Raw genomic sequence first — 52,746 nt, forward strand, 5'->3', positions numbered from 1 at the left:
ATGTATCTCATTAACTAAATATCATCTCCCACTACTAATGACCTCTTATTTTCTTTTCAAAGCTCGACAACCTGATTATAAAAGCCTATGGGTATTTGAATTAGCATCTTACCCCTATCTTCGTCTATACCAACAACATAAATTTGAGTTTCACTAAAAAGAGTGTCCTCCTTGGCTACAATATGCATCATAAAGAATAATAGTGCCCTTAGTGGTTCAAGAAGAATCGCTTGTCATGTGTGTTTTAATGATGTTGAATTCCCTTACATAAACCTATTTTTAGACCATGAGAAGGCCTTCTCAACTGAAAACACCTTTGTCTTATCTTAGTTCCTTATGCCATTTAATATGATTGTCCTACAATCTTGTCCTTCTCATTCCTCAACACCATAAAATGACTTTTTGTCTGCCCATACCAACCAACATTCATCCTCTACTACCTCACTTAATACATCTTTATCCTCTCAGCATGCCGCTATTCCCATGGATTATCTCCATTTACTTACATCTTTTCCTCCCCAAAGTTATCTTCCCATCCCACAATCTTTCACCACAATTGCTCCCTCTATTGGGTTTTATGCTCTAAAGCCCCGTAATTAATGTGTTATTTGAAATAATAGTTGATTATTTTATATATACAATTATCCATTAAAGAAGATCCAAGGTTATTTTATGAAACTTGAACAGTATGTGGTAGACATACAAGTAGATCATGTTCAAGTAATAACCTAAATGGTCTGTAGTAATGGATAGGTTTGGGTGTTTTATCCTGGTAACACTACGGATACGACCCACTTTGTAATTGTTATAAGTTATAAAGTGTTACAAATGATATGATCCTAATCGTTCAAGTGGAGACATGCAAGTAGAGGTATATTATACAAAATATTTGTATAAGAACAGACTGTGAAATGATTAATCTCTCTTTAGAACTGAAAAAGATAGGCGGCTACCCGTAGAGGAAGCATCGATGTCCCAATTTTATTTTACAAAACATATGGATATACAAAGGACAGAAACAAAACATTTAATTTAATCAAGCATGCATTTACACAAAAATTGAAGAGGAAGAAGGAATCAATAGATCACTTACCCTTGAAAACCAAAATTCTTAATGTTCCTCTCGAAGTCACGAACTCTTCGAATTCCCTTCGAACTCACGAACACCAAAAAATGCAGCACCCAAACTCCGGACACAACCACACAGAAACCTCGTTATTCTCTAGGGGTAGAAAATCTTTGAGAGTTTTGTGGGCTTCAAGATTAATTTGGAAGGGATGAAGATATCGATTTGGAGAGAGCATTCCACATAGAGAAAATTTTATGTTCTGTGTTATATGAGAGTGCAAGAAGAAGATGATTCATATCCCACTTCTTTGTCCTTCACAATTCCACATGTTAAAACCAATGAGAGAATAATAGGGGGAGTTATCAAATAACCCCCTTCCTAAAAACTAAATTATTTAATTAAAAAATTGATTTTTTAATTAAATTACTATATATATATATATATATATATATATATATATATATATATATATATATAATAGTATATATATATATATATATATATATAATTATATATATATCAATATATTAAACCATATATTATATCTAATCTAATATAACATATAACCTATAGTTTATATTATATCACATATAATATAACATATAGTTTAATATTCTCTCACTTAACCTATAGTATTTATTATGAATCAAATTCATATTAATTTTAACCTATAGTTGTATATGAGTCGCTTTCATATAAATAATATTTGAACTAGATTCAAATATTTATTCTCTCAAATAAAACTTTATATTATAATGTATCGTATATATTATATTATTGTATTTCATATAATTAATTTTATATTAATTATATCTTATATAATTAATTCCTTTATTAATTTGAATATTTCAAATTAATCCAAATTAATTTGATTCCTGTTAATCCCAGTTGAGTTAACAAGAGAATCTTATATAGTTTGAAGCTCTAATGGTACTTGATTAATTAATTAAACTCTTTAATTAAATTAATCAACTTCAATTAATTGTCAGTCACTCCACTATAGATCAATAATTGTACTCTTCGCACTTTAGATATATTTCTATGTCCATTGGATAAACAGTGTGTTGACCCTTCACAAATTGCATGTAAGTACAATTGGGCAAAATTACCATTTTGCCCTTATAGTTATATCTAACTCCTTAAGTACCATGATCCCTCTAATGAACAATTAGTTATAGTCCAACTATAATCAAATGCCTCTTGGGTAAGGAAAGGGTGTGGCGCACATTGTTTAAGCCTCAAAATCAGCCATTAAGGGAGCAACTTTTCTACTTACTCTAACATTAGGAAAAGAGTGAATTCCTTCTTGTGTAGCTACATTCCAGCTCCCCAATCAGACGAATCCTCAAAATGGTAGGCATGACTCATATACTGATAAAGAATTTTCTTCTAACTCACTTAAAAGTTTGTTCTTAACGAATCTCTCAATCTTATTAAGATTAATGTGACATAATCTTAGGTGCCAAAGTTGGGCATTTTATTTAGAAGAAACTTTTTGTCTTTGTTTTAAGTTACAACAGTTCTTAACAATTCAGTATTAAGGAGAGACTTAGATGCTAATGACCTTAACACATAAAGGTCACTCTCTAGGTTTGCAGAATCAATTTCAACGCCATTTTTGTAAATAAACGTTTTCTTCACGATAAAATTTAAAGTATATGATTGTTCTAACAAACACTTTACAGAAATCAAGATCCTTTTTAAGTTAGGAACTACATATACATTATCTAACAAAATATATGATTTCTGTAAATATAAACGAAGTCCTCCTATTGCTATAGTTGAGACGACATGTCCAGTTCCAACCCTCATCGTCATCTCACCAATCTTCAGCTTTTACCATAAACTAATTTTTTGAAATGAAGAATAAACATAGTTAGTGACGTTTGAACCAATTGTCCAGGAAAAATCATCATTCTCCACTAAGCAAGTTTCCAACACGAGTAAATCATATTTACCTTGTTTGGCCTTCTTCTTTTCTGCCAAATATTTGGGACAATTCCTCTTCTAGTGTCCCTCTTGGTTACAATAGAAACATATTTTCTTTGCAGCCTTGGCCTTCTTGCCCTTTTGGGCAGCAACGAGGTTAGCTTTCTTCTGACTTCCCTTATTCTTTTTCCACTTTTTTGGTGCTGGAGGAAGAAGGTGCAAACTTCGTTCTAGAGGTCGAACCTTAGTAGAACTTTTTAGAGGACGAGGCAACATTTGCCTCACCCTTCTCTTCCTTGACTTTCATCAAGGACTGGTAAGTCTGTAGCTCACTGAGTAGGGTGGTCAAGTTGTAATCAAGCTTGATCATGATAGCATTGCTAGTAAAGTTTCTAAGATGAAGCGAACACGACTAGCCTCATCGATGACAGACTCGTTCACCTCCACCACGTTAAAGTAGACCATTATGTTCATGGACAGATGCCTCTTCTTTCATTCAGGCATGGAAGATGTACTTAAGAACATCATGCCTGAGTTGTGTGGACAGTTATCCAAACATTTCCCTAAGAGACTACATGATCTCACAGGCCGTGAGCATGAGTTTATACTTCTTGGCCAAAACTTCAGATAAGTTGACCAACATTTTAGGTTACATTGGCAGCTGGGACTTTAGGACACTCCTCAACCAGGACGAATCACAGGTCATCGATAATGAGTACAATAATAATAATATTTTTTCAGCTCGTATAGTTATCGTCGTTTAACTTATCAGCAGAAAGCATGTTCAAAGTAGCATTCGTCATTATGAAAATTCTGAAACCATACAATTTATATTAGCTATTAAACACATTACCCAATTAAACAATCAATCAATTTAGCAAAAAACTAATGTACCTTATGTGATATCTATTTTGCAATGAAGCTTCAGTGTAGCAGGGCAAAAACCATCGTAGGGTGATCACCCTTTTACTTAATTGAGATAATCTCAATTAATAATTACACCAAAATAACTCTTATTTCTATCATTATTAGTCACCATTGTTTGGTCTAGAAATTATTAACTTATTTAACATTTTCTTATGAGTGTAACCCCTCATTTTAGATTCTAGAGTTCCATCCCAAAGAGCCAACTGTAAGGAAAAATAGATTGGGGCAAAAACTAAAGCGATTCTATCCATTTTTGGAGTTTGAGTAAAAATTCATGCAAACACCATCCATAGGGGGCACAAGCAAAAATGTCTCGAAGCCGAGCACAAAAGTTTACTACAAACTAATGTAGGAGACTATGGGATGTGTTGACACACGTACCTCTCTCACTTACTTTGAACACTCCCTTCATTCACCTTGTTATTGAAGGTGCCTCGAGGTCGAGCATAGATCTCACAGGGTGAACAATATAGGAGAAACGTGAAAGAATCTGAAGTATCATATACAACATTTTCCTCCCAATGAGTATTCTACCTAGGATTAATTAACTTAGAAAAAGTCAGCTAATAATTTTTTTTTTACTAAATATTTGTAACTTTGCCCAAAGTAACATTTACATTGGATAGTTTAACAACATTGATTTATGTTCATTAAATGTTTTAATAAACATTAACCATGATAGAGTAAACATGCATAAAACGGAAGAAAACAAAATCATTAAGCACTATAATTCCATTAATTTGAGTCACAAACATGCAAACTCAAGGTTTCCAACATTAGGGTTTTAATATGAATATCTTTGATGATTTCTACTTGTTCCTTGCAATCTCTACGAAATTGACCTTCGGTTCTTGCAGTGAACCACCAAGAGATTCTTCTCTACTAAACTCGGCCTTGGATTGAGTGGTGGAACTCTAATTGAAAAAGGATTTGGATTGGAATGAAGTTAAACAAAAAGCTTTTTTTTTTTTGCAGAAATTTTGAGAAATTCATCTTGCATGCCTCAAATTCAAATGAGGTATAAGGTATTTAATCAAATTAAACATGCAAAATTAATTAATGGACATCTTGACACTTCAAAACCCATTAATTAGGTGTTTAACAAAGTGGAAAAAGTGGGATAATTCCACTTTGTAATTTAAATTGATGTTTCAAATTTAATTTTTTTAATTTTGATTTTCTAAATTCAATTCAATTCAAAAATTGAATTATGAACTGAAAATGAATTATTTTAAAATAAATAATTAAATAAAGTTAATTAATTAAAATAAATAATAATTTAATATCAAATATTAAATTAATGAAACACCTAATTCAAACATGAATCCTTATCCATGTACTCAATATTTAAATCAATCTTTAAATATCTTGAATTCTCCAAATCCGTTCAATTTTATTAAATTGAATCGTTAATTATATCAAATATAATTATCCAAACCCTAATTTGAATTTGAACGTTTCAAATTCACTCAATCCTCTAATATAAGGTTATAATCCTTTTACAAGCTAATAGAGAGATCTAATAGACCTACAGATCATGAGTACCAACAATTTGAGATTAATTGGCTAAACTCTTTAAACTGAATTAATCAATGTTTGTTAACTACCGAAACATACTACTATAACTTAGTAGTTTCACTTTCTTCACTGTAGATAAGGTATCTCTCCTTTATCCTTATACTATAGACCATTTAAGTTATTACATAACGTATGATACACTTGTATGTCTCCACATACATGCTTAAGTTACATAAAATAACCACGGATCTTAGTTTATTGGATCGAGTAAATGCTTATAAAATAACACTTATTTTATTAGTAACAATATGTTCACAAAGTGTTTACAAACTACGAGACTACCAGAAGAATTAGGAAACCAATCCCAACATTAAGATCAAGCATTAATTTCAACACATCTTAACTGATAGTCCCTGTGTTCGACCCTAGACTTACCAGGACTCTATTGAGGCTTACTCTTGGACCTAAATAAGTAAAACATTGATTTAATGTTCCTTCTTGTCACACCCCCTCCCGAGTCGATCCCTCCACCCGGAAGGAAGTGTGAGACCATCGATTTTAAGGATTTTTATTGTCTAAGATTATATTTCATTTTTAAATATAAAACATAATCATGCTAATTTAATTAAGAATATTTATACAATACATTAACGTTTATTCATTTATACATTTTTTTTTTACTATCATACGTCTGAATACTCCTGATACCATTATCTAGATGGAATGATTCCACAATCACTCTGATAACTGGTCCTAATCCAATTTCAGCGCCCTCTTCCTGTTACCTGGGGGTCTAGGAAAACATTTGAAAATCATGAGCAAGAATGCTCAGTGAGTGGTAAGTTTTAAACTAACTAATAACCACTTTTTAAAAATATTTTCTGAGAAAGCAACAACACAACATGAACCATCATTCAGACACATATACATACAGACAATTCATGAAACCAGATTGACATGATCACATAATCAAACAATACATAACAAATCCCATAGGATGGTTTGAGAAACAATTTCCAATACCCCAAACAACCCGTCGAATGTGCACATGTCGACCGTTCCTGCTAGATATACTCGGGTACTAGGATAATCCCAGTCAGACATCCTGACAATTTTAGTCCAACATCCACAAAATATGCTAATAATATCCGAGTATAATTTCCACTTTCTAATTAAACTAATAAGAACAAACATCCAAACCAAGACTCTCGGAGTAAACAATCATTCAAACAAAAAAATAATACTTATAACCCAAGAAAAATATGTACTTTCAGATCATGCCAATATTTACCAGACTGATACAAATATATAATATATTCAACCATTAAAAATATAAACCACTCACCGTTTCTCCTTATCGATTTTCAAAAAATTCTTTAACCAACTTCCTGTCCTATTTCTCCTGAATTCGAATTCCTTTCAAAGAATTTCTAAATTAGTTTATAATTCTTTTGATAATCCCAATTTGGTGAGTGCTAAGCTGCAAGGTGGTTGCGTTTGGTGCGTAGGTGAGTTGGAACGCATGCAACTGGGCGATAGCACTTGCACAGGGCAGCACTGGGCGACAAGATGCATGCAATGCATGCTGAAATGCATCTATACGTTTGTTCGGATGCGTCTGGCGAGGCGCACGCACAATCACTTGCGATGGCAAGGACGCACGGCAGGGCTAAACAATCAGCCTACACAATCAGCCTATGCGATCAGCTGACCACTAGACTTCCAACGTAAATTCTTCTTTCTTCAACGCCTCAGTTGAGACGACAGCCTGAGACCTTTCTCTATACTCCCTTTTGAGGACTTCCTCACTAACTTCACTCAAAAGGCACGAATGGATTGTGAGAGTTGTTCGTCTCAACCCATCCTATTTATAGGCGTCTCAAGTCCTTCCCAACTTGACACCTCCAGCTTAACTTGATGTCAATGTGCCCTCAACTTGCGCTACCCACGACAACCCTTTGCCACCTTGGTCCGCAAGTGTCTTCATTTCCTTTAGCCAACGCTTCAGCTTTCCTTTGCATGCCTTTACGTGCGCCCACCTCAAATATTTCCATCCCATCCTTAATTTCCAGCTGACAGCTCCTAGTTTCAATCTGTTCAACACTTAAGTTGGTGCATCACCCACCGTTTGTCCCTCAAATCACAGCTAAACAACCCAAAGCCTTTGAATTTCGCAAGATTTTGAGATGACTAAGTGCATCCTTGTTCACATATGATTATTACTCGATGTGTGCTAGTCGTTGCTCACTACATGATGGCCATTACTCGACGCATGATAGCTTGTATTTGTTGCACGATGGCCTTCATTGTATACTTATGCGCTCAACTCCTTCACCTAGGCTGTCGCATACTAGATGTTTAAATGATAACCTTATGCCTAGGACCCCTATGGAACATGTAAGTGCTCAAGAGGGTTCCCTAACCTTAAATCAATCTAGCCATCGCATAGCTTCATTACTCGCCCAGCGCTTTGTGTTCATCGCTCAATGCTCAGTCATGCATTTACTCTCCGCACAACACCCCAACACCCCACACTCAGCACCTTGCGCCCCCGCTCGCATGGCCGAGCGCTCATGCGTTGCATTAATTTTCCTGCTCGTGTGTGCTCATCAGTGCCTCGTTTATACTCGTTGCTCGGTGACCCTTCCTCATTGCTTGATCACGTAACGCCTATATCATGCGGACAAGCTTTCGCGCATCCCTTGTACGCGTGCGCTAGGATTAGCGTTTACCTTGCGCCAACGTCCACCACACCTTGCCCGCATGCATACTAACCTCACGAGCCCCTTAACTGCCGTATACTTTATAAATACCCAATGATATTCCAACGCGTGATTAACCTACTCATGCCAACACTTGGCCGATGCCTTGTCGCTCTCACTTTGCTTTGCATCAACCTTCAATACCTATAACGAATGCATGGGGCCTCCATGCGTGCACCTTGCTAGGTAGCATATATCAACGCTAGAAGTTTATATGTTTAAATACTTAGTCAATTTATTTCCCAAAATCTTCACTTTAATAGTTAGTCTCTTAGGTTAAAATTTTTAATTGACCAACATTCGAGGTCTCACACTTATTCATTCTATTTAGAGATTAAGGCAAAGCATAAGGCTATAATTTCATTCATTACTTTCAAATGCAACAAATAAAAATTTATTTAAGTTGATTATGTGGTTATTTATTGTATGCTTATCTTTGGTGCAAACATAGATGCAATTAATAATACCAAGTTGTTATTGTTATCACATTTTGAAGTGAATTGGGTAAGCTGATGTGATACTTAGTATTTTTTTTTTCTTTATGATAATCAAAATTGATTATTTTGATGACGCTCCTATAAGAACACCTTATGATACTGAATATGCAAAGATTATAGGAAGTATTATGTTGATAAACTATACTAGACTTATTTTTGCATATGTTGTGAGAAGAGTGAATAAATATACACATAATCCTGATAAAGACCATTTGATTGCTCTTCATCGTATTAAGGTATCTTAGGAGTACAATAGAATATTGTTTGCATTTTAATAATTTTTTTTCATGTTAGAAGGGTAGTGTAAGCAAATTGAGTAGCATAGAACAATAAAGTAGGCTTGACTAGTGGATATGTGTTCTTATTGGGTAGGTGAGCTATTTCATGGAAATCTGCTAAACAGACTTGTATGGCAAGGTCCACCATGAAGTCTAAATTTGTTGCTCTAGAATTAGTAGAACAAGAGGCTGAGTGACTTATAAGCCTACTAGAAGCTGTACAATTGTGAAAAGCATCAGTACGAATAGTTTAGAAGCCTACTGGAAGATGCACCATTGTGGGAAAACATCAATACCAATCTCTTTGCACTGTTATTCACAGGTTGTCATAGAAATTGCCAAAAATAGTGCGTATATTGGTAAAAGAAGGCATATACGCCTCAGACATGGAGCTGTAAAATAGTTATTGAAAGGAAGAATAATCTCCTTGAAGTTTGTGAGGTTTGAGAGGAAGTTGGCGGATCCTCTAACCAAAGGCCTAATAAGGAGAATAATTCAAGAATCCTTAGTGTGGATAGGACTCAAACCCATAAAAACTCCATAGTCTTTTCTTTGGATGGTCCTAATACGGACTTGATGGATAGACTTAAATCCTTCAAAGTTACATAGCCCTTTCCTTGAGTGGTCCTGATATGGACTTGACGGATAATTGTAAAATCTTCATAGCTCAGATTTTAAGTGTTTTGTCATTGACAAACTTGATGAAGTTGGTCCTGATATGGACTAGATGTGAAGTCTTCATAGCTCAATTTTTTAGTTTCCTATTGCGATAGACTCGATGAAGCAATAAGTGTGAATGTGAAGATGTGGTCACCTTCTATGAAAGAGTTTAAGGGTCTCTTTCTAGAGCTTTCACGGTAACCTGAGGTTCTATGTGCATGGCTTAAATAGCACCCTTTATCGTAGAATCAATGAAAATTTAAGGAGTAAAACATGTTGTGGGGGTCTCAACTATTGTTATTGAAAATTTGAGGTAACTCACTCTCTTTAACAATTTTGTTACCCCATCTTACTATGCATCAATTCAAATCATCAAAATATTAATGCTTAAGTTTGTTCACTTAATTAACTTTGCTTAGAAAATATATTTTATAAGATGTCCTTTTTTTGGTTACTATACCAATCATTCGTGCGGGATTGTTGTGACTGACTTTAGGCATTTGACCCATAGCAAAAGGAAAAACGAAAAAGAATTAATTGTTTGTGATTAATTTCAATAATTAATATTAATCTCAGTTAATTCTAAAATAGCTTTTAAAATTAATTTCAAAACGGTTTTTTGTTTTAAAACCGATCTTATCTTTCCTTTAAATAACTCTCAGTTATTGGGGAAAAAAAGATGCATGGAAATCGATTCCCTCTCCTCTATGTTCTTCTCTTTTGTGGTCTTAGCAAAATTTCCAACGATCTCAATCATTCCTTTGGCAAGTACACGCTTGAATTGGGAGGTTGTGTTAATCTCGAAAAGCAACCGGCATATGCTATTTAGCACTAAAGTCACACCGAATTTTACTTTCAAAACCGTGGATCTTAACGCCAACCAACTATTAAAACCCACGTTTCTCGCAAATCGCAAAGGGAAGTCCAAACGACACTTCAGTGTCCCAAAAAATGAATAGAAACATCTTCTAAAGAGGAAGAAAAGTTGGAACTACACAAAGAGATAAGGATGAGCAGGGGAGTAGGCCACTCAAGGCAGCCATTGCCAGACTGAACTGCAAGAACAACGAGAACATTTGAAGAAGGACACCACCCCCCACATTAGAAGCCATTTCCAAAACCACGAACATAAGGCTTTTGATTTTGGATCGATACAGAGCAGGCAGGGAACCACTTCAGCATCAGCACAGTCCGACAGTCCACCAAATGAATCAAAAACGACAGCACCATCCTTCCTCCACATCTCTCATCTTAAGCAACTTCATTTTTCACTTCCTATTGTTCTTCCTAAATCCCACACCAATTAGAAATCTAGCCAAATCACAAACAATCCATCCCATACTGTTAACTTAATGAACAAATTTGGAGGTTCAATAGTATTTATAGACTTAATTTTCATAAACAAAATGGATGGTAATATTTCTGAAACAGACGACAAAGTTCCATTTACTTCTTGTAATTTACCTTTCATGATCAAGAAGAAGAAGACGACGACGACGACAACAGAGAATCCTTCTTCTTCTTCATCAACAGAACAGAGAACAGAGTGGTGGAAGATCCCAAATGGGTTCAGAAGCTTCATGAACAGCTTCCATATACTCCTGAACTCCATTAATGGCATACAAAGAAGCTGAAATTTGTCTCTCGACTTTCATTCTCTCGAAAGCACACAACTCCAATTCCTCTGAATTCGCCGTTACGTTCTCCGGTAACGGAACCCCCAATCCACAAGAAACAGAGCAAGACGAATCGCAATAACCCACCTCTCTTTCTTCCAAACAATTCGTCATATCCGGTTTATACGCCCCGTCGAACAATCCATCGTCCTGAATTGACGGATCCGCGACGGCGGAAGTGGCAGCGGCCGCGGCGGAGGTGGTGGTGGGATTTTCTAGGGATTTTCGATTTACGGTTTTTTTGGTGTTTAATAGGGAGCGGATTCTAGAAGCGATTGGAGAATTCGTAGAGATTTGTGGAATGAAATTGGTTCTTGTATTGGATCCTCGAAGAAGACAAGCGGCTTCATCGTAAGCACGGGCGGCTTCTTCGGCGGTCTCGAAAGTTCCAAGCCACATTCGGATTTTTTTCGTCGTGTCTTTGATTTCCGCCACCCATCTGCCCGATGGCCGTTGCCGAACTCCGACGAACTTGTTTCCATTGTTGTTACCTCTGCTTCTGCCTTTGAATTTGCTTGTTTTTATTACGGATACGGCGGCTCCGCCGTGAGTCTCCGGCGACTGAAAGTCGATTTCCATGGCGGGAATTTTTAAGTTGTAGAAGAAGAAGAAGAAGAAGAAGAATCTTGTTTGTTGGAAAATGGGAAATGGGGATTTTTATATGAAATTGAAATTGATTGATTTTATTATTTATTTGGGAATTATTGGGGAATGAGTTGAATTTGAAATGGCAGCAACAAAACTTTTGTAATGGTTTCTTGTGTTTGGTTTCATGTTCTTGGTCTTTAACTTTGTGTATTAAAAAATTCACTAAAAAGGAATTAGGTCATTTAAGTCTTTAATTCTTAGTCTTTTGTTTCCCAAAATACCCTTTGAAAATATGACTTTGATTTTCTTCTTTTTTTTTTTTTTTAGTGAAAAACAAATGAGATATTTTTGGTTTACTAATGCTTCTAGTAGGTCTTTAGAATTAGTGTGTGAATAATTATAAGTACGAGTAGAAAGTTCTTCGATAATAAATCATTTTGATGTTTGGTCCGACATTTTTATGTGAAATTTTTATATAAACGTTTAAAATAAAAGTTGTGGGCTTTTCTAGAATATTTAAAAAGATAATTTTTTAAAGTGTTTTATATTAAAATTTGAATAACTAGTGAATTTTTTATAGGGAATTTCATATACTTTCTTTAAAGCATCAATAGGAGGACAATTTTGTTCATTTCTTATTGGAAACAAAAGTCAAACTAATGTATTGGTATATGAAAAATAAAATGATGATTAAAAACTAACATGTTTTTTTAATGGATGAACATTCAACTCATAAAAATCAATTGTTTTAAGTTAACTCATCTAAAAAATAGATCCTAATTTTATTTTCTAGTTGACTTCATGAAACTAAATAATCTTTTTTCCGACAACAGAAAAAAAGTGGAGATTTGAATCTCTTATCAAGTCGGATATGAAGTTTTGAATAGTTAAGTTATGCTCATGTTAACATGAAAGTTTTCTCGAAAGATAAAAATTGACTAAATTGTCCAAAGTGTAACTGTAGTATGTCTTTTTTTCCAATGTTTTTTTAGTTAGATGAGAGAGAATTCAATGAATACTACCAATGGATTGTAAATTTAAAAATTTTGCAATCTATTCGTATTCTTTTAAAGAAAAGAATTTCACAAATGCTTTGTGCAACCATAGAAAAGTAATTTTGAAAAAGTCTTAATCACATTCATTGACAGTAAATCAAATTATCAATTAATCTATGAGAATCACTTTTTAAATTATAATTAACTTGTAAAAACTCACAGGAGTAGTTCTTAAATTTAGCTTTTTCTAAAAATCTTTTACTTTCTTAACCATTTAAATGAATATATTATAAAAATATCCTTCTATATTAATATATTTTCACATACATTTTCAAATTTTAGTTGATTCAATTTTTTATAAAAATTATTTTTCTTAAACTTTTATCAAATAATTTAGATTAAAAAAATTAGTTGAAATTCAAACCATATAAAAATTTAAGTTAAATCATAAATTAATTATTAATGTAAAAAAAAAAAAAAATCATAAACTTACTTTTATTCGTATAATTAAATTACGTCAATTTAATCTTAATTTATTTAAATATCTAACTAGTTTTTTCAATTTAAAATTAAATTTTGTCAAACATTATTTTAATTCATGTCACAACCAATTTTTTTTTTCAAGTGTATTGTAATTAAAGTGTGAGATGGTGAAATCGAACCTCAAACTTCAAGGTCAATAATATAAATACTATGTTGAGCTACATTTTTGTTGGCGTCACAATCAACTTTTTACAAAGTAAAACTTATCGTAATTATTTTAAAAGTTAAATAATCGAAAATTAATGACATTTCAAGTCCAACAATTGTTGAGTGTTAAACATTGACCAAGAATAATAATAAAGGGCAAGAAAGTAATTACACAGCTTCTCTCTCTTTGAGGGGAAACTAAGTCAAACATTAGAGAGAGAAAGTTATGAAGCACAAAATGCTGCCACTTGGAGGCCTAAGAAAGAAGTTTCAGAATATCTTTATAAAATAAAATAAAATAATGAGAATAAGGATAAAATTAATTTTTTTTAAAAAAAAATGGTGGCTCTTCAAAGTTCAAATCAAGACAAGACAAATTCTAATCTCAACCTACGAGGCATTAGCTACCTAAATAAAACAAACTTCTTATTTTTCAATCTTAATTATTTGGGACAGTGACATAGACATTAGACTCAAAAGATTAATAAATATAATATAATGTAAAAAGAATTGTAAATATGACTAAATTTAAATAGTCTATCAGTGATAAACTATGGTAGGAGTTTGTGATAGACCATACCACTGGTAAGAAAGTCTATTGCTGATAGATTTGTCTATATTTGTAATTTTTTTAAATGATGTTATACACTTGGCTATTATTCATAAAAATGCTACCAATTATAACTATTCTAATTATTTTTCTATTTTTTTAAATTATAAAATTAACGAGTACATTTATTTAGATATTTTTTTGTTTTTATAATTATAAGATAAAAGAATCAAATCATCGAATTGTTGACTTTTAAAATGATAATAATTAATTTTTTATTCACTAAATTATAATCAAATTGGTTGTCTTGAAGGTTATAATGATAAGCCTTTAAAGATTAAAAAATTCATTTCTTTGAAAAAAAAAATTAAAAAGTTACTTTTAAGATGTAGTTCTTAATTTCTTTTTCTTTCTTTTTTTTCCATTTCTTTTTCTTTTTTTATTTTTCATCACGCACATCGATCTGAATTCTTGACAAAGTGGTCAAAAGTTAAAATTTCTTCTTCAATCTCAAAAGTTTAGAATTTTCCTTTTTTTCTTTCTGAAATCAAGATTGAAAATTAAAATTCGAATAATGTCGTAACAAGATAATTAACCGATGAACATGGACACATAAAGATTAGAGCAAGACAATATTTTTCTTCTTTCTTTACGAGAAAATTAATCTACATTCCCTAAACTTTGTTGATAGAGTATCATAAAATTTTATATTAATAATCGTGCCAAAAAACGGTATACTTTTATGAGTGACTTGACATAAACATACGCCATCTTCTAATTATTTATGATGATTTTCTTTCGAGTGCACCTAAAATAAATTCAAAATCACCTCAACAAAATTACTTTCTTGTCAAAAAAAAAAAAAAAAACTTCTGTCTAAGTAACAAAATAAACTAGGTTAAATAAAAAAAATGGGAAAATTTTTATTCAATGTTTTAATTGATCTTATCCTAAAATTTAATGTATAACTTAAATTCTTTTTCCTAATTTTTTTTAAAGATCGGGACGATAGATAGAATAATTATTAAAATCATTGATTGAATTTATAAAATAGCCTAACTTATTTTAATTAGAAAAAGAAATAAAAGATTGAATGAATAGGGAAATAATGGTGTCCCATTCTGCACGTCGCCATTGTTCTAACATCCATTTCATCACTAAGACAAGTAGCAATGCAATAATCATCATCAATTATAATAATCTTTATTTTAAAAGATATTGATCACATTATTTTCTTTTTGTAACTAAAAAAACAAAATTATTAAATACAAAAATGATAGGGCTGTTGTCTCCTTATTATATGATATTACAATGTGTCTAGCTTATACTTTCTTTAACATAAATAGTTGAAATTTATAATTAATGGAGTTGTTAAATAGACAGCATTGGAATCATTTTATAGCTTTATTAATTGCATATGTATATTTTTGGAAGCTTGTGAAACACTTTTTTCTTCTTCTTTTTTGGTTGAAGAAAAGCACCTATCAATCTGACATGCTTTTAAATAAAGAAAATTTGACCAACTTATTTACAAATATTGCATAATGTCGTTAATCAGCAATAGATAACGATAGATATTGATAGATCTATTAGTGTCTGTCGTTGTCTATCACTGATAGACTGACATTTTGCTATATTATAAATATTTCCAACATTTTTCAATTCAAAACGGTTACTCTATCAATCCTTGTTTGAAAAATAATTTTAGTTGATAAAAAGTTATTTAACTCTAAGGGGATGTTTGGCCAACTTTAAATGTCGGTGGAGGTGAGTTGGTATATTTTACCAACTCACCTCAACTCTCTCTTCTTCTCATGTTTTCAGTGGCTCTACTCATCAGCCACTGTCACACTCTGAGAACTAACTCCGAGCTCCTATAACCACCTCCGATGAGAACTCCGACGACCACCTCTGATGACAATTCTGGCGACAAAATCCAAACTCCGATAACCACCTCCGATGACAGCTCTGTTGACCAACTCCGAGCTCCGATAACTTCACACGACCAACTCTAAAACCCAATTCTAGCATTTGACAACCACCTTCGCACTACCAACTCCGACGACCAATTGGCTCCGACAACAAACTCTAATAACCAACTCCAACAACCACTTTCATAGGCTCCAACAACCACCTCCAACTACAAACTCCAATGAAAATCACCTTCGACGATCACCTTTGACCAACACAACTCCGACGATCAACTCGAGGCTTTTACAACTACCTTCGACGACAAACTCCGACAACCAACTCTAATATCACCTTCATGCTCGGGCTATGACAGTCACCTCCAACTACAATCTCCAGCGAAAATCAACTTCGACGACCATTTTCACTCGACCAACTTCGGGATTCGGAAACCACCTCTGATGACAAACTTCAACAACCAATTTTAATACACCTTCATGTGACTAACTTCGAACTCCGACAACCACTTCCGACTACAAACTCCAGCAAAAATCATCAACTTCGACAACCACTTCCAACTACTATAAGACGACTTTTAAAGTATGTTATAGAGTTGTTGATTATATAAAAAATATATTTTGTCTGCATTGAGTGCAGTATTTATATGTAATGAATTCATATATCAAATGGGTATTAAGAATATTTAGACGAAAAATATATATGTAGTTGAAAAGTATATAACATATAATAAAAAAAACCATAAAATGAAAAAAAAATCCTGAAACATTTTTCAGCAAGATTTAATGAAAAATATAGATTTGTTCTCTGGTGATGAAGAAATGTGGTAACACTTCATTGGCCGTTACGATGATGGAGAGATTTAATTAAAAAAATCATATAAAAATATAGAGCAACAATAGGAAGAAGAAGAAAAAGAAGATAATGAAATCGAGAGAGAAAAATTAGCTAGAATAAAAAATTTTGATTTCGCTTTAATTTCTCATCTTATTTAACTATATTTCTACAGAAAATGTTCATTGCCCAAAAAAGAAAGAAAAATTTTAAAAATTAAAAGAAAAGATTGCAATCTATATCTTATTCAAATAAAGATGGATAGAATTATTGAATAAAAAATTTTCAAAACAAAAATAGTAATCATAAAAACATATTATTTAGAGTTAAAAAAACTACCGACATAAACTCCAAATATATGAACTCCACAAACTATTTCAAATATCTTATCTCAACTCACCGTCTCACACCCCTAAACTAGTTAAAACCTCATTCACAACAAAAACAACCTAATTGTTTAGCTATTAACCAGATTAGAACCTTAAAGTGATGGATTTCTCTAGAACACTAGAACACCCCTTTAAAAATCAAGAATCTTAATCTCATATCGACCATCCGACAAAAACATCTAAGGTGATGATGGATCAATGTAATTGTCTTGATTATAACTTCATCAAAACGTCGAGAGAGGAAAAAAAAAACCATTCCTCACCCTTTCATCAAATTATAATTTTCACCATAAGACAGCAAAACTGCCAACAGCTGTTGAAAGTACTCGGGAAAATGTAAAGAACCAAAAACCAAAACTTAACAATTCTCTGTTTCAATGACACGCTTTGACCTCACTTTTCCAAAACTTCAAAGCCTCAAAAATAATAATAACCAACTCGGACATTATTTTTTGCTTGCTTCACTCTTTTTCTGGGGGGTAGGGACTCTGGTTCACCAATAATTTTGTACTATACACACAAACTGTAACAACTCTTTCTCCTTGCCTTTTGGACCATGCAAAATCGATGCTTTAAACAAGCGCGTAAAAAAATAAATAATACATTATGAGACAGGATGACAAAAACACGCGACGCCAATGCTGCAGCAGCAGCAGCTTTCTTCAAGGGATGACTGCTGTGCTTTGCAATGCAAAAGGGATGACATTATCGGGCTACAATGCTTCGAAAAATACCAGAAAACACACAGCCAACCCAATCAAGATGTAACCAACTCAGGATCTGACACAATCTGGAACAAAGAATGACCTTTCTTGCCAATTCCAATTACGCTAAGATGAGAGGATTGATTGAAGTGCAAGCTGCTGTTGCGGTTGCAAAGACGACCAGGTCGATGCCAGTGTGGAAGGTGGTAGAGTTTGCTGAAGCTGCCTCAAAAGGTTTACCATTCTACTGGCAGTTTGTTCTGTCGCAAGATCCTTACCCGCACATAGAACCTAAATCAACAATGCCCCAATAAATTGAGAAACCAAGCATATGAATACCATTATTGCTAAAGTTCCCAAGATCCCTTAATACCACAAAGTACTAACAATTGCAGTCGCCATATTTTAAAGTTATACCATACCTCAGCAAAAATGGAAACAATTTTGGGAAGATATTGATTGTTGGGACCTAAGAGTTCTTTATCGGACCTGTTAATTAAATGCAGAAAAAACATGACTAAACAATGAATTAGGCAAATAAAATTGAGTAAGATGTCTTGTGGGATCGAAATCCCAACCTTTCAACCATTGAACAGAGCTGATCGTGCACTAGCTTTGCCTCAATTAAATCACCCTTGATAGGCAAACAGCCTAGCCAAGCAGGAACCAACTGCCAAAGAAAATAGTTATAGAAGCATATAAGACACAGAAATAAGCATATGCCTACTTGTTGTACACACCATAAAAGTGATGTGGTTGTGAACAGAATCCATTGATGCAATAAATGGAAGAGTTTCGAACTTAAACCATGTTTTGCGACAAATGAGAACTCAATTAAACTCCTAATTTTGAGATCTTTCAGTCAGGAAATCAATTCATTGGGCAGCTTTGCAGAGAACAGGGTAACTATAAATGTTTTCTTTCATAGCCTACGTTACAGCCCTAACAATTAGATTATGATGCTTTTGCATATATCAGAGAAGTGAATGAACAATCTACTCTCAAAAACACCATAAAATCTATTGCAATAGGAAAAGAAAGAGCAAATTCATTCAAAATGAATACATATGAATCTAATTTAAAAACTAGGAAAGAAATGCTGCCAGCATCGACACATGAGAATACATGAGAAGACACAGAGACACAAACCTGAGGTGCATTTATACTGTCTCTGTGGAACTGGCATATCTTTCCAAGAGCTGAAACAGCATTGTCATATGCCATTACGTTTTCAGAATGTTGGGCATTTGGGTGCCGTATCACCACATCCAACCTCGAAAGGGCCTCTGCACAAAAAAAAAAAGAAGATAACAAATTCATCCACCATTTATAATAGAGGGAACTCAACAACTCAAAAATGAAGATTCAAACGAAGCCAACCTTGAACAAGTGGTTTGAATACAGATCCACCAAACTCAGCACAAACACCAATACCATAAACAGCCGCCTGCAAATAGAGTAATGGTTGATTTGGATAAAGCTCGTCACTTACTAAAAAAAAATTATTTACAACCATTCATGATTCAAGGGCAAGAACAAACCTGACGGACATCAGGATTCTCATCATTGCAAGCCTCCAACAAGAAAGGAAGGTAGGTATCATAGTACCTGATTCACAATAAGAAAATCAACAAAAAATGTTCATAGAGGGCAGCAAATTACAATGAAATCATTACCTGAGGGCTGCTTCACGGCAATGTTCCACAACATCATCAAAAATACATATTGCTATCCTCCTCTCCTCTGCTGTTCTATCCTTACCCTGCACACCAAAGATCTTGACCATTATGGATGTACTTTCAGATACATTTCAAATAGGCTAGTTTCACAGCCCCATAGATATAAGCTGGGGATCAAAAGTGTACAACGAGCACTTTGGATGTCTAGTTATAAACATTGAACATAAAAGCGAATGAATAAGTTGGTAGAATAAATCCGAGAACCCTCACCTAATGTAAACCAAAGGTGCAGATTTTGGAATCATCAACTTAAAACAAATTATATTTCATTTCCACTCAAGTGAAGTGATTGGCAACTTTGCGCACAACTTCACATCTTTGTACAATAGAGAAACACAGGTGTTTGAGCAAACTTTGTAAAAAATGAAAAGCTCGTGTAGATTCAAACAGTGGCTATTTTTTAAGATCAAAGTTACTAAGCGTTACAGAGAAAAGTTTTCAAAAAACTTACCCACATAGGTGTCAAATATGATGACAGTTCATCAAACATAGGCAAGAACGAGGCCTTGAAAGTCTTGATCAAAGTTCCCAAACAATCACCAACCTGATCAAAATACAAAAGTAAGGCATACAACCTTATTCTCAAAGTAATCTTCAAATAGACCTGAAAAAACTACTACGAAACAGCATAAGATAGCATATCTATTACAATAACTTACCTGATCAAAAACTTCTTCCTCTTGCTCATTTTCTTCATCAAGCAATTCTCTCTCATCTGCATCAAAATCCTCTGCTTTTGCCCTCTCCATTCTTTCATGCTTTCTCGAGGAACTAGCAGTTATGACATGTTTAATCTCATCGACAATGCACCTTACTTGGCTTTCATCAAGAAGTGGTCCGGAGATCTAATATAATGAAAAGTAACATATAGTTCAAGAATGTATTTGAAGAAGAAAGAAACAACTCAAGTCTCGAATGAATGAAAGAAAGAAGATAGAAAAACTGTACAGCAATTAAATTGAATTCTCTTATGATACCAATTAGGATTTTCCTGCCCAGAGAAAATTTGGAAAATAGAACACTACTATCTCTTTTAATATCCCACAAGCCTTGAAATCATATTGGAGAGAAGCATCACATACGTGTGGGGTGGCTATGACCCTAAAAGGATTCTGAACTAAGTTTGCTTTTCGGACTCAATGACTCATATAGGAGTTCCTTAAATTTTAATTTCATCATACCGACCTGTACACACTCATTCAATGCATCCAACATACTGGCACATATCTCCACCTCGGGCTCCTGTAAACCATTTAGATCAATGAAACGTCATAACTTAGCATTCAATACTCTCAAATACATAAGATCATTAATAACAAAAGGTGGATTCAATATGGAAGTATAAAGATCTATCACTGCTGGACAAAATATAATTTTCGTAAATTAACCTTGTGTAATGCCTCCACCAAAGCTGGTACAATATAATCTGATAACTGCTTTACATAGGATTCATCACGACCTTGAGATTGCCCTTTCTCAACAGCCAATTTTGCTGAACGCAGGAGCTCCGGCATGGCTGTTTAGATAATAGGCAACAAGTGTAAAAAGGTAATTTAAATGAGCTCTTGCAATGATTTTAAAGCAGAACAAAGCATACAGAAGAAAAAGAACAAGCTAACTACCTGACACAGCAGCCCTCCTAACTTCTTCATGGAAATAAAATTTAAGGAGTGGAACTAAAGTAGGAGCAACCTAAGTAATAGAAGAAGCATTAGTACAGCAGTAAACAAAAGCCCACATTAGAAGATCAACAAATGGAATTCACTAAATCAACCTGATCAATCCAGACAAAAAATCCTTCTTTTAACTCATCGGCATAACAACACAGCATGTTGCAAGCAGTGGCTTTTTCCTCCAAAACACTAGTCTTGATGCCAATCCTTTTGTCACCTAGAGTTATTGTTTCAATGCTGCAATAAAATAAAGACAACAAATTTTAAATTTACTTTTAAAAAAATTATAGAAGAAATAAATATTTAAAAAATAATAAAAAAAGAGAGATCATAGAACGAACTGAAAACTGGTGGAAAATGTTATACACCCAACAGAAAAGTAGCACAGAAGATGACAATAAATTAAACATGCTAGTTAGTTGTCATTAGATAAATAACAAATATTCTAACAAAATGTCTTTGGAGGTATTCAAGTTTTTTTTAAAAAAATAATATACATATGAGAAAAAGGAACTGAACCTATCCAGTTTAGATTGTTTTCATTCCAATTAAGACTTGAACAAGATTTAAAAGCCAAACCTATCATCATCATCATCAATATCAGCATCTGAATCAGCAGATGTGATTGTGACATCAGGTTTAAGTTGAGCAGATTGAAGCAAAGGTGGCATCACAACACTCATATAAGGAAGAAAATCCTGTCCAAGGCATTTGCAGAGTCTTGCCCATGCCTGCAAAAGAAATAAGCAATTATTTTTCTTCTTTTTGGACCAATAAAAATAAACCAAATCCATACAAAAATATATGAGTTAAAGATGCTCAAAACATACTTGTAACATGTAGCTGGTTGTGGGATCATCTGCTTCCATTGGAGATCCTTGTAGTGACAACAAAACATCCATAACCTTCAAAAAGACGGATAATAAAAGATTTCAGTCCACTATGGCCACCAAAGATTGGCGACTACTAGAGTACGCAGTAAGATTGATTGAAACAATTATTTAATTTAAAAGACACAATAACAATATTATCTGAAGATAATATGAGTTCAAATAGAGTAAGCAAACAATGGATAAACATTATCGAAAATAACCTGCTTGGCATCATCCTTAAACTTGTCTTTTCCAACAGCCATGCCAACCAAACTGATACACTCCATGGATTTGGCTCGAAGCATACGATTGGATTTGTCACTTGCATTTACAAGAATAGCTTTTAAGTAAGGCATTACAGCATCATAATACTTCTGGAAGTGTTCCTGTCCATGCAAAAGAAAAGGTTTGACACATCCACAACAAAAGAGCAATAAAAATAATTGAATAAGATTAAAGAGTAAAAAACCTGAGATGAATCAGCAACAGATGCAAGAGCTGTCAAAGCACCCTCCTGCACCATCTGCTTTCCATTCTGGAATGCAGACAGACGATATAGTGAATTAACAAAAAGAATGCAAAATACAAAAATCACAACATACTTGCAACAAAAACAGTTAAAATACAAAAATCACACCATATTTGCAACAAAAAGAGTAACATATTAAAAATAAATTCTGTTAAAGATAGGTCTTGAGATGCATCACCATTATACCTCAAACAAACAAATAACATTTATCAAAAGCAAGGAAAAGTGAATTTCATTCAAATGATTTATCTAACTGCCAACATGTAGTGAAATGCTGATCTTATAAACTGAAGGTAAGCTCACTAAGATTGTAGAATACCTGCAGTAGTACAAGGAGTTTGCTCACAATTCCATCCAAGTAAGGCGTTAAAATATCTGGGGTGCAATTTTCACTGAAATTGAGAACTGCTGAAGCAGCATGTGCCTGTAAGATTAAAGAGAGATGAATAGAGCAATATTACCTCAGAAAAGTAACATACTGTGCGCAGTTTTCAAAAGAAACAAGCAAGCAAAACTCCACTGAGTGACTGGTTATTCAAATAACGGAAATCAGCCATAAGATCATAACCTAGCGGATATCCACCCCTTAATCTCATTAAGAATTTTTTACTTCCTAGTCGATTACATAGAAAAATGGGAATGTAAATCATCACAAAGTGGTGACAAGTTTCAGCACATAAGCTTCTGGAGGGATAAACAGTAGAGAAAAAATTAGATAAATTATCTGACCACATAGAACATGTGAACATGAAATATTTGTAAAGAGGATTAACTGGCTACACCAATTCCTATCATAAGAGAAAGGGTATACAAACCTGTACTCGTGGATTTTGAAAATCATCCATAGCTCCAGCTAAAGCAGGCACAACAAGATGGTGATATTGAGCCTGCAAATCTGGGCCTAGATCAGTAGACAACTGGCCAATCGCATTAATGGCTGCCCATCGTACACGTGGATGCGGATGTTGGAATGAATTCAAAACCATAGAGAGTACTTGCTCGAGATTCTTTATCATTACCTGCAAAAATAGAGAGAAATATGTCGTAAGAATGACAAATCAAGGCATCTAGAAGAAACAAACAAAGCCCTAAGATTGTAAGACTGAAAGGAACCACCAACAAATAATAATAACCCAGATGATGAAATATAATAATAATACATATATAATACATATAGTATTCATAAGTTTGAAATTGAATTTAGTATCTGCAACTTTATCTATCCAATAACACTACGATACCTTTAGCATAAAACAATGAAGTAAAGCTAGTATGAAAAGTGAGAGCACGCTGTAAAGACTCCATTATTTGAAAACTTTAGACCTTTCAAAAAGTAAAGCAACGAAGAGCAAAGGAAAAGATGCAAATTCAAAGCCAAGGCTAACACCTTCGAGCAACCCTCTGCAATTTGTGAGAGTGCAATAAGTGCTGCATGATGCTTTTGCCATTCAGGAGCAGCCAAGAAAGCTGGAAACATCTCGGAGGCAACAGGCACAATAGAGTTGCCACCCAATGAAATAGAAAGTCTATCCAAACACTCTTGGCCAAATCCATAATTGTCACTCTCACCCGCATCCTCATCCTCAGTATCTGCAGTATGCCAAGCAGGATCGTCCTCGATATCCAACAACATGTTCATAAGTATTCCAAACAACCTACTTATAAACTGTGGCAACTTCCTCATCATCCCAGGAGCTCGCTCTCGAGCCTCAGCAAGCGTTATAACAAACTCAATGGCTAAATGTCTAGTAGATTCTTCTAGTGAATCCGCCTCAGCAATCTGCAACATAGAACCAACCACATCAACCAACTGCCTCCTCAAGAATCTCGGCTCGGTCCCAGCCAATTCAATCAATAACTCAAGCGCATCTTTTGCAGTAGCTTCTTGACCAGAATTCAAAGCCTCGGTCAATGTCTGCATCATCAAGGGCAATAGATTCTGAAACCTATCCCTATCAGAAGCACTAGACAAACATTGAATAAAATTAATCGCAGCACCCAAAGCCGCAATCCTCACATCCCCAGTCTTAGACGAACCCAAACACTGAGAAAACACAGAGTGAAGCGTATCCAAATGCGGAACTAGGGTTTCACCAATATACTGAGCCAATTGAGCAAAAATCAACAAAGCAGACTCCTGCAACTTAGAACTATCAGAAGTAACACACTGAAAAATAAACGGCATCAATTCATTCCAACCCCCATCGGGCAAAATCCCAGAAGCAAGTTCAGCAATAGTATCACACAACTTCTTGGAAATAGATTTAGATTCCTCAGTTTGAAGAGAGGAAAGCAAAACAGATTTAAGAGTAGATTGAGTAGAAGGAGTAAGACGAGGCCAGAGATAAGAATCATCACGAATGAGTTGACGGCGGAGGAGAATGGCAGACATGGTACGAGCCTCAGGATGAGCAGATGGATGGAGAAGATCAGCGAGTTTGAGAGCAAGAGCATCTGGGTGGGCTTGTTTGCAGAGGTTGAAAAGGGATTCAGCCTGTGAACGTTGGTCATTAGAAGAGGACATGAGATGGGAAATTAGGGTTTCGAAGTGGGTGCGATCGGAACCCAGAAGCAAGGAGAGTTGATGAAGCTGAGTGGGATCGGCCGCCATGGATGGAGGATTATTGGAGGTTTTTGGGCTGGAATTGAAGAAGACGAGAGAGAATGATAAAGATAGAAGAGAGGGTTTGTGGCGCCTCCAAATGAATCCCAAAGGGAGGGAAGAACTGAAACATCCGTTTTATTGAGAAAGAAGGAAGAAGGGTTTTTCCATTCCGGTTTCCGGTTCGGTCCGATTTCGGCCCGGTTTGAGTTCGGTCTTTTCTTTCACCCATTGAGTGTTTGACGTGTTTCAATGTGGATATTGAAAGTCAACGTGTGAAGAGTATCCATTTATTAGTACTCTTATCTAATACTCGTTTAAAATATGTAGGTCTTAATTTTAATGGATAATTTTCAATTATTAAAATTAAAAAAATAAAAATAAACTTAAAGTTAGTAGATAAACCTTTTATAATTTTTAAACAAATTAACATGTCTATTACTTATATTATATTTACATTAGTGACATTTTGTTGTTTGTTTTTTTATGTCTCATAGATTTGTCTACTTACGATGAAAATACGATTTATCTCTTATATCAACGTCAGACCCATGAAAAATGTGGAAATATCAACATGTCGATGAAAACTTAATATGATGCTCGTGCTATTAAATTTTCGTCCACGTGTAATATTTTTTATATTTATATGATTTCGACATCAACGTCCACATGGAGGTGAATTTTATAGTAAATATTAATATATATAATAAACATTTTAAATCATTTATCATAAAAATGTTTATTTGTTAATTTAAAAGGTCCCAGGATGGATGACCCAAAAATCAGACGATAAATGTGAACTGGACTCTTTGCTGACGTCAAATTCGGGTGAAATTACCAAAATATACTCGCGTGCACGTAAAAAAATAGTCTCGCTCACTATTCTTTTTTCGCTCACAAATCGTCATGTCTCTTGCTCTAGCTTCTTTTTGTTTCAATCACAAATCACTATATCTATCGTTCTAGCTCCTCTTGCTCTCTCTTCATTTCCTCATACACAAAATCACTCCTCTCTTTTTTGTCTCTTGCTCGTTGGAGTTGGTCGCATTGGAGCTATTCGCGTGGATTCATCGTGCCGGAGAAGAATAAGAAGACGTACAGAGGAGAAAAAGACAACGTACAGAGGAAAATTTCTCGCGCCGGAGAAAAAATAAAAGGAAAAAATGATAATAATGTAATTTCACATGATCATGACATCAACAAATGGACATTTGACATTTTTTCAAAAACTGGGTCATTTACCATTTTCAACCTTTCAAATTGGTCTTTTAAGCAATTAATCAAGAAAATACATTTTTTTGTATATGAGCTTTGGTTCTAGTTTCTATTTAGATCATAAGTTTCAAAATGTTACACTTTTAGTTCTTAAATTTTAAGTTTGATTTCAATTTGGTCTTTTATGTTTCAAAAATCACACTTTTAGTTCTTAAATTTTGAATTTTGTTTTAATTTAGCCTCTAAGTTTCAAGATTTATAATTTTAGCTCGAATTTTATCATTAGTGTACTCACTTTAATCTTTTGCGTTAATGTCTATCAATTAATTTAAAATAATTATGAATTAAAACTTAAGATTAATTTCATAGTGATAAAACTACATTATAACTTAAATAATTATAATTTTCTTGATTCTTTTAAACTAATATCGTAAAGTGAATATTTAGTGAAAAATCGAGGTTAAAAGTGTACATCTTGAAACCCAGATGATCAAATTGAAATAAAACTCAAACTTCAATTGTAAAATTATAGCATTTTGAAATTTATGGACTAAATTAAAATCAAAATCAAAACTCTTAAAGAGTAAATGTGTAATGTTTGAAATTTATAGGTCAAATAGAAATTAGAATAAAAAACCTAGGGACCAAAAAATATTTTCCTTTCAAATAATTTATTCAATTTTTTTGTTTTGAAATTCTTCTAAAAAAAAACATCCATTCAAATTTCCATCAAACTGAACTTCGATATTTTCGTCCATAATAACATTTTAAGTTTTAGTTCACATTAGAAATTTGTTTTCATATATGTTTGTTAAGGTTAGTCGACTCCATATTTTTTCTTTTCTTTTCTTTTTATAAGGCTCTAATACTTTTTTAAAAAAGCATGCTGACAAGAAATAAATAGAGGTAGTATTAGAAAAAAAAAAATTATACTCCATTTTTTCCTAAATATTATTTGGTTTAATCTTTGTGTGACCATTAACACGTTAACTTAAGTGTATGACTTAAAAAGAAAGGGAAAAAAACCCTTAGTAGTAGTATTAAAAGTTCAAATACTGTTTTGGACTCCGTATTTTTTAAATATTAATTTGGATAAATATCAATTTATATCCTTCAACTTCGAGTGTCGTATCAATCTAAATTATAAACTAACAATGGTATAAATTTTAACTTTGGATTTTCAATTTAAACTACAAACTAATAATTGTATCAGTGGAGTATAAATTGATATTTACCCTATTAATGTTAGTCTTTATAGTTTTAAATGTCAACTTGTTCATTTTAATATTTGTATTTTCAAAGTATCTATTTTAGTTCGCATACTTAAAAGAAATAATCACTTTGGTCTCTTTAATTTTTTTTTACAAACAATACAAACTAACCCCAAACCAATCACACCCCTTCAAAGATGGAATGAACAGATGATGGCAAGGTGTCTTTCCTAACCAAAGAGGAATCAAAAGAGGAGGAACCTTACAAAAATTACAAATATCGTTAGACGTTGTAAGCCCAAGGGCCTCCCTCACAAAAATATCAACTTCCAACAAATCAGGGTCCAGTTCAATAATCTAACCACCTCAAAAGAATCTGGTTGGACCACCACTGGGGGATTTTGCCCCTTCCAAAGCCTGTAGACGTCGATCAAACCTTCCACCATTGCTTTCGTCTCAAGCACCTTGATCCCCCAATTATGATTGATGTGCTTGAACCCACCTAAAATAAGAGTTCTAAGGTAATCACACACAATCCAACCTAAACCACCACGTTGCAAAGAATCCGACTATGCCGCATCAACATTCAACTTCCAACATCCCTCCTTAGGGGTTTTCCAACCACCATTCTCTTTATTGGGATCAGAGTGGGAAGAGAAATAGGGAGACGGAGGGAGAGACCTACTCGAGTTGAAGTAGTTACACGTGTAACAATGAATTAAAAGTAGTTACATGATGAAGAAGTGATATATGATTTCATTTGTATAGATGTGACATAGACCATTGGTATAGAACTCACCTATGTTACGATGGAGATATATTTGAACGGACAATCATATGTTCTTTACCTTCTTACAACTATACTCACGTTGAAGTGGTTACAGGACAAAGTGGTGGGTCATTTTTGAATTTTGTTTCTATATAATAAAATAAAACTTTTCACTTGCATTATTGTGTGAGTTATGAGGATGAGAGTGTGGTTTTTTTTTAATGAGAAAGTTATTTTTTTTTCTTTTTAATATTGATGAATAAAAAAATGATTTTGGAAAACTTGGACTAATTTAAAAGCTATTTTTTGAATAAAATATTGAGAGATGGATTAATAAAAAATGAATAAATTTTTAATTAATTCAAGTTTGTAAACTATTTTACATTTATTGATACTAAACCTACTTTAAATTATCATTATAGAAACTTTGACTTGGTTTAAAAAACACAATTTTTTTTTCACAAGCTATCCAAACATAGTAAGTTAAAAGTAAGAAAAATTAAAATATTTAATATCTACTCGTATTTTCAATTTCATTGTAGGATATCAAATAAATTAGGTTAAAATACAACTATGACACTATGTGGGAAATTTCTTTGTTATGGTACCACATGTCTATTATTTAGTGTGTTTTATTATTTTGCTATTTTAAGCAATAAAAGTTAAGATATCTAATTAAACTAAACCTATAGAATATTGTTACTTTAGTTATTTCTAATTTGACGTGGGTTGTGACAAATTGACGTATAGTTATTAGTTATTTATTTTGATAAGTTAGAAAGAAGTTAGGGCTCAAAATTAGATGGGATTTCATGTTATTCATTAGAAAGAAAACGTGATATGTTTAGATTTGAGAAATCATTTGCCAATTATTTCGACTTTTATAATAGATACAGGTGCATATTCTCTTGAGTTTGATATGAAAAATAAATAGATAGCTTTAAGTTTATTAACTTAAAGTTTTTCAACTATTTCCATTACCCTATTATTCTGAATTTCTTCTATTCTATTTTCTATATTTTTTTAAATGTCTAAATTTAGTTTGAATGGCCAATAAATCTTAATAAAACAGTCCATACCATTAGCTTATAGTTATATTATAAAAAAAATTATCTAAATAGTTGCTCTATCTATTTTGGAGACCTTCATAATTTTTTCTCTTTTCCTTGCATGACAATTATCATTTATTATTTAATCACTTTAATAAAAAATGACTTCAACATATTGAAAATCTATTGATTAAATTTAGATATGTGAAAGTATATGAACTGAAATAGAATAAAACCTAAACTATGATCAATATGGTATTTTAATGAATAAATTACTATGGTTGTAGTTGATATATATTAGGAGTGCTTGGTTTTGATATTTGGTTTCTTAATTTGTTTGAAAAACAAGACATACACTTTTATGTATATGTATGTATGTGTGTATATATATGTATGTATGTATAAAAGTTAGCAAAATATGTTTGAGAAACAAATATGCAAAGAAATAAGAGTGAGATAATTTTTTTAGAGAAAAAGTTAGAGGAAAATATGTTAAAAGAGAAACAAACATACAAAGAAATAAAATATTAGGGAGAATTTTTTAGAGGAAAAAGTTGGAAATAAATTTTCTTAGTGAGTAGCTTTAGGGAGATGGAGAAAAGAAATTTAAAGAGAGAAAAGTTAGTGAGCAATAAAATATGTGAAGATAGAATATTACTTAGAGAACTACAACAAAGGTGGTTGAAAATGTATAAGAAATATAAATAATTGTGAAATAAACTAAATTATATTTGAAGTTCTTACTAGAAGATTACAAGAGGCATTTAGATTCGCGTTTGTTCCAAACTTAGGACTAAGTATGGTCTTCTACAACTACATATTTTACTATAATGAAGATTATAAGAGGCATTTAGATTCATGTTACACGTCTCTCCCAAATAGCTAATCCAACTTAATTACTTGCTTTCAAGTATCACGACTTGGTATCTTAATATTGACGACAAAGAGAAATGCCAAAACTCAAGAGAACATTAATGACATTCTTTCATTATTTACTGCCATGAGAAGCTTCTTTTGGGTTCTTCAATATGAAATACCTTTCGACATCAAACTCAAAAGAAGCTTCAAAGTTGAAATTGAAGAAATACTTTTAAATACTAATCTCAAATAATTACTAAAATCATTTTTTATGTGCTTCTTGTATATGAATATTCAAGACCTGTCGGTACCCAAAGCAAATAAATTTTTAACCATTCTCACAGGCTTGTAGGCTAGTGGGAACGAGTCATTTTCACAGGGAATCTTGAGATATTTTAACTAATTTATGGATTCGAATAGTCACAAATGGGGGTATTTGAGAGAGTTTTAATTGTAAAGCGTGAATGTAAAATGTAATTTTAAATAGGAATTTGATTCATTTAAGGGCCTAGCCTAGGGAATTTTGATTTTACTGATTCACTTAGTTATTCATCGAACTCTAAGAATTAATTGTGTGTTTTGTCTTATTTTTTGTTCGTTAACTTGGAAGTCCATAACTAAATGTCATAGTGCATTAATTAGTAACTTAATTAGTCTAAATCCTCAGTTAACCGGTCGGTTAGAGACCTAATTAATTAAAATACACATTAAGCTATGGATTTAACAAAAACAACTAGCAACTTGGATAGCCTACTAATTGATTTCGGCTGTTGAATGATTAAACATGTATTGTTGGAAAAGAATTGTTCAAAGCAATTTATAATTCAAACACAACCATGCTATAGTCTAAGCCCTGATGAGATTAACATGCATAGACATATACTTCTCTAGCAAAGCAAAGAAAAGATAATGGGTGATCAAACCAAATACAATTTCTAGGCACAAAAATTCAATTATATAAAAAATCAATAAAAGTTAAGCAGCAATCGTAAATTACAAGTCTCACAACCAAATGAGTTTGAATCCTACTCCTAAGCTAGAAATTACTTATCTTAGCCACTCATAATATGCTAAGATCGATCCATTAGATGAGAAAGTGAAAAATACAAGCATAAACAGACTGAAAATGATAAAAGAGGAGAGAAACCGGGCTAGAGGCTACCAAATCAAACAAAAAAAAATGATCTAATTTGGCAAAATAACTTTATATATGGCAGACTAGCACTGGGACGCTGAAGCGCATACATGTCTGATATCGCATCAAAACTTTGCAGCATCGTAGTGCTGCATTGAAGGCAGGGCTCTTGACAAAAAGCGCAATGTCGTGGTGTAGATTGGTGCTATGCTCGATCTGCTACTACTCCTCCATGGCGCTTAGCACAATGCAGTTGCACTGTGTTGTGCTTACCAGGGGTGTTTTCGTAATTTCAACACCTTTTATTCGGTTGATGCTTTTGGAGCACCGTTTTGGTTCGTTTTAGTCTCATTTCTGCTTCAATGGCCTATTGACGATGGGCAGAAATGTACACCATTATGAGCCTTTTATTTAGAATTATGAGGGCTGTTAAGTAGAATATGTGGCGATTATACTAAAGAATCATGAGAAAACGAGCTTGCGTCAATCGTCATTAAGAATCTCGGTTAACCCACTTTTATGCGTTATTATGCATTCAATTGTTTATTTTTGTAGCAAACACAGAAATCGATCGCATGCGCGGAAGCCAGGCTATTGCGAAGACGAACGCATGCGGTGATCGCATATGTCAGTCATATGGATGTTGCGGCTGTCGAGCGAATGCGGTCATCGCAGGAAGATTATGGCTACATAATAATAACTATAATAGAAGGTTGATTGCAAGGTTGGTGGAATGCAAATATGAACGCATACATGGGATCATAAAAAAGATGATGTTGACATTTCACCTACCACGCCGCGAGTGGTAGAGATTCACAAAAGGACCATCGCGTCGCGAGTGTCAGATTCAGAGCAGGTTCATAATTGCTGTCGGCGATCAAGCTTTATAAATATAAGCCTTAGAGCACAACTTCAAATCGTCCAGGTTTCTGCCTTAGGGCAGATCCTTGTGATCCAGACCAAAGTCTTGAGAGTTCTTCATCCCCTCAACCATTCCGAGTGACGACCGGAGCCTCCGCCGGAGCTAGATCTCGAGAGAGACTACTCCATCGCTCATCCATAGCACCACCGGCAGCCTTGACACACATCTGATGAAAGCAAGATAATGCTTCCATTTGACCCCCCATTTCTATTCTATCTTTGTATTGTATTACATTGTGGCTTAAAGGATTAATACATTTTGTGATCAATGCATTTCTATATTTTCCTTCGATTCCATATCCATCTTCATTTACTTAGCATCCTTTACTTTCATTGCATCACTAAGCAAGACTGCTAGAGTATCGCATACTTAATCATGCGGCATAGGCATATGAAGCATGTAGCAAACCACCAAAAGGCATGTGTTGCACGAGTGTTGTGAGAAAATCTTATTTGCTTAGTGTGAAGTTGTAGCAACGCTTGTCTATAAGTGGACGCAATGCTTGTCTATGAGTAGAATCAGTAGCGACCAACTGTCCGGGAGGGTAAGTAGTTGATCGCATTAAGCAACGTAAGCAAGTGTTCACTAGAGATAGAAATAATCTTACGTCAACCATGTTTTATGTGATTACCTTATTTTATGAGTGCTTCATTCATCATTTAGGCGTACATGGGAGAGTAGTCTAAAAACCAAATCTAGATTCAGAAGAGTAGATTGGGTCGCATAAGCAAGAATGAGGACTTAGGAATAAGCTCTGTTTGCTACTATACAGCGTATGCACCCTTTAAATAAGATATGGTGGTATGCGGTCATCTTGCTTATGTGTGAGAGCACGTGATCGAGAATAGAGACTTAAAAATAAGGCCTCTCGACATTATCATATATACATCGCATGCGTTTTCGTCAAGTGTGTATAGCATGATCGCATAGCTTGCATTGGCTGGGGTTACCCTTGCGGTCAAGCTTAGTGTTGTGGTGAAGACATCCTTGCCATTTTATCTATTTTTCCATGCATTTTACTACGCGTTAACAGTTGTCGTGTCTCCATCTCTCACAGTCATATTTCCACTGTTTAATTTGTTAGTTAGGAGTAGGAGTAGTGCATAGCCCATAACCCTCAACATTCTTTTATTCTTAGCCGCAAACACATCACTTCGTGACATTTAGCTACAAGTCCCTGAGTTCGACCTCGAATCACCCGAGAAACTTACGATCTCGTTATACTTAGAGAGAGAGCAAGAAAACTTGTGATAGGAACGCATGGTCATTGCATACGAGATTAACACATACTTTCCATTCCAATGCATGACCATCGACGCATGAGAACATACGCATAACCTAAGACATGCATCATATATGCTTCCAAATTTTTATCACCACCTATTCTACCCAATATATGCTTGATGCATAAAAAATCATAAATTACATGTGTAAAAGCATAGAATGATCCCAGATTAAGTGGAATAAGACAACACCTTTCGAAAGCTATCAATGAAATTGCAAGTAAGCCTTCAATATGTTTATTCTAAGTGTATTTTGTGTTTGGAGAATATTTGTGTGATTAAAGTGTTATTTGAAGGCTATTTATATGATCAAAGTTTGTTTTGGAGCTTCTTGTATAATTGAAATGCGTTTTTGAGTTTAATATTGTGCATTCAAAGTGTCATTTGGAGGTTAATTTGGTGTTTATTTGTTGGATTTGAAGAGTGCACTACAAGAAGTTTGGGCTTTAATATCGGTTGAAAAAATGAAATCAGATGTATAATGTTGATTAAAAAAACATATCTTTAATGTTGGTTTTAAACCAACATTAAAGATAGACTACAATATCGATTTAAATCTGATATTAAAGATCCCATCTATTTTTTTAACTTTGATAAAAAAAATCTCTCTATTTTATTTCACTACCTTTCTTCTATCTCCTTTCTCACTTCTCTCTTACAAATCCTCCTTTCCCCTTGACCGTACCAATCATCTCCGCCCGACGTTCATGGGTTGTCTTCGTTTCGTTCGCGTGCAGATTCGACCAAGTAGATCGAGTTTCGTGTGCGGCCATGCAGATCCAGCGTTTATGGGTTGTCTTCATATCGTTCGTGTGCATATCTGGCATTCGAGTGTAGATCTGACCAAGTAGATCGAGTTTCGTGTGCGGCTATGCAGATCACGTACAGATCCGACGTTCGTGGGTTGTCTTCGTGTCGTTCACGTCCAGACTCTGGCATTCGTGTAAAGATCGTGTTTCGCATGCAACTCCAACGTTCGCATGCAGATCCAGTCGTGCAAATCTGGCCGTGCAGATCATGTGTAAATTAAACGTTCACGGGTTGTCATCATCAGTGTTACAAGCTCAATCGTGTTGGGTAAGCCGTCTGATCATCAGATCTGCTCCAATCTCGAGCTCCGATCTAGATCTTTTCAAGCTTGTGGGTTGTTTGTGTTGTTTACTTGGAAAGGTAAAATTTTATTTTCATATGTATTCTCAAGTTCATAATTTAAAATTATTTCATTCATTTTATTTCTATTCTAATGATTAGGCTTCTTGAAATTTTGAAATGTTGGAATTAAATTAGTTTAAGAATATATACTTGGTTGATAGTCTTGCTTGGTGTGGTTCAACTGTATATTAAAACCAATTTTTTTTCATATAAACTAATTTGGTCTTACTTGGTTGATTAAGCTTGCTTGGTGTGGTTCAAGTATTATTTCATTCATTTTATTTTTATTCCAATGATTAAGTTTCTTGAAATTTTGAAATGATGAAATGATGAAATGAAATTCGTTCAAGAATATGTACTTGGTTAATAGTCTTGCTTGGTGTGGTTCAAGTATATATTATAACCATTTTTTTCAATTATATTTTAGTCTTTAATATTTTATTTGTGTTATTCTTTTGATTTTATCTCAAAATTTAATGTAAACTAATCTAGGTATTGTTGTTGATTATGGTTCATAAGATTTTAAAGCGTTGAGATGAAAATTAGTTCATGAATATGAACTTGTTTGATGATCTTGTGTCATCTTTTTGTTTGGTGGTTAATGTGTTTATAGAACATTTTTGTGGGTTTATTTTAGTCTTGAAAATATTTTATTTGTATTCTTTTGTGTTTGTCATGTTAATATAAACAAGTTTTAGGTCTTATTGTTGATTATGGTTAAGTTTACAAGCTTAAGGTTACATAATTTTTTCTTGTTATTGTTTGTCTCTTTTGTAGATTAAGTCGCATATTGTACAATCATGGATAACTCATGGATGAAAATGATTAGAACGTCAACTGAATATGGTTTAGGGGTTGAGATGTTTATTAAAAATAGTCTACAACATTCAAGTATACCGAATGTCATGAGTTGTCCATGTTTGAAATGTGTGAATGCAAAGACTCTAAATGTGAACACAATAAGAGATCACTTATTTTTTTTAATAGTATAGATCAAAGTTACCAGACATGGATTGTTCACGGTGAATAATTATTGATTAAAAGAAACAATGAAAATGTATCAACTAGTGAAAGAGACAAAGTTGATGAGGATAATGTTGATGTTTAGGACACAATTGGAATGTTTGAGGCTGCACACAACTATTTTAATGAAAAATCCGATAATTTTGAAAAATTACTAGACGATGTGAAGAAATCATTATACCCAAATTGTAAAACTTTTACCAAAATTTCTACATTGGTAAAGTTATATAATTTAAAAGCTAAATTTGAATGGAGCGATAAGAGTTTCACTGAGTTGTTGGAATTAATTCATGACATATTATCGAGTCCTAATGAAATTCCAATTTATACTTATGAAGCAAAAAAGATTTTGGGTACTCTTTGAATGAAGTATGAGAAGATTCATGTATGTAGCAACGATTGTTGCTTGTTTAGAAAAGAACTCTCTGCTGCAAATGTATGCCCCATTTATGGTATGTCAAGGTAGAGGCTTCATAAAAATTTAAGGAAAAAGGGCTAAGAATGTCCCAACAAAAGTCATGTGATATTTCTCCTCAATTCTTTGAAAGAATGTTTCGAAGCAAAGAGACTTCAAGTTTATTGAAGTGGCATGCCAAAAAAAAAAAAAAGAAAAAGAAAGAAACATCTGATTTATTACAACATCCCAAAGATGCACTATCGTGAAAAAAAAGTAGATAATTTGTGGCCATAGTTTGGGTCAGAACCTAGAAATCTTCATTTTACTCTTTCCACATATGGGGTAAATCTACACAGAGATCTTGGTAGTTGATATAGTTGTTGGTCAGTGATGTTAGTGACGTACAATCTACCTCTATGGTTGTGTATGAAGCAAATCTTTTTATGTTGATTGCACTAATATCTGGTCCTAAACAATCGGGAAATGACATAGATGTTTATTTAGCTCCGTTAATAGACGATTTGAAAAAACTTTGGAAAGATGGGGTGGAATGTTACAGTGCATATGAATAACAACGTTTCACGATCAAAGCTATTTTATTATGGACCATTAATGATTTTACTGTATATGGTAACTTGTGTGGTTGTACGGTTAAAGAATATCATGCATGTCCAATTTGTGGAGAGAAAACTTCATCCACTTATTTACCAAATGGGAAGAATATGACATATCTCGGACATCGCAAATTTCTACCACATCATCATCCATATAGGAAACAAAAGAAAGCTTTTAATAGTTCACAAAAATTAGAATTTGCACTAGAACCATTGAGTGGGGAACAAATTCTTGTAGAAACGAGTAAGTATCGGGATTTATTTGGTAAGAAAACTATCAAGGAAAAGAACAGTGGAGATAGCCCTTCAACTTGTTGGAAGAAAAAATCTATTCTTTTTTAGTTAGAATACTTGATGTGCGACATTCTTTAGATGTGATAAAAGAATGTGTGTGCAAATCTTATTGGCACGTTGCTTGATATTCCTAATAAAACGAAGGATGGAATAAAAACTCAATTAGATTTGGTGGAGCTGAACATTAGATCAGAGTTAGCCCTTCAAGTGGGAGAATAAAAAATCTTTTTACCTCCAACATGTTATACATTAACACGAGCTGAGAAATTAAGCTTTTGTAAGATACTATCAGAAATTAAAGTACCTGAAGGTTATTTATCGAACATTCAAAGTTTAGTGTCACTCACAAATTTGAATCTTTACAGACTTAAGTCGCATGACCATCACATTTTTATGCAACAATTATTACCTGTAGTTATTCGTGATATTTTACCTAAACATGTAAGACTTGTAATTACTCACCTATGCTTCTTCTTTAATGCTATATATTGCAAGGCAATCGATTCATCTCAGTTAAAGGGTACGCAAGAGGGTATAGTTGTCACTCTATGCCTCTTAGAGAAGTATTTTCCACATCATTCTTCACAATAATGGTACACTTTGTAGTGCATCTCATAAGAGAAGTTGAGTTTTGTGGACATGTTTATTTGAGGTAGATGTATCCTTTCAAACGATACATGAAAGTGTCGAAAACTTATATACAAAATAGAAATTGACCAGAAGGATGTGTTGGAGAAAATTATATTGTCGATGAGACTATAGAGTTTTGTTCTGAATTTATATCTAGAGTTAATTCTATTGGGCTAAACTCATCGATAAGGAAAGCGAATTCAAACACTGATGGAGCATTTTCAGCTGCTTCTTTTATCAGACTGAGTAAGGATGAGTTGGATTAAGCTCATCTTTATGTCATTCAAAATGTAAATTATGTGTTTCCTTATGTCGAGTACGTAGATATCCATCTTATTCTTGTTTTAGGTTAGTTGATTATTCAATGATCTACTAACTTTGGGCTAGAGGCCTGAGTTCGAGAATGTTAGATCCTCAATTCATTTATAATAGGCAACATATAGATATTTTGTCTAAGCTCAATTCTGATAAAGGTAAAAGTAGAAAGTGTTGGGAATCTTCTAGAACTCGCAGTTCATAAATTTTGTGTTAAACATTCTATTTATCAATAAAATATTATTAAGTATATTATTCAATAAAGTTGTTGATATTGCATTCTATTATGAAAATCCTATAAACATATCCATGACTATAATATGAATACTTTAACTTTATATAGTGACACAAACAGGATCAAGTTAATAGTATATAGCCTAAATGGTCTATAAGTATATAGATGAAATTGGGTATCTCGTCCTGGTAACACTATAGGATGCAACCTATTTTGTATAGATAATATAAATGATGTGATCCACAAATCATTCGTGTAGAGACATGTGAGTGGGGGCATCCTATGTAATGAGTTTGCATAAAGACTGGACTACGAAATAGTCATTTTTCTTTATAACGACCGTTTACTGTTAAAACCGACTATTTCATACTAAAGTAACCTAGGATAACTCGATCTTAATCATGAGCTAGCTATGAACTCCTGTTTATTTGGGATTATCCTTTGATCTGCATGGTGAGAGTAGTCTAACAACACTGCTCAATAGCCTTCCATTTTAGGATAAGACTAGATAGATAGTTGAGGACATAGCTCTATGAGATAGAATTCACTCCTACCCGTTTTAGGGTTAGCAAATAAGTTGTTCTCTTAAGTGTTGATTTCAGGTCTTGAGCAATCGGGGCCTCGTCTTCTCATGATAGAGATTGACATGATTCATAAGTGGTCTTATGAATCAATTGTTCATTAGAGGGTCAGTGGAAATTTAAGGAACAAAATATATTTACAGGGGTAAAACTTTAATTTTGACCCAGCTATAAATACGAACAATCTGTGAAGGATCGACTTATTGATTATGGTTAATATGGACATAAATACATCTATAGTGAGGAGAGTGTGACTATCGAGCTATAGTGTTATGTCTTGATAGTTAACGAAAAACAATTAATTCGATTTAAACAGTTTAACCAATTAATTACAAATTGTTGGAGCTCATGATCTATAGGTCCAATAGGTCCTTCTACTAGCTCTATTAGCTCATAAACTGGAATAATGAATTGAGTAATTGATTGGATGAATTTTGAATTCAGGGTTATGAATTTGAAATGTTTAAATTCAGTCTTAGGGTTTATCAATTGATTGTATTCGATGCAATTAAAATGTTTAACTTAATCAAAATTAAAACGAGATTGGAGAATCAATTAATATTTAAATTATGATTTAAATATTGATTATATGATTTTAATCATATTGGTGGAATTGATGTTTTATTAATTTAATATTAAGATATTAAATTAATTAATTAGTTTTATTTAAATTATTTATTTTTGAATTAATTATATAAAACTAAACTTTAAATAAAATAGTTTTATTTAAAATGAAAAATCAAATTTTTTGAATTTATTTTTGAGTTAGTGGATTTTTCCCAAAAATTGGAAAAATCCACTAACTTTACAATGGTGTATTATCACCAATTTCTACCATGAACTCTTTAATCAACACCAAGTAGGAGCTACCCTACATGCAACCATCTTCTAATGCATGGTTTAAGGCTATATAATGAAGCTTCATGGATGGAAATTGGAAGAAGACTGAGTTCTTTATCCTTACTGCTGTAAAACCGAAACTCTACTCCACCCTCACTAGTTCATCTTCAATTCAGCTTGATTAGAGTGTTTCCACCACACATTCCTTCTTGAGCATAGTTGAGAAGATCTCATTGGTGGTCTATCTGAAGAATTCAGCTCAAGCTTGTGGAGATTCTGCTGAAAACGTGAAGAGAACTACAAAGGTATTGTCACGTTCAAACCCTCTTTTGAAAACTTCATGAGTAGCATGTTTAAAACTCAAATTAAATGTAGTTTAAGTACTTATTGATTATGAATTCTTCCGTTGCATGTTATATTACTCCTTCAGAAAGTGGCTTCAAGAAGAGCATATAATCGCACATTCAGTCAATGGTTGTCCACACATGTAATCTCTAGAGCCCTACTATTTGATGTATAATTAAATGTTAACTGCTAAAATGTTATAAAATATATCATAGGTTGCACTAGCTCTAGAAGTTCCCAAAAATTTCACACCACCTTCTTTAAGATGAATAGCTAAAGGGTCTAATTGTGGCAAAATATTGTGGTTACATGGTTAATGGTTACTACTATCACACAAAGAAGCGCGATGACATTAGAAGGGTTCAAAATATTGGAGTTAGTATAACACCTACCTCAATGCAAGTCTCTAGTGCTAAGGACAAAAGCTCTGTCATGTCAAATATGACCTTTTATGGTGTAATACAAGAAATATGGTAGCTTGACTATCATGGAGTATCTTTGATTTTATTCAAATGTAATCGGGTTGAAAATAGAAATAGAGTCAAAACAGATGAGTTTGGGTTTACTATTGTGGACCTCAATCGTATTGGACATAAATTAGACCCATTTATTTTAGCCTCTCAAGCAAAACAAGTCTTCTATGTAAAAGACTCTGCAAATTCGTGTTGGTCAATTGTCTTAACATCTCCACAAGGAACAATTGAAAATGATTTTTATGAAGATGAAATAGGAGATATGCTACAAGAGTGTGGTTTTGGAGGTATGCAAGGAATGCCTAATGTCGATACATCTATTGAGATTGATGATACAACATCCGTATGCATCATAAATGATTGTGAGGGTAAGTGGGTTGATAAATAATGTATTAAACACGATATGTCATTTATTATGATTATATGTATTAAATATTAAGATTATATGTTTTTTGTGTGAGTGATGTTTTCTTTTTCTTTTTTTTTTTTTTTTCCAGGTTCACATGGAAAGATGATAGAAATATCATCCCACAACAAAACAGCAAAATAATGTTCCACGTGGCCGAACTACTATGTCTGAGTTGGCACAAATAAGAACTTCTAGGCAACAGTTGCCCATTGATTATAATGAACATGGACAACCAATTGGATTTGCTGCAAAGAAAATGCAAAGATACATTGGAGTTTGTATTCGACAACAAATATCTATAACATATAAATCTTGGAAAAAAATTCCAAAATATCTTAAAGATAAACTTTTTGATTGTATAACGGTATGTTTTCTATAATTTTGATTCATGTGCATAGTAGTTTATTAGTTTATTATTTAATACTTTTTTCATTGTGCAGATGTCGTTCGATGTGGTTTATAAGTCTAAACATGGTAAATTTATGTCTGCATCTAGGAAGTTTCGGACTTTTAAGATCACATTGACTCAGAAGTTCATACTTCCATCTAAAGATGAATCATTGGTCTTACAATTTCCTCCTCAACAATATTCTCATATAGATCAAGAATAGTGAACATCGTTTGTTAATGAACGATTAAGTAAAGAATGAGATGTAAGTCATTCTAAATAAATGTCAATATTATCATTGTTTTGGTAGGTAACTTCAACTAGTTGGTTGTACAGGAAATCAATCGTCTTCAGAAAGAAAGAAGGTCGAAATGTGTATATAATCATCACATTTCTCATAAGGGATATGCGAATCTTGCCCAAGAATTAGTAACTTTTTTCAATTAAATTAAATATTTTATTTTAATATGTTTATGCTAATTAAATATGTATGTTCATGTAGAACATATCAAGTAATTCTTCTTATCGTTCGATTTTATGGAAAGAAGCACAAAAAGGGAAAAATAATGAATACTTTGATGATGCCACTCGAGAATGTACTAGTTGAATTGTAAGTTTATATTGTGCAAAACTTAAGATGACATATATATAATGTCTGAAACTTGTGATAACATAGATATTGTGTGACAATTTTAATATATTTTATAGGATAAATTAGCTAAAGTCCATGAAGTTGAAGATGTTTTAACTAAAGCATTGGGTATGGATGAACATTGGGGACGTGTTAGAGGAGTAGGCGATTTCTTTTCCCAATCCCAATATTTCAAGTTAATAAAACCAAAGTTCACAATGAGCCAAGAAACAAAATGAGCCTCTGATGAAAAGAATGTTCGACATGTCAAAGAGTCGAGAGACAAAACTCATAGCAAACAATCTCATCAAACTAGATCGTCTGTTGGGAGTGTCACATTTACTGTATCTAAAGAAGAGGATATTGAGAAGACGCCTATTTTTTTTTTTGAGGTAATTGTATTTGTTGTGACTTTAAATTTTAGTCATATTGTGCTTACCCATGCATGACATTAGTTCTTTTAAATTTGTTAAGGGTGCACCATGTAACTTGGCTATAGGATCTCTAGATAATATTGTTGCAGTAGCCACAGTGTTTGATGATGATGTGGCATGTTCTACGGTTAAAGTACTGATAGACATTATAATTGGAGAAGATTTGTCAATATCGATTCCTGTGAAAGAAAAAATAGAGTCTTTAAATCAAGTGTTGCATAACATGGCCTCATGAATTTGTAATTATGACCAACGAGGAAAAAGTATACCTCTTTTCACTATATGAGTTTGATTATTTATTATTTTTCGTACTTAATTTGTAACTTTGGTTATGGTAGGAGCATTCAACAATTAAGAGATTTGTCAATACCAATTCCTCCAAATATACGAACACCAACGACACCATCAAGCTCTTGAATGTACATGCCATACATAGACATAATTTGTATCAAATTGAACGAGCACATGTTTGGAAGAGGCAAATTTATTTATTTAGGCCGTGATGATCTGAATCATTATTGCAGTATGGTTGAAATTGGTTATATGTATATATTGACATACATTGCTTAAGTATTACTCATATTGATTCACAATCTTCATATATATATATATATATTTTTTTTCATATTTAAATAATAACTTTTTCTTTGCTTAGGTATCTTTGAGATGAATGTGACCGTGATATTACCAAGAAGTTTTTTTTTTAAATTTTTATAATTGACCAAGTAAAAATATCGCCACATGTGAAGTCTCTAGATCTTCGATCTTAAAATTTACCTATCCAACTAGAATTGGCTAATTTGGACTAATTAGTTCTTATTCCATATAACACATCGTAAGTAAATACAAGTTCTTTAGTTATTTTTAATTTGCATTATACACGTACTAATTTTTCAAAATTGTTGCTTATTATAGTTATCATTGGATATTAAATGTAATCAATCTTCAAAAAAATTGTGTTTATGTTTTAAACTCTATTCGAAGTAAGGTTCAAGAGAAATTTCATGGAGTTATAAATATGTAAGTGTAACTAAACTTTCTTAGCTCTTAATTCAAGTATTTATGTTTGGCTAATGTTTTCAAATTATTTAGCGGATTGAAAACATGGCAAGCCAAGCACGATCTCCAACATCATCGGTCTTCTCCAAAATGGAAACCTATAAAAATAAATTTACATTCATATTTTAACAAATTATGTTTATTCAAACATAAGAATAATTGTTTTCAACTTCTTCACATACAGTGTCCTCGTCAATTAGATTCTGTAGGATGCAGATATTATGTGCAAAAGTATATACACAAAATAGTGCATAATCCTACTACTCCCATTACTAGTCTCGTGCGTAAATTTTTTTTTTTTTTTTTTTTATATACTAGCTTAATTTAATAAATTATATAAAACTTATGTTGAGTTTATCTTCTTCTTTTCTTCTTCTTCTTCTTTTTTTTTTTTTTTTTTTTTTTTTTTTTTTTTTTTTTAGTTTCAATACAAAAAAATGCATATATCTAAGGAGAGATTGACGTAATGCGAACGCAATGGGCAAGTCTTGTTGGGCAATTTGTGTAAGGATGTACTTATTGTTTTTTTGTCTCAAGAATGTACATGCTAGCTTAGAATGAATCTTGACGAGTTTTGAGTAAAATATGCAAGTTTAGAATGAATCTGAGGTACTAATTGTTGGTTTGTGGATAGACAAATTATTATCTAACCATGATCTTTTTATTGGAAGATTTATGTATAATTTTTTGGTTTATAGGTATTTGGTGTAAGTACTCATGGAAGTACTAATTGATATTCGTGGAGGGCAGAAATGATTATTAATATCATAGAAGTGTTTGGTATTTCTGATTGTAGTTTTGGAGAAGCGGGTGGTTCCATATGAGTGTTGGATATGATAATTTTAATCGTTGTTCTATGGAAGTGTGCTATTGATTACAAATGTTAGTTAGTATGTTTATTCATATTTAATAAGTACTTATAGAATGGATTAGAAGTACTAATTATTGTTTGTGGATAAATTATTATAGAAGTGTGCTTCATTGCAACTAACTTTGTATTTAGTTTTGTGGTAGGGTGTATTGTTGTGTCTATTGTTATATTTTAAGTTTGGGTTATGTGCATTTATAGGTAGAAGAGATATATTGTTGGCTTGTCATGCAGAATATAACAGGCACACATTACAGTAAATAATTTTTATATTTTTAATAAAATACGACGATGGACATTTTCTGACCCAATACGAGACATATAATGACGTTTTTAACTCTTTGACCAACATTAAAAATAGATTGAACAATTTTAAAAATGAGGCATAAAAAAGCGGACAATTATTGAAAAAAATTGGTAAAAAATCGACATTGAAGATGGTGTACAATGTCGGTTTTCAACCGACATTGAAGATAATTGATACTGAAGTTTTGGTTAGCTACAATGTCGGTTTAAAACCGACATTAAAGATCTTTTATAACACGATCTTCAATGTTGGTTTTCAACTGACATTAAAGCCTTTTAACGTCAGTTTTAAACCAACATTAAAACTCAAAATTATTGTAGTGATGGTTTGTATGGCTAAACTATGATAAGTCTAAATGTTTGATTAGTTTAATTTTGAGAATTTTGTATGTGATTAAAGTTGGGTTCTAATGTTATTGTGCAATTTGCTTTTAGGGCCTATTTTACAATTTCCATCCTACTGAGTATATTGAATATTAAAATGTTATTTTTTTCCTTTTTGTTTTGTGATTGTTATTCCGATTGTGACTTTAATGATTGAAAAAAAATGGATTTGTGACTTAAGTTTGAGATTAATTATATGAATTATGTTTTAAACTATGACTTGTAATGTTTGAAAAGAGAGGTGGTTTCTTAATTAGCTTTGAGTTGTGATGGTAGTTGTTTTATGATTATTATGCTTGTATTTTTTTATATATATATTTGTTTGGGTGATTTTACTTAAATTTGATAGGGAGGCAAATTACATCGATTGTGATTGTAGTTACTTATGTGCACGATTAACATGATTGTGATTATAGTTACTTATGTGTACGATTAACATGATCATGTTGACAGACACAAGAATGAATGATCCTTGACTTTTCATTTCTTTGCAAATCAAACATTGTCGACATGCACAAAAATGACTGTTCGCTTATTTTGGACTTTCAATTATTTTATTAATATTAGTGTTTTTACCATGTGCAATGCACGTATTTTTTTATATATAAATTTATTAAAATTAAGATAATTTGTATAAGGAAATATTTAGTTGATTAATTTCAAAATTAATTAAAACTAATTTATTTGTTTTTATAGTATAATATTATTTAGTTGGTTTATTTTGTAAATAAATATTTGGTTGGCATGTTAATTATTGTTCATGTGAATAAGACTTTGATGTAATTAAATAGATAATTGTTTTCATTTTTAATTATTTTTAGAACATAATAATAATCATGAGAGTGAGATATCAACAATTAACTCATAAGAAAGGTTTCTTATATCTTTATTAGACCATTTTTTTTAAATAAATATTTGACCGTTATAACTTTATCTAGTACAATAAAGGATGATATTATAATTTTAATTTATTAATTAGTTTTACATTTATGATAATTACACATCTTTTGTAGTGCTACATAAATTGTCCTTGTTTATCACATATAATATTTATTTTAAATAAAATGTGAATATGAAGTAAAATTTATAAGTTGGCTATTTATTTATCAATGCAATTTTTTTCTAAGAAACTTTTTATCTTGCATTACACTATTTTTTTTTGGTTTTAAATAATTTAAATTTAACATGATTATAGTGAATTATATTTTCTTATTTAATATAAATTATGTTTCTATGTTTTTTGTTTGATTATTCGGACAATTTTTTTTATTATTATTCTTTTTTGGTTTCGTTGGAAATTCATCTCAATACGATGAACTCTTCCATCACTAGTGAGCTATAGAATTGATTTTTGAGCTATATATTTATATTTTTAGTTCGGAGTAGAATTTGAATAGTCAAAGATTACTTTTTAAAAATATATAAATTCACAATTATTTTCCTTAAAAAAATTACAATTTCTCATGTTTTATCATTCCATGATTGTATTTCCATTCTTTATTCAATTATTTAAATAAAAAAACTCATCAATTACATACAATTTTAAAACCATCACTTTATCATTATTTTTATTTTAATAGCATTATAGTAAAATTGATATTGATCCATGATTGTAATTACAAATTGAGGATGATGATAACTAATTTAAAATTAAAAGAATACGATATGTAAAATTTTATTGACCCGTTTATAGTTTGGTTAGTAATTTTTTCTATTATTATAATCATGCATAATATAAATATATAGTTAATAAAATGCATTATGTTAATGCAAATTTGAGTAACTTTGATCTAATATTTTAAAAAAAATTAAAAGTAAATATAATAATTATAAAAAAAACACCAAGTTCTTGCCGAGCTCTAATATGATCTGATTTATAAGTAAGCATCTCTTGTAAGATAAGAGCAACACCAAATCCTTCTAGAGCCCAAACCTCTATTTCTCCCACTCGTTGTCTACCTTGCTTGGCTCTTCCTCTAAGGGGTTGTTGTGTAATAACAAATGTCAAGCGCACTGGATTGATTGTGGATGTTCCTGCGGGAAAGGCTATGCTCGGGCGTGTGGTCGACGCGTTGGGAGTACCTATTGATGGAAGAGGGGTACTAAGCAATCACGAGCGAAGACGTGTTGAAGTACTCTCAATAGGATTCAAACCCATATGAAGTTTTGACCATCTGTCAGAGAAAAAAGAACGAATGGATCTTGTAGGATTCTCGAGAAATTATTCGATTTCTTCCGGAAGTGGATGATTATACATCTGCTTCTCATGTTTCGACTACATTGATAACATGTTTGTAAATAATGAACATGTCCTTGACTTTAAACCACCTACATTTTTCTTCTAAAATCTTATATCACTTCAGCCTATTTTTGTAATCATTAAGGATAAATCAATTATCGATCACCGTGGTGACATCAACTTTTAATACAAAGTGAAAGTATCCAATACGTAAAAGAAGACCTAATGAATTTCTCAAATCATAGATTATGTTTATCAAATTTGTCAATGAAAAGGATAAAATAAAATACAAATTTTTCAACTTACAATATTGATGCAATTTTTAGATTTTTTTTTCGTTACCTCTTATCTTTTTATGGTGGAAATTGCACAATCTTCCACTTCGCGGCTCTCCCTTTTCCATCAACGACCCTAAATTTTTTAATCATAATTAAATAATAATTGCAATTTGTAACCAGCAAAAGAGTGATTTAAAAAAAATCTTAGAGGAACACTAAAAGAGAATAAAAATCTAAAATTCTATTTTATTAATTTAAGAAAAGGGAAAATGATCTATTAACATATCCTTATATTAGTTAATCGTACATTCATAAATTTATTTTGTCAATAACAAATAGAAGGAAATTTATATGAATATAGTAATAAATGTACAATAAGATTCGAAAAAAGAAAAACCATAATATTAAATTAATTCAATAATTTCTCCCTACATATTCTCTAGCACCCCTCCCATACCTCCATCTTCCCCTAATTATCTTGTTCGTATCTCTGTCTTATTTTCTCAATTTTTTCTTTTTCTTTTTTTTCTTTTTTTTTTAATCTTAATTCTCACTTTGTCATTACAATTGGAACAGAAGAATTATAGATGTAAAAAAAAAATGTCAAAGAATTCTAATTGACATATATAATTAGAATAACAAAGGCTTTCTATGAAATCAAAGTCATCAAACATAAGAAAAAAGGGAAAAGAGAGAACTTACGACAAATATAAAGAAAGTGTATGAAGGGTTCCTAAGAACTCACTCACAATTAGTTTGCATGAGAAATTAATCTTATCCCTTTCGAGACCGCATTGCATTCCCATATCTTTCTCTCAATCTACACCTCTTTACCGAACAAAAGGGCAAGAAGACAGAACGAATATAGTAAACAATCTCAAGTCCAATATCTATATTTTGAGTACCATCCATAATTGAAGCCTCCTTGCCATACAGTTGCAAAGAGAGCACATTTGAAAAGTAGCCATCATAAACATATGTGTTGTTGCATCAAAAATATCAAAATTCTTAAAAGAAAATAAATGTTCAAAAAATGGTGATGATTATTAGAAGAGATATTGCCCCATTTGTGGATTTGCACAAAAATGTGTTTTGCTGAAAATGATTTGATTGATCTTTTTTAAAGAGGTAGTTTTTTCTCCAAAGGTTTCAAAATGAAGAGATATAAAGTCAAAAAAATTATAGGTTAAAAATGAACGTAAAATTAGAGGAAGAAAGATATCATATATGATTAGGATTTTGCCATAAAGTGTGAGGGCGAGTGTAAGACACATACCTACAATGGAAGGGTGTGAGTGTGAGAGAAAAATATACATTAATAAAAAAGGTGAGAGCAGAGAAGGAAGTGAACAATTCTCTCATTTTATCCTTTTTTGATATAGTAGAAATTATAGATATTGGTCTTATCTTATTTGATTGTTCGTATATACAATATTTGTTAGAATGTGCATTAGGCTTTAAATACAGAATATAGGAAAGACTCCCTAGGACTTATACTAGGGTGTTACTATGTGCATGCATACATTTCAAATCGACACCTTTTCATGTATGGGCGAAAATCAAGCAAATGCCATAAAATAATTAACTTTCATTAAAGCTAAATAATCGAAGTTCATTTATCAGGGTACCTTTAATAAAATAAAAGAAAAATAAACATTACTAGAAAATATCATCCACTGCCGAGTGGAAGCATAGAAAAGACATGAGCGGAAGCATTCAACTTGTCCCAATGGTTGGTTTACGGATTCTGCTTGTCATTTGCCGGCGTGTTCTTACATTTACATGAAAAAGAATGAGTATAAAATACTCACTACCATTGTCGAGGGTTAGGCTAAGCATATATGTCCAATAAATACTACTTCCTGGTGGGACATACATAAACCTCTACTTTTCATGGATGGCCATCTAGTGCATAATTTAACTCGATCTACCGTTGATGAGATGTACCCACAAATCTTTGGTAAAATCCCAAAGAAGATCACTAACCTCTGGTGAATCTCGTAGGAAACACTAACCTTTGGTGAAATCCCAAAGGAGATCACTAACCTCTGGTAAATCTCGAAGGAAACACTAATCTCTGGTGAAATCTCGAAGGAGATCACTAACCTCTGGTAGGTACATAACTACGGGTAAAGGACAAATATTAATACCATAAATAACATGCATCATAAATCAGAGTCCCACAATCATGCAAGCATACCATCATGATCATATATCCTCTAACAAATCATAATAATATATATATAATATAATATATATATATATATATATTATATATTTAATTCATTCTCATGCTCAAAACATACCTTAAACATATTTAAAATAAGCTCATATATTTTCTAATCATGATTCATACAATCTTAGAACTATCAATGTTATCCTTAAATTTTATCGTCCGACACAAAGGTGGTTCCACTAGAAAGGTTATTCACTTTGGAATTTAAGTTCAAGTAGATAGCAATTTAATTTTGCAAAACCTTGAATCCCAACAAGTGTGGTTTAACCCAAAACCACCTCGAAAGTTCAAAATTAATCCAATCCAAGTGACAAATTGCTAAAATTAACTTTTGGCTTCGCTAGAAAAACTAGCAAAAATTCTTGCTCGAAACGAACTCAAACCAAACCAAGTGGACAACACTTATCTTCCTTAAAAAAAAAAAAAAAAAAAAAAAAAAAATCCCACCTAAACTCCAATCATCAAGATCAAAAGATTTTAAGTAAACACCAAATGGGTGTTCAAGAACCAACAAAGAAAAGTCATAAAATGCCCATTCTTACCCAAATACCAAGAATCCGACAAAATCTACAGGCTGTAGTGGCAACAAACTAGGTAGCAGTGCAGGAAGGAACAGTAGGGAAAGACGGCGGAGACTGGCGGCTGGCTAGGGCAGGGAGGCGTCGACGATTGCTGTCAGTGGCTGGTCGAAGGTTTCAGATTTGGCGCGCGAGACTCCAACGGCGGCAGCGTCAGGCGAGTAAGCGGCTGGAGATCCGGTGGGCTTCGGTTGGAAGAAGGCTAGAGGCGTGTTTGAAACGAGCCCTCGTTTTGTCATTTTCTTTTTTTCCCCTACTTTGTTCAACGTGCGAGAGGAGAGAGAGAAAAGTTGATTAATGTATATTTATAACAACCTTAAATCCTTTTCCTTTTTTCTTCTCCAATTCCAAAATCCAAATCCTTATTGATCCCTTTTACAACAAATTTAAATCAATTGTCCACAAATTTGATTTAATTTTATTTCCTTCTCCGAATTTAAATCCCAAATCTTTTAAAAAAATTAAACTCCCAAGTCTTTTTTGGGAAATAAATTTAAACCAATTATCCTATAAAATTGATTTAAATTAATTATCTTCTTCAAATTATAAATAATTTATAAATCTACCAATTTTAACTTAATTGTCCAAATTAAATTAAAATTTGAAATAAATCCAATGTCTCCTTAACCAAAATTTAAATTCAAAATCCTGCATTGAAGCAAAATTTAAAATTAGATTATCCTAGCACAATAATCCAATTTAACCTCAAAATTCAAAATAACCCTGAAATACTACAATATAATTGAATTTAAATTATATAAAAATTTGAAGTGTCATTTTCTTCCCTCCTCAAAAGACTTTCATCATCGAAAGTTTATTCGTGAAAAAGCTTTGGGTACTGGACTTTCATCTCAACCTCTCGTTCCCATGTTGCCTCAACTTGTGATTCTGCCATAAAACTTTCACTAGTGTTATCTCCCTATTACGTAGAGTCTTTACCTCCCTGGCGAGAATTTGAACAGGCTTCTTCTTATAACTTAAGCTCTCATTCAACTATAATGGTTCAAAGTCCACCACATGAGACATATCTGTCACATACTTCCTCAACATGGATATGTAAAAAACATTGTGAACTGAAGAGAGAGATGGTGGCAACGCCAACCGATATACTATGGGATCAATTCGCTCCAACACCTTGAACGGCCCAATAAATCATGGACTTAGTTTCCCCTTTCTATCAAACCTCATAACACCTTTCATGGGTGCTACCTTAAAAAACACCTTGTTACCAGTTTCAAACTCTAGGTCTTTATGCCTAACATTGGCATAACTTTTTTGTCTACTTTAAGCTATTTGCATACGTGCTCTAATCTTCTGTATTGCCTCATTCATGGTTTGCACTAACTCCAATCCTAGCCACTTCCGTTCACCAACCTTATCCTAACATATAGAAGACCTACAACTCTTCCCATATAGGGCCTCCAACGGCGACATGCCAATGGTAGTCTAATAACTATTATTATAAGCGAACTCCATCAAATGCAGGTAAGAGTCCCAACTCCCTGAAAACTTTAACGCACAAGCGCGCAACATATCCTCTAACGTCTGGTTCAAGCGCTCCGTTTGACCATCATTCTGTGGGTGAAAAGCTGTACTAAAATCTAATCGAGTACCCAACGCTGGTTGGAGATTCTTCGAAAAGCTAGATGTAAAATGAGTGTCTCTGTCAGACACGATATATACGGGCACCTCATGCAACCTCACTACCTCTTTCATGTATAACTGCAACCACTTATTCACCGAAAAAGTGGGTTACAAAATGAAATATGCTAGCTTAATGAGCCTGTTTACTACAAGGCAAATCACAGTAAAACCCTTTTCTGTTCGAGGCAACCCCACAATGAAATCTATAGATACATTCTCCCACTTTTAGTCTGGCACGCTCAAGGGCTGCAACAAGCCTGCTGGATTTTGCCTCTTTCACTTACTAACATACTAAGCATTTATTGAAAAACTCTGCTATCTCTTTTTTCTTGTTGTTCCACCAGTAAAAATGTTTCAAGTCCTAGTACATCTTGGTACTGTCAGGATGTATCGAACATGGGAAACTATGAGCTTCTAACAATAATTCATTTTTAAGGTCACTATCTACAGGTATGCATAAATGCCTCTGATATAGGAGATCTTTATCTGAATATACTAAGTATTCACCACCTTGTCCTGAGTCTACCTTACGAAATTTCTCTAC

General features: G+C 32.8%; 2 protein-coding genes across 2 annotated transcripts; both read right to left on the reverse strand.

Moving 5' to 3' along the window:
- Positions 1-10,463: 10,463 nt before the first annotated feature.
- LOC120074282 (ethylene-responsive transcription factor ERN1-like) lies at positions 10,464-12,171 on the reverse strand. The gene is made up of 2 exons (XM_039027360.1): positions 11,105-12,171; positions 10,464-10,951 (listed from the first exon to the last, which is right to left on the reverse strand). The coding sequence occupies exon 1, from the start codon at positions 11,893-11,895 to the stop codon at positions 11,167-11,169; it is 729 nt and encodes a 242-aa protein (XP_038883288.1). The 5' UTR covers positions 11,896-12,171; the 3' UTR covers positions 10,464-10,951; positions 11,105-11,166.
- Positions 12,172-17,532: 5,361 nt separating this feature from the next.
- Positions 17,533-25,416, reverse strand: LOC120073115 (importin-5-like). Its single transcript, XM_039025739.1, has 20 exons — positions 24,193-25,416; positions 23,621-23,824; positions 23,125-23,229; positions 22,746-22,811; positions 22,498-22,662; positions 22,235-22,309; positions 21,984-22,135; positions 21,506-21,641; positions 21,354-21,423; positions 21,120-21,247; positions 20,917-20,973; positions 20,391-20,576; positions 20,183-20,275; positions 19,669-19,754; positions 19,534-19,600; positions 19,373-19,439; positions 19,142-19,278; positions 18,571-18,662; positions 18,415-18,481; positions 17,533-18,283 (listed from the first exon to the last, which is right to left on the reverse strand). The coding sequence occupies exons 1-20, from the start codon at positions 25,414-25,416 to the stop codon at positions 18,119-18,121; spliced, it is 3,342 nt and encodes a 1,113-aa protein (XP_038881667.1). The 3' UTR covers positions 17,533-18,118.
- Between the last annotated feature and the right edge of the window lie 27,330 nt (positions 25,417-52,746).

The sequence above is a fragment of the Benincasa hispida genome, chromosome 3 (assembly GCF_009727055.1).
Source record: "Benincasa hispida cultivar B227 chromosome 3, ASM972705v1, whole genome shotgun sequence".
NCBI lineage: Eukaryota > Viridiplantae > Streptophyta > Magnoliopsida > Cucurbitales > Cucurbitaceae > Benincasa > Benincasa hispida.

Coding starts and splice junctions, on each gene's coding strand:
- LOC120074282 (XM_039027360.1), bottom strand. CDS start 11,895: ATGGAAATCGACTTTCAGTCGCCGGAGACTCACGGCGGAGCCGCCGTA.
- LOC120073115 (XM_039025739.1), bottom strand. CDS start 25,416: ATGGCGGCCGATCCCACTCAGCTTCATCAACTCTCCTTGCTTCTGGGT. Junction 19,755..20,182: donor CATATTTGACACCTATGTGG/GTAAGTTTTTTG, acceptor TTTGGTGTGCAG/GGTAAGGATAGAACAGCAGA. Junction 18,482..18,570: donor CTCTGTTCAATGGTTGAAAG/GTTGGGATTTCG, acceptor TTTAATTAACAG/GTCCGATAAAGAACTCTTAG.